The sequence below is a fragment of the Rattus norvegicus genome, chromosome 6 (genome assembly GCF_036323735.1).
Source record: "Rattus norvegicus strain BN/NHsdMcwi chromosome 6, GRCr8, whole genome shotgun sequence".
NCBI classification, from domain to species: Eukaryota; Metazoa; Chordata; class Mammalia; order Rodentia; family Muridae; genus Rattus; species Rattus norvegicus.
In genome coordinates, this window is record NC_086024.1 from 48,925,097 (window position 1) to 48,997,185 (window position 72,089).

The 72,089-nt window shown below is 42.5% G+C and overlaps 1 long non-coding RNA gene across 4 annotated transcripts; it reads left to right on the forward strand.

The window, feature by feature from the left end:
- The first annotated feature begins 23,947 nt into the window (after positions 1 to 23,947).
- Positions 23,948 to 57,209, forward strand: LOC108351213 (uncharacterized). Of its 4 annotated transcripts, none has more exons than XR_010052552.1 (6): positions 23,948 to 23,987; positions 28,998 to 29,296; positions 49,005 to 49,080; positions 49,501 to 49,650; positions 51,816 to 51,885; positions 56,934 to 57,209. It is a non-coding gene; the product is annotated as an uncharacterized LOC108351213 (long non-coding RNA). The 4 variants fall into 4 exon arrangements; XR_010052553.1 differs by lacking the exon at positions 56,934 to 57,209 and adding an exon at positions 54,235 to 54,546; XR_010052551.1 differs by having other exon boundaries at positions 23,962 to 29,296.
- The last annotated feature ends 14,880 nt before the right edge of the window (positions 57,210 to 72,089 follow it).

A 72,089-nucleotide genomic window follows, 5' to 3' on the forward strand; every position in this document is an offset into this window, starting at 1 on the left:
GTGAGTTCTGGGGATCTGAATTCTGGTCTTTATGCTTGCATGGGAAGCATTTTATTCACTGAGCCATCTTTCTTTTCTTTTTTATTCTTTCTCTTCCTTCCTCTCTTTCTTTCCTCCTTTCTTTCTTTCCTCCTTTCTTTCTTTCTTTCTTTCTTTCTTTCTTTCTTTCTTTTTTTTTTTTTGGTTCTTTTTTTCGGAGCTGGGGACCGAACCCAGGGCCTTGCGCTTCCTAGGCAAGCGCTCTTACCGCTGAGCTAAATCCCCAACTCTTTCTTTCTTTTTTATTCTTTCTAGGCAAGGTTATCTGAGGCTTACCAATTTAGCAAAGCTGTCAGCCAGTGGCTCTCCAAGATCCATCAGTCTCTGCCTTCCCCAGTGTTAAGATTTCAAACGTATGCCACTATATCCACCTTAATGACTGGCATATCATCCAACCTCTTGATTCAGCAGAGAAGAGTGTGTCCCATGGATCAAAGATATGTAGGTCATAATACATCTTACCATATCATTATATTTGGGTACTGATCTGGTTACTCATTTTTACTCTGAATGGAAAGAGACTGAAGAAAACTGTTAACTGTTCTTCACCCTCAAAAGGCAAGTGTTCTGTAAATTCATAGCTTACCGCATATCAGCGTATGCAACTTAATATATTTGTGAATGGTGAACCAGCAGCCAATAGTCTTAGAGCCAATAGTGAACAATATGCCCCATCCATTTAACGATTAGTTACTGAGTCTTTCCTACATGGAGGCCAGTGTACTCTCGGGGACATAGTGATGAACAAAATCCAGTTGACAACCACCTGATGGGCACTTCAGTGGAAATGACAACAGACATTTAAGAGATACTTTATACAAAAATAGACTCTTCTGGAAACAGTGACTCTCTCAGAATGTACCTTGACATTCTACAGGAAGCATTAAGCTTATCATATCCTCTTGCTTAAGACTATTAGCTGCTGGTTCTCCACTCAAAAATATATTAAATTCTATAAGTGGGTGTCTTAGTCAGGGCTTTATTGCTGTGAAGACCTGACCAAGGCAACTTGTATAAAGGCAAACATTTAATTGGAGCTGGCTTACAGTTTCAGAGGTTCAGTCCGTTATCGTTATGTTGGGAGGCATGGCAACAACCAGACAGACATGGTGCTGGAGGAGTTGAGAGTTTTACATCTTGATCAGAAAGCAGCCAGGATCTTGTGCATTAAATAGAGCTTGAGCACCAGTAGAACTTAAACTTCCTCCTCCAACAAGGCCACACCTATTCCCACAAGGCTACATCTCCTAATAGTGACACTGCCCATGGGCCAGATTATTCTAACCCCATATTCCACTCCTTGGCCCCCATAGGCTGGTTCAAACACCTGAGTCTAGGGGGGCCATAACGAGCCACAGAATAATGCAAAGTACATTTAGTCAAAGTCCTCGTGTCTATCACAGTTTCAACAATGTTTAAAAGTCCAAAGTACAAAGCTTCTTCTGAGATTCATGCAGTCTCTTAACTTGTAATTCCCTATAAAGACAAAATCCCAAACCAGATTTCATACTTCCAACATCATAGGATATACATTGCCATTCTAAAAGTCATAAGGAAACACTGGACCAAAGCAAGAGAGAAACCAGCTAGGAAAACTTCAAACTCTACATCTCTATGTCTGATGTCAAAGCACTCTTTATAGCTCCAACTCCTTTCATCTTTGCTGACTGCTACAAACTTCTTTTTCTTGGGCTGGTTCCACTCCCTGTTAACAGCCTTTGTATTACAGGCATTCCACAGCTCTGGTTCTTGAACATGTTGGGGTATATAAGGCAACTTCAACTTTATACTTCTTGTTTCAATGTCTGGGATTCACACATGATCTTCTGGATTGTCCAAAGAGCTTAGATCACGTCTCCAGCTCTACCCTCTGTAGAATTCTAGGATCTGGCTGACTCCCCTCCACTTCTACTGCTGTTCTTGGTTGTCATCCTATGGTACTGGCATCTCAAATACTGGGGTCTTCCACTGCAACTAGGCTTCTCCAGTAGCCTCTCATAGGCTCACTTCATGGTGCCAAGCCTCGACTTCTTTGTATGATCCCTTCAGTCCTGGGCCTTTAACTGCCACTGAGGCTAGATCTTGACCAATAGCCCTTTCTGATCTTATATAATGCTAAAATTCAGGTGCTCTCCATGACTGTTTATGCTTTCAAAACCAGTACCATCTGGGTGACTCTTATACTTTACCAAATCCAGCTACCAGCACAAGGTACAACCTTGGCTGCCTCTAAAACTCAGCTTCTTTTTGGTCTCAGAAAATGCTTCCCAGATTTCACCTCAGTAACGCTGGTCTCTTTTTAATCACCACTACTTTCTTAGCAGGAGCTGAGCAGCATTAATAGTTCCGGTAACTCCTTCTATTCTTGAGTCTAAAGCCAAAGCCACATGTCTAAAGCTGCCAAATTCTTTTAGGTTTGGAACAAGGTCTCCATGTTCTATTGCATCATCACCAGCTTTCAGAAAACTGGCCATTCTGAGGTGAGGAACAGGTATTAGTTTCCTTTATTCCTTTTCCCTTTGTAATGATAATAGCAAGCAAATCAATACCCTCAATACAACTGTTTGCTAAGATATATTGTTACCACCAGCACTCTCCAGCACAATGACACACCTACCTCCAATTCTATGACACAGCTTCCAGCTCCATGACATAACCAGCCCCCAGCCCCATGATACAACACACCCTCCAGCCCCACAACATACTCTTCAGCCCCATGACATACCCACCCAGATCTGGCTGAGTCTAGGATTCTGGTTAATGCAAATGTTTAAATTTAGCTTTGTTACCAAGAGGTCACTTTGGGCACTGTCACTCATATATTTGGAAATACTTTTAGCTCTGCAGCCTCATTTGTAATGGAATCAAGAACCATGTTTTTCAATTATATTTGAAATTATTTGATCCTTAAAGTTGAATTTACTTTACTGGTCAATAACTATTTTGAGAGGGGTAAAAAATCATGAGTTTATCATCCATCTATCTATCTATCTATCTATCTATCTATCTATCTATCTATCTATCTATCTATCTATCTATCTATCACGTATCTATGTATCTATGTATCTATCTATATCTATCTATCTGTATGCATGTATTTATTTATCTGTCTTCTATCTTTATCATTTATCCCATTACCTATCTGTCTATAACCATCTTTCCTCTTGCCTACTTAATCTAATCTGACTTTTCCCTCCTTACACAGATTTTCCTGACTGCTTGTCCTTGTATCTTGTGTTATCTCAGTACCTACATGGGTACTCAGTCTTGTGACTGCCCCAGGACTATCTAAATCACATAGCTTAAGCTTATTTTATGTTTTGTTTTCTGATAAGATCAAACTTTGTGTCTCATATGATGCTAACTATAACATATGTTTTTAAATATTTATTTTAAGCTATAATTACGTGTGAGGGTATGTATGTGGCTATAAACATGCCAATGTCGGCACTCACAGAGGTCAAGAACATTGAATAAACCTCTGAAGATAAAGTTACAGGTGGCGGTAAACCACCTGCAATGGCTTCTGGGAACTGAACTTCGGCCCTGTTCACGAGCTGTATACCAGCACTGAACCATCTCACCAGCCTATCTAGCATCAACTTTTAGGGTACAGGGGCACAGTCTCAAACCAAGTCTTCAGACTCTTTTTATTCTCCTTTCTGCCTCTCTTCTATTTCACTCATGGCTGGTGAATGCTGTCAGTGTGGATATTCTTAAGAGAGTTTATGTCAGTTAGGGAATCTGATTTTAATATAGTTTGAGTTTAGATGTTACTGGATCATTCTCTCTCTCTCTCTCTCTCTCTCTCTCTCTCTCTGTGTGTGTGTGTGTGTGTGTGTGTGTGTGTGTGTGTGTGCGCCCATGCATAGGGGAGTGCAGAATATAAATTATTGAGATGGACTTATTAACTGTATTGAGAAAAGAACCCATTTGTCCATTTCCTTTTGAAAGTAATAAATGCTATCCCCCAAGGTACTCATCAAGGTGAGGGTTAGTTTTGACACTATTCTTGTGCATAACAACAGTTGAGAGTGGGAAAGGGGATATGCAGCAAGGAGTAGGATTTCCTTCCTTGTGTCTGGTGTATAATTAGGGACTCCAGGGCCCCAGGCCTTCATAGGATTCCCTTTTTCTGGGTACTCATGTACCTTCCACAATTATGAACAGATTCTATCAGACAAATGTTGTCTCAGCCTCCCTACTTCTAACCCAGGCCTGTCCAAGACTGATCTGCTGTTTGTTGCTACTTGTGAACCAAAGTCTTCCTAGACTTTCCTCTAAGTAGAACAAGCATTTTGGTCTTGTGTCCCTCCTCCTCCTCCTCCTTCTCCTCCTCCTCCCTGTCCTTCTCCTCCTTCCTCTTCCTCTTCTTTTTTTTTCACCCATGTGGTAGTAAGCATTAAGGATATACTAATTTTATGATTTTTGATTTGTGAGTAGGATTCCAATAGGTGAATTCTCAAGGGTATGTTTATTCAGCTGTTGGTGCATGGTTGTGTTGATCTCATTTTCTTTTCCTTTTTTTGTTTTTAACTGATTTAGCTTATGTGTGTATCTACACATGAATTTACATGCATAGTTCCTATGCAGACTTCTTTTTATCTTTCATGGGTAAATACCAAGGGGTGAGATTCCTGGGGCATACAAAGTGTATATATAAAACTTTGTTAAAAAATATTAAGCTGTTTCTCAGTTGGTTATGCACTTGGAAGTTCCCCAGTGGTGGTAAAGCACTCCATTGGCTGCATTTGCCAAGACGGGCCATTGCTGATGTCTTCACTTTCTTCTTTGGACATATTTAGTTATTCAGGTGCATATAGATTGAAATAATTTAATTTTCATTTCTGTAGCAAATTTCAACCTATTGCTCAATGCAATGGGAACCATGGTTGATAATGACTTCCGTTCACAGAAAGGGCAATAGTCATATACATAAGTATAGGATAATGGGTTGGTGACATGCCAGGAGGACCAAAATAACTTTTCTTTTAAAATAAATATGAAGACAAGGATGGTGGCCTAGTGTGTAAATGCACTTGTTGTCAAGTCTGATGATCTGAGCTGAAGTCTCAGCATCCACATTGGTGAAAAGAAAGAATGGAATCACCACATTGCACTATGACCTCTATATGTGTTCCATACCATCAGAGACAATAAAGAAATAGTGGAAAACAGTAAATAAACTAAACACCCAAACCAATAAGATGTGCAGTAGAGACATAGTCTTTCATTTCCTTTTCATCTTCCTTCCTTCTGGTTCCACACAGAGGTAGGACACAACAAATCCTTTTTTTGTCAAGCAGACCTGTCCTGGATAATTTTCCCCCGCCCCTCTCTCTCTCTCTCTCTCTCCCTCCTTCCTTCCCTCCTTCCTTCCCTCCTTCCTTCCCTCCTTCCTTCCCTCCTTCCTTTCCTCCTTCCTTCCCTCCTTCCTTCCCTCCTTCCTTCCCTCCTTCCTTCCTTCCTTCCTTCCCTCCCTCCCTCCCTCCCTCCCTCCCTCCCTCCCTCCCTCCTTTCTTTCTTTCTTTCTTTCTTTCTTTCTTTCTTTCTTTCTTTCCCTTTGTCAACTTGACATAAGATAATCATTTGAGAGATCCTCAGTTGAGAAAATGCACTAAGTAGATTAGCCTGTAGGCAAGCCTGAGGGGCGTTTTATTGACTAATGATTGATGTGGGGCAATCTAGTCACATTTTGGGCAGAGGCAAAACTGGGATGGTGGTCCTGGGCTATGTGAGAAATTGAGCTTAAGAAACCAGAAGACAGTGTTTCTCCATGGCTTTAGCTTTTGTTCCTGTCTCCAGATTTCTGTTCCAATTTCCCTTGATGGCAGACAGCTGGGCATATTACGACAGCAATAGAAACTTTAGGACAAGACCACAATGATGCACCTTGCTCAGCTGACTCTACTCTTCTGTCAGGGCTGACAAGTGTCCTTTTGCTGATTTCTTACTCTAGGGGCATTCTCTGAGTGTTCTTTTGGCCATGGTTTCTAGGGCACCGGATTCAGAGTATGTTAGGGATACACCTCTCATTAAGCAATAATTTAAAGGCTCAGGGAGCACAGATCATCTCGCTCCTTTCCTTAAAAGAGTCCACACTCTTGCCAGTACTTGGGGGAGTTGCAGGCAGCCTCTTGGAGAATCATTAAACACAGCTCCCACTGCTTACACGCTTATTGTTATTGTGTAGAATGTTAGTTTAAATGAAAACCAGATTTTGTTTTTTCACTGTGGCTTTATTTGGAGTGACTCTACATGCACTGAAGACTCATCAAATCAGCAAAAATATCAGCATTTTATTTATTTATTTATTTATTTATTTTTGTTTAAGGCTGACATGAACTAAATCCTTGGAAAACAGTATTTGGAATAGCCATGCAGGGCTGACTTGGATTAGTGAATTGTAAGAATACATTGCTGAAAGCATTCTGCTCAGACAGGATTGCTCAGTGGAGTTTTACAAACCAGCTTAGATAGAACTCAGATTGTGCACTACTGTGTTCTGCTAATCTATATTCATGGGATTTGAAGCTTGCCCCTCGATAGGTTTTTAGAGTCACCAGCTATGGGGGGTATTGAGAAAGAGACTCTGGGAAGACTCACTGGCAGTCATCCTGTCCCTATCCTAATGAGATCTCACAGTTGAGAAATGAGCTAGCTATCCCTGCAATAGGGCCTGTCTTCCAGAGCACACACTCCTGTTTCCACAGGCCTCTGTCATAGCTGGCCACCAGGGAGAGGAGGGCAACAATAGGTAGAGATTAGAGAAAGAAGGAGGGGCAGAGAGTGGAGAGATTCAATGAATGCAATGGAGGAATGAACACACTCCTGGAATTTCCACTGAGTTGTGAATAAGCTTGTTGGTTTCAAAGATGAGGGTACAGAGAGAAAGGGTGGTTCAGATCAGAAGTGGAGATGCGGTAAAAGAAGGTAGGCAGACTGACAAAGAAGAGCAGACAAAGATGCAGCAGGGGGATGGCTGCGTCTGCTTTGTATCCACCTGTCTCATGAGTCCCATCTCCTGTAAAGCTTGTCATCCCAAAGTCCCTCTCTGAAGAAGACTGTGGTGGGACTCACTCCTAGAAACATTACCTCATCCCTCTTTAGGTCTTTTGATTTGTTCTGTTTTTAAAGAAAGTCTTAGGGGTATGAGCATTTTGCCTCCATGTATGTCTGTGCTCCATGTGCATTTCTAGTGCTGGCAGAGGCCAGAAGAAGGTATTGGATCTCATAGACTGACAGGCTGGAGTTAGAGACTGGTGTGAGCTGCCACTTGGGCGCTAGAGTCCTCTGGAGGAAGAACCAGAGCTTTTAACAGCTAACCCACCTCTCAGGCTCGTCCTTAGTGCTTTGCTCTTAGTGAGCTGAACATGAATCTCCTCCTAGGTAAAGCACAAATTATACTCACCAGGTGTCCCAAGGACCGAATAAGGAGTGTCAGTGTGGGCCTCAGGTCATGCAGCAATGTATGAGTCACTGCAGACGGAAGGAGGAAGAGGAGAGGGAGACAGACAGACAGACACAGACAGACAGACAAAGATTATGAACACCTCACCCACCTGTTAATCTTACAGAGGAGCAGATGAAAATCATATGCATAGCATCACCCCTCCACTAAGATTTGCCTTCCCCTACATGCTTCTCATCTACCTTGACTAATTATGGCTTCTCTCTGCAGATCAGCTGAGTTTAAGTGCTACAGCTCCTATAGTCAAGCCAAACTCTACCCCCACACTGACCCCTTTACCTGTACCCTCATTGGCCAGCACTACCTTAGTGGGGTAAACAGAAATGGGCAGTGAAGAAGGAACAGATAAAAGAGAGGTTATCTCCAACAAAAATGCATGCTGTTCAGCTTGCCAAGTTCTTGAAGGCCCTCCTGGTGCCCATGTAGGTGACTATTCTAACTCCAGAGATCCTGATGCCCTGAAATTTCTGCTTACGCACTTTGAATACTCACCATGACCAAATGATGATAAAAAGTATAGACTCCCTGGGACCTGCAGGTATGAGCTCAAGCAATAATAGCATCTTTCCTGGCAGTATTTGATGATAGCCTCAACAAGAATTTGCTCATTGTGGGAATAAAAGGTTTGCTTTGCGGGGATAGCTATTAATGGAATGATACAACCCTATAATAAGGCTGGTTTCATATGACTGTGGACTCCAGGGGTCTAGAGAAATTTCTTTCCTTGAAAGGGGATTTTTATATTATTTGAATTTCAGAGACACTGTGACACATCTGGGACAGTTTACTTCAGAACACAAAGTAACAAAACTATCTTGGTTTGCTGTTTATTTATTTGTCTGCTTATATGCTTTATCTTATGCTGTGGGCCAAGTCTGTTTTCCCCAGAGAATCAATCATAGACTGTAACCCTCCCACTCTCCCACATGAAACTACAGAACACGACTGCCTTTGACATGGAGTAATTCCTTTCCAGACTGTAAAGGGTCCGGCAAATGTTTGCTAAGGCTGTAGCGAATCAGTTAGTGTTGTCATGGGTTTTGCACTAATCTAAAAATCTTACTGCCTTGAAGTGCAGATGAGTCTGAGTCATCAAGTAGGTAGTGTAAGCCATGCAATATTGTGCTGTGTTCTTTCAATCTAATTAAACCAGACTCCAAGTGTACATGATACTAAGGTGACAGGAATATGGAATTCAGCATGATGGAGCTCTTTTCCCAATAAGGAAAAGGCTTCAAAGTCCTTATAATGTGAGCCATTCTGGAAGACTCTCTGGACATCATACCATCGGCATCAAGAATCCACAGGCATACAAGCAAGGAAGTACTGGGAGATCTGTGGCACTGTCAGTGCCTATTAGACTCTTCACTGTGACCATGAACCTATCAGTTGGAATGGACATGCCTGTTTGACCATAGCACTGTGTTCCTTAGAGGTCCAGTAGAGTATTTAGGAAGGGGCAGAGAGCTGGCTAAGAATCCTTCCCACTGTGGAACTCTAAGAGAGACAATGCTTGAGGCTACTCTGTACTTGTCATCTATCGCCTTTGAACTTTTTCCATTGAAAGACTCCCCTACCTTCCCTTCTGAGATACTAAGTATATTTTTTAATAAATTGAGGCATGGGTAGGCTGTCTTTGAAATTCAGAGGATCCACTTATGCACACATCACTCAAACCCATTCTTGCTTTGACTCCCTATGCTTCAGATTGAGTCTCATGAGTCACTGGGCTTCTTCTTTCTCTGGGCTGTACAAGAGCCAAGAAAACTGTGGGGCAACTGGGCAGCTCTGGAAGGGATTCTAGTGATTCCTCATGGTGACTGTCAACAAGGTGACTGTCCAAGGCCTCCCCATTTGTAAGACTACTCAACTGTCTGACTCTTCTGTGTTTGAAACACGGATCAAAACCTTGGCATCCATATCCAGCTAACTTCTGAGTTCTGGTGTTCTCTTTATTACTAGACAGATGTCCCTGAGCCAGTGTGGTTTGATAGGGAAGTAAACCACAGGACCATGGTTCACTTGATGGTGTACTCACAACCCTTGCAGCATTTGGGATTTGTCACCATTGGCTTTTGTTCCTGCTATAGCCTTTCACTTCTTATGCCTTTACCTAGCATCATTTGAGGCAGAGGACCAGAGTGCTGACTTTATTGATGACATGGAATGATAAAAATCACAAAACCAAGAAGTAATGTCATTGAAGGGATTCTCCAGTTAGATCATTCTAAGTAGAGTGTTAGCCATGAACTTTGTTGTTCTGCTCGGGATGTGAAGGTAAAGTTTAATAGCAGATTATCACACATTCAAAAGAACATTCCAATATAATCTGGCATTAATTCAACTTAATAAGACTGTTGGTGGCTAGCATGTGACAGAAAAGGGTGAGAAGGGAAGCCACTCCCTGACAGGGTATACAAGTAGATCGTGATGTTATAGTTTGTCATGTGATCAGCTAGACCTACAGGAAATATGGGGATAGGCTGACCTGTGTTAAAACTGAACTCAAATGCTTGTCATGAGTGCAACCTTTGAGCACCTGCCTGATTTCAGTGGTGGCTGCTGGAACCATCAGCGAGTGGAACCAGGTTCCAAAGTAAGTACTCACCTCTCCTTTTCTTCTGAATAGAGTCAGGCTTTATTACAAATTATGTGACATGCTTTGTCCTTCTTAGAAATGCATCAAGGAATTGCATTAAGGTTCTGCCTCCTTTATTTCATTATACTTTATGGGGACTAAGGACTATGTTTTAAAGTGCTTTCTTTAAAGCTGCTTGCAAATGCTGTTGAAATTTACAGGGCTTCTTTATTGACAAGAGAGATTCTCTGCACACTGTTTCTCCTGTTATCATCACTTGTGGAGTTAGCCATGAGTAGGGCAGGCAGCAGATATGACGCCCCCAATCTCTCAGAATAGTCCGCTGGTCTGTCTTCTCAGGTTTCTGTTGGTTATTCTCTTGTATTGTAAGTCTGACCACTCTCTTGTATCCCAAGGTCATCCACAAATAACACACATCCCTCTTTGATTTCTCAGTCCAGCATCTCCTTTCTGCTTTTTGCATGCCCAGCCTCTTTCCATCTCTAAGACTGTGCTATGAAATTGTGCATCTGGCCTCCCCAAGTTAGAAAAGGGGTTCTTTTTGAAGAAGGGAGCCCAGTTGTTCTTTCAGTATCTTCTTTCTCCCAATTTCCATTTCTTATACATAAAAGATGGTTATTTAATTAGTTGTTTCTTGGATCCTTGTGGGGTTCACAGGAGAAAAACCTTACACAACAAATGTCACAAGGAATCTATTTATATCCTGATGTCTTTGAACTCACAGCTCCTTAAAACATGTGGGGAACTGTGAGACCTTTTAGTTACTAAGTGACCAGGTCTAAGCCTTTCTTGCAGGGATTTGCTTTGCTCTCTGCTTCTCTTCTCTGGTCACTGGAACAATGTCTTTGACTTTTATTGCCTGCTAAGTCATCTTTCTTCTCATCAGAATTAATGTCACCCGTTTTCATGCAGTCTTTGTATGTGGGAATTCAACAAATATATATTTGTAGAAGGATTGATCTAATAGGTGAATAGCAACTTGAATACACATTTGAGTTCTGCCAATGTTGAACTGCCATTAAAAGTCTAGGGGTAAATCTTCAAGCTCTTTTTAGGGAGTTGAGGGTTTTTTATTGTTGGTGTTATTTTGTTTTTGTTTTTGTTTTTGTTTTTTTAAATATTATTTCTTTGAGACAGAGTCTCCCTGGGTAGTCCTGGCTGACTTGGAACTCATTCTATGGACCAGGCTGGCCTCGAATTCACAGAGCTCTACCTTCTCTACTTCCTGATTCCTGGGGTAGGGGGGGGAATTAAAGGTGTGCATCATGACCATTGGCTAAAAGCTATTTTTTGGAATATGACTTTACTCTTGGCAAAATGGAACATACGGAATTCTTTTAGACAGCATATTTCCAAACATGCTACTATAGAAGAACTAACTGAATTGTTTACCTTTCAGGAAGGAAGAATAGGGAGGAAGAAGAGGATGAGAAGAAACAGGAGGAGGAGCAGGAAGAAGAGGAAGAAGGAGAAGGAGAAGGAGGAAGAGGAGAAGGGGAAGGAGGAGGAGGAAGAAGAGGAGGAGGACCACGACGACAACAACAACAACAACAATAAGAAAAGAGGAGAAAGAAGACGAAGAAGATGAAAAGGAAGAAGAGAAGGAAGCCAAAGAGGAAGAGGAGCTACGAAGTCAAATGATTGTTTGATCAAGAAACTTATTTATTTATTGGATAATACCTGTCAATATTAGAGTTGATTTTTAAAAATAATTTTTATAAAGTAATCATTTTCTACCATATAAAATTACTCATGCTTTTTCCTTAAAGAGTTTTCTAAAATGTATCAAATTTAAATGTTAGCATCCTGGTTATGGGAGAAATCCTTGACACTCTTTGATAACTGGGCTTCTCTTGTAAAAGGACAAGCTTCGGTGGTGCATTGGCTGAGAACTTCATTGAAGTTCTGCTCTGACAACTCTTCCCTGCTCTCCCTAGGACTGCCCATGAGACATCATCCTAGACACCTTTAAAATCTGTAATTGACAAATCACTTTTGTAAAGGTCTTCTTTAGGGTAGATTCAAATTCAGTAAGAAATAATGAATGAGGAGAATGATGCATATTTATTTCTCAGTGTGTAACCATAACACTGCCTCTCCACTCTCACAATTTATGCTCAGGAAGCATAAATTGTGTGTGTGTGTGTGTGTGTGTGTGTGTGTGTGTGTGTATGCGCGCGCGCGCGCACGCCTGAGGAATGTATTATGTATTACGTTAGGAAAAAATTAATGGCCATCTGTAAACATGGGGATGGTTAGAAATTCTGTTATGCATGTTGTAATAAAAATGGTTTATTGGGCTATGAAATGCAGGCATGGGAGTCAAAGCTGCAGCCTCTACTGGATCTTCTCATACAAGAATCTACCTGTATATACGTCTGATTTTCTGGACCATTCTGAAGGACTCGTTTTTAGTGAAATTGGTACCTTTTGAGATGCTGATCTTGGACATGTAGATTCTGCTTTTGGGCCCCGGATTCCTGGTCTGAAAGAGCAAAGTTGGTTCACGCACACTGAGTTTTGGGAAACTTTTTTTTCCCTCTTCAAATAAGAGAAGGTTCATTATTCTTTTTGGATATAAAGTTTAAAACCCAGTTAGGCAGGATTCACCTTCATTTCTTGCCGTGTAGGAACAAAGGACACATGTGTTCCCCATCTTCAGAATCGGAAAAGAAGGGAGAATCCAGGGAATGAACACCCGTCCCAATGTTCAGGGTCAGCTCCAAGGAGAAGCCACTGGCCAAAGCTGAGGCTGGTGGAGGATCTGGATTTCAACTGACAATGGTGGGACTAAGTAAATCAAGAGAAAATCTGTCAGGCCATGATGACTCCAGTCAGTTAGAAGCATATGGTGTTACCTATGACATCTTGGTTTGGATGGTGTCTGCTGAGCCTCTCAGCACATAGCAAAATATTATTTTTCATGGCATATTGCAATGAGGGACAGTGAGAGGATGTGGATCTTCTGTTTTCCATAAAATCTGCACAAATAGCCCAAACCAATGGTTCTTTCCTGAGCTGGTTGCTATAGTGGCTTCTACACAGTGTCATTCTATCCTCTGTCCTGGAATTGTGAGTTGACTTTCTGCTTTAAGTCACAAACCCAGGTGAAAGCCAAAAAGAAGATCTCTTCTTCATGTTTCTATTTTACTGTAGTGTGGAATTATGGTTTTCTCCCTTCAGGAACATATGCATATGTGTACATGTGTGTAGCTCTATACAGGTATTTACTACACGCATGTAACATACACTCACATGCACATATATTTACAGTTACACATGTGTCTACATGTATACCTATTCGTGTATGTGGAGGCCTAAGTACAACCTCAGATGTTTCTCTTTTCTCTTCAGGTGTCATCCCCTCTTTTACATCTTTAAACAGACATCAGAAAAAGTTTAATTACATGTATATGTTTGTCTTTCTGTGGAAATGTGCTACACATGAGTACTAGCCCCTGGAAAAGGGGTGTTGGATCCCTTGCAGCTGGATTTTCAGGCAGTTGTGAGCCGTCCGATGTGGGAGCTAGTAAAGAAACTTGAGTCCTCTAGAAAAGGAGGGGGGGGGCTCTTAATCACCGAGGTGTCTTTCCAGTCACACTTTTTAATTATTTTTAAAATTAAGACCAGGCATCTCAATGTCCTGGGGCTTGTCAAGCAGGCTAGGTCGGCTACTCAGAGAAGCCTCAGGATCCTTACGTTTCAGCCTCACCAGCACCGGAATTACAAACATCTAATACCATTACTTAAAAGTGAATTCTGGGAATCAAACAAAGTTACCCATACTTTCAAAGCAAGTATTTCACTAGCTAACATATTTCCCTAGCCCCTGCTTCAAATTATCTAAAAATAAAATGTTTGAAGTGGCCATATACCTATTTATTGGCAAACTACTAACTATCTGGCATCAGCTGGTTTCCTGACCCAAACTGCCCTAGGTTCCTTTGCTGTTTCTATTACACACGGGCACGAGGTTTCCCAGTGACTCACAACCTGAGAGCAGAGTCTGATCACTACAAGAGAATGGCAGCATTTCTCAGTTATGTCTAGCTACTGCACAGCTATAAAAACAATTACAACAAAAACATAACAAAACAAAACAAAAAACATTACCAACATAGTTCCTTTTGGTGCTTGGGTGAAGGTCAAACAGTCCCCAGAGGGGTATGTTAAAAGTCCTAACCTTGCCTGTCTTCCTGGTTGCTGCCGCCGCAAAGAGCCCGTGGGCAGCACCCCACGAGCGAACTTGAGCCTCGGGACCACAGGTAAGACCAACTTTTCTGCTGCAAGAAAGCTGCCTGGTGAACTCAAGACACAGGCCCACAGGAACAGCTGAAGACCTGTAGAGAGGAAAAACTACACGCCCGAAAGCAGAACACTCTGTCCCCATAACTGACTGAAAGAGAGGAAAACAGGTCTACAGCACTCCTGACACACAGGCTTATAGGACAGTCTAGCCACTGTCAGAAATAGCAGAACAAAGTAACACTAGAGATAATCTGATGGCGAGAGGCAAGCGCAGGAACACAAGCAACAGAAACCAAGACTACATGGCATCATCGGAGCCCAATTCTCCCACCAAAGCAAACACGGAATATCAAAACACACCAGAAAAGCAAGATCTAGTTTCAAAATCATATTTGATCATGATGCTGGAGGACTTCAAGAAAGACGTGAAGAACTCCCTTAGGGAAACACAGGAAAACATTAATAAACAAGTAGAAGCCTACAGAGAGGAATCGGAAAATCCCTGAAAGAATCGCAAAAATCACTGAAAGAATTCCAGGAAAACACAATCAAACAGTTGAAGGAATTAAAAATGGAAATAGAAGCAATCAAGGAAGAACACATGGAAACAACCCTGGATATAGAAAACCAAAAGAAGAGACAAGGAGCTGTAGATACAAGCTTCACCAACAGAATACAAGAGATGGAAGAGAGAATCTCAGGAGCAGAAGATTCCATAGAAATCATTGACTCAACTGTCAAAGATAATGTAAATCGGAAAAAGCTACTGGTCCAAAACATACAGGAAATCCAGGAATCAATGAGAAGATCAAACCTAAGGATAATAGGTATAGAAGAGAGTGAAGACTCCCAGCTCAAAGGACCAGTAAATATCTTCAACAAAATCATAGAAGAAAACTTCCCTAACCTAAAAAAAGAGATACCCATAGACATACAAGAAGCCTACAAAACTCCAAATAGATTGGACCAGAAAAGAAACACCTCCCGTCACATAATTGTCAAAACACCAAATGCACAAAATAAAGAAAGAATATTAAAAGCAGTAAGGGAAAAAGGTCAAGTAACATATAAAGGCAGACCTATCAGAATCACACCAGACTTCTCGCCAGAAACTATGAAGGCCAGAAGATCCTGGATTGATGTCATACAGACCCTAAGAGAACGCAAATGCCAGCCCAGGTTACTGTATCCTGCAAAACTCTCAATTAACATAGATGGAGAAACCAAGATATTCCATGAGAAAACCAAATTTACACAATATCTTTCTACAAATCCAGCACTACAAAGGATAATAAATGGTAAAGCCCAACATAAGGAGGCAAGCTATACCCTAGAAGAAGCAAGAAACTAATCGTCTTGGCAACAAAACAAAGAGAGTGAAAGCACACAAACATAACCTCACATCCAAATATGAATATAACGGGAAGCAATAATCACTATTCCTTAATATCTCTCAACATCAATGGCCTCAACTCCCCAATAAAAAGACATAGATTAACAAACTGGATACGCAACGAGGACCCTACATTCTGCTGCCTACAGGAAACACACCTCAGAGACAAAGACAGACACTACCTCAGAGTGAAAGGCTAGAAAACAACTTTCCAAGCAAATGGTCAGAAGAAGCAAGCTGGAGTAGCCATTCTAATATCAAATAAAATCAATTTTCAACTAAAAGTCATCAAAAAAGATGAGGAAGGACACTTCATATTCATCAAAGGAAAAATCCACCAAGATGAACTCTCAATCCTAAATATCTATGCCCCAAATACAAGGGCACCTACATACGTAAAAGAAACCTTACTAAAGCTCAAAACACACATTGCACCTCACACAATAATAGTGGGAGATTTCAACACCCCACTCTCATCAATGGACAGATCATGGAAACAGAAATTAAACAGTGATGTCGACAGACTAAGAGAAGTCATGAGCCAAATGGACTTAACGGATATTTATAGAACATTCTATCCTAAAGCAAAAGGATATACCTTCTTCTCAGCTCCTCATGGTACTTTCTCCAAAATTGACCATATAATTGGCCAAAAAACGGGCCTCAACAGGTACAGAAAGATAGAAATAATCCCATGCGTGCTATCGGACCACCACGGCCTAAAACTGGTCTTCAATAACAATAAGGGAAGAATGCCCACATATACGTGGAAATTGAACAATGCTCTACTCAATGATAACCTGGTCAAGGAAGAAATAAAGAAAGAAATTAAAAACTTTTTAGAATTTAATGAAAATGAAGGTACAACATACCCAAACTTATGGGACACAATGAAAGCTGTGCTAAGAGGAAAACTCATAGCGCTGAGTGCCTGCAGAAAGAAACAGGAAAGAGCATATGTCAGCAGCTTGACAGCACACCTAAAAGCTCTAGAACAAAAAGAAGCAAATACACCCAGGAGGAGTAGAAGGCAGGAAATAATCAAACTCAGAGCTGAAATCAACCAAGTAGAAACAAAAAGGACCATAGAAAGAATCAACAGAACCAAAAGTTGGTTCTTTGAGAAAATCAACAAGATAGATAAACCCTTAGCCAGACTAACGAGAGGACACAGAGAGTGCGTCCAAATTAACAAAATCAGAAAATCAGACATAACTACAGATTCAGAGGAAATTAAAAAAATCATCAGATCTTAATATAAAAACCTATATTCAACAAAACTTGAAAATCTTCAGGAAATGGACAATTTCCTAGACAGATACCAGGTATCGAAGTTAAATCAGGAACAGATAAACCAGTTAAACAACCCCATAACTCCTAAGGAAATAGAAGCAGTCATTAAAGGTCTCCCAACCAAAAAGAGCCCAGGTCCAGACGGGTTTAGTGCAGAATTCTATCAAACCTTCATAGAAGAACTCATACCAATATTATCCAAACTATTCAAGAAAATTGAAACAGATGGATCACTACCGAATACCTTCTACGAAGCCACAATTACTCTTATACCTAAACCACACAAAGACACAACAAAGAAAGAGAACTTCAGACCAATTTCCCTTATGAATATTGACGCAAAAATACTCAATAAAATTCTGGCAAACCGAATTCAAGAGCACATCAAAACAATCATCCACCATGATCAAGTAGGCTTCATCCCAGGCATGCAGGGATGGTTTAGTATACGGAAAACCATCAACATGATCCATTATATAAACAAACTGAAAGAACAGAACCACATGATCATTTCATTAGATGCTGAGAAAGCATTTGACAAAATTCAACACCCCTTCATGATAAAAGTCCTGGAAAGAATAGGAATTCAAGACCCATACCTAAACATAATAAAAGCCATATACAGCAAACCAGTTGCTAACATTAAACTAAATGGAGAGAAACTTGAAGCAATCCCACTAAAATCAGGGACTAGACAAGGCTGCCCACTCTCTCCCTACTTATTCAATATAGTTCTTGAAGTTCTAGCCAGAGCAATCAGACAACAAAAGGAGATCAAGGGGATACAGATCGGAAAAGAAGAGGTCAAAATATCACTATTTGCAGATGATATGATAGTATATTTAAGTGATCCCAAAAGTTCCACCAGAGAACTACTAAAGCTGATAAACAACTTCAGCAAAGTGGCTGGGTATAAAATTAACTCAAATAAATCAGTTGCCTTCCTCTATACAAAAGAGAAACAAGCCGAGAAAGAAATTAGGGAAACGACACCCTTCATAATAGACCCAAATAATATAAAGTACCTCGGTGTGACTTTAACCAAGCAAGTAAAAGATCTGTACAATAAGAACTTCAAGACACTGAAGAAGGAAATTGAAGAAGACCTCAGAAGATGGAAAGATCTCCCATGCTCATGGATTGGCAGGATTAATATAGTAAAAATGGCCATTTTACCAAAAGCGATCTACAGATTCAATGCAATCCCCATCAAAATACCAATCCAATTCTTCAAAGAGTTAGACAGAACAATTTGCAAATTCATCTGGAATAACAAAAAACCCAGGATAGCTAAAGCTATCCTCCACAATAAAAGGACTTCAGGGGGAATCACTATCCCTGAACTCAAGCAGTATTACAGAGCAATAGTGATAAAAACTGCATGGTATTGGTACAGAGACAGACAGATAGACCAATGGAATAGAATTGAAGACCCAGAAATGAACCCACACACCTATGGTCACTTGATTTTTGACAAAGGAGCCAAAACCATCCAATGGAAAAAAGATAGCATTTTCAGCAAATGGTGCTGGTTCAACTGGAGGGCAACATGTAGAAGAATGCAGATCGATCCATGCTTATCACCCTGTACAAAGCTTAAGTCCAAGTGGATCAAGGACCTCCACATCAAACCAGACACACTCAAACTAATAGAAGAAAAACTAGGGAAGCATCTGGAACACATGGGCACTGGAAAAAATTTCCTGAACAAAACACCAATGGCTTATGCTCTAAGATCAAGAATCGACAAATGGGATCTCATAAAACTGCAAAGCTTCTGTAAGGCAAAGGACACTGTGGTTAGGACAAAACGGCAACCAACAGATTGGGAAAAGATCTTTACCAATCCTACAACAGATAGAGGCCTTATATCCAAAATATACAAAGAACTCAAGAAGTTAGACCGCAGGGAAACAAATAACCCTATTAAAAATTGGGGTTCAGAGCTAAACAAAGAATTCACAGCTGAGGAATGCCGAATGGCTGAGAAACACCTAAAGAAATGTTCAACATCTTTAGTTATAAGGGAAATGCAAATCAAAACAACCCTGAGATTTTACCTCACACCAGTGAGAATGGCTAAGATCAAAAACTCAGGTGACAGCAGATGCTGGCGAGGATGTGGAGAAAGAGGAACACTCCTCCATTGTTGGTGGGATTGCAGACTGGTACAACCATTCTGGAAATCAGTCTGGAGGTTCCTCAGAAAATTGGACATTGAACTGCCTGAGGATCCAGCTATACCTCTCTTGGGCATATACCCAAAATGCCTCAACATATAAAAGAGACACGTGCTCCACTATGTTCATCGCAGCCTTATTTATAATAGCCAGAAGCTGGAAAGAACCCAGATGCCCTTCAACAGAGGAATGGATACAGAAAATGTGGTACATCTACACAATGGAATATTACTCAGCTATCAAAAACAACAAGTTTATGAAATTCGTAGGCAAATGGTTGGAACTGGAAAATATCATCCTGAGTGAGCTAACCCAATCACAGAAAGACATACATGGTATGCACTCATTGATAAGTGGCTATTAGCCCAAATGCTTGAATTACCCTAGATCCCTAGAACAAACGAAACTCAAGACGGATGATCAAAATGTGAATGCTTCACTCCTTCTTTAAATGAGGAAAAAGAATACCCTTGGCAGGGAAGGGAGAGGCAAAGATTAAAACAGAGACTGAAGGAACACCCATTCAGAGCCTGCCCCACATGTGGCCCATACATATACAGCCACCCAATTAGACAAGATGGATGAAGCAAAGAAGTGCAGACCGACAGGAGCCGGATGTAGATCGCTCCTGAGAGACACAGCCAGAATACAGCAAATACAGAGGCGAATGCCAGCAGCAAACCACTGAACTGAGAATAGGTCCCCCGTTGAAGGAATCAGAGAAAGAACTGGAAGAGCTTGAAGGGGCTCGAGACCCCATATGTACAACAATGTCAAGCAACCAGAGCTTCCAGGGACTAAGCCACTACCTAAAGACTATACATGGACTGACCCTGGACTCTGACCCCATAGGTAGCAATGAATATCCTAGTAAGAGCACCAGTGGAAGGGGAAGCCCTGGGTCCTGCTAAGACTGAACCCCCAGTGAACTAGACTATGGGGGTGAGGGCGGCAATGGGGGGAGGGTTGGGAGGGGAACACCCATAAGGAAGGGGAGGGGGGAGGGGGATGTTTGCCTGGAAACCGGGATAGGGAATAACACTCGAAATGTATATACGAAATACTCAAGTTAATAAAAAAAAAATTAAAAAAAAAAGTCCTAACCTTTCTTACCACACAGCACAAGAGCTTATAATCCAGTGTTCTCTAGGTTATGATTTCTAGGCCTTGTTGTTTCTGCTTATAGTCAGTCATTATCTTTGCTTCAACAAGTGCCTTCTATATGCTTAGTATGGACACATCCTTGATGATCCCTGTGTCTTTCATTAAATGAGCACAAGATAGGTTATTTCACACCCTAAGATCTAGGTGTTAATGTCCTCTCGAATTCTTGAGATGATACTGGAAAGTGATCCATCAGGAAGCAATTAGATCCTGAAGGGAGAACCCTCCTGGATGAGGTTAGTGTTCAGGAGATCAGAGAGCTTCTTAGTTCCTTCCACACCTTCCAGAATGCTGTGGAAAGGTGAAATCTATTGGTCAGGAATCAGGCATCAAATCTGAAGACCCTGTGAACTTGGTCTTCCAGCTGTGAGAGATCCTGTTGTTCACAGACACCAATTTGTGGCACTTTGTGGTCATAGCCCAAATGAAGTAAACCATAAATTCTCAACAGCTTTTGAAGATCTTCGGAGTCTAACTGTTCCTTTGTGCCCTGTCCTAGGGCACCAGTGGGACAAGGCAGGGAATGACCATCAAAACTCTGAGGATAATCTGAAAGGTCCAGAACTCTCAGCCCCCAAATAAATGGAGCCTCTGGATCATGTGTGTTCACTAAGAATCTCATTCTCTGTAACTGCTGATTTTAAGTTCCAAAGAAAGATGATATGGATTTACCTGAGAGTAGAATTCATAAGCTTACTTTTTTTAAAATAAGAAAGTAACAGCTTATGCCTGTCGTCCTATTAATATCTATCTCTTATGCTCCCAGGAATGTCTGTTTAGGTGACATATTCATGCTTTAGTGAAACAACTCACAGGGGACACTTGGCTCCGACAGTCTACTTTGACTCATCTAATTTTCATACTCACTCCATGGCAATGGCAGATGCCTGGGGTGGGGGTGGGGATGGTAAGACTTAGAAACACACTGTGGGCTGGGATGTTTTTGAGCAGGGGTCAGGTACCATGTCCTCTCACACTCTCCTTGTTCTTCCAGAGGACAAGTTAATGGACTAAAGTGGAAATGGGAAAGAGAAAGCCAAACGAAAGATTTCACAGCAAGAGCTTTTCATGGCCGTCACAGCCTTGGGATCTCAGAAGAACATCATGGGGATTTGTGGAGATGGGTGTATAGGTGTGTGTTCAACATAATTGTCTACAGCTTCTCTGTGATTCTGGCTCTATAGGCCACAGAAGCTTGCTGTGTGGTTGTCTGAGAAAAAGGAGAGGAGATCCTAGAGTGTCTATCTAGAAAATTCCAGAATAGCACACAAGGAGGTTCTAGGAACAAACAGATCTTCTGAGAGTATAGAGGAAGCACTAGCTAAATGATCCAGAGAGCCTATGGCTTATGAGCGTTCATCTAGGAGCCAATTATCTTGCTTCTTAGAAGGGATTTGGTGTGGAAGGCAGCTTGGTTTGATTGACTACAACCACTGAACTAAAAACTCTGGCCAAGGCAGTGGGGGATGTGTGTGTTAGTACAATACTTACTGTGCAAGCATGAAAGCCCGGGTTTGACTCCCAGCACCCATATAAAAAGCTAAGTGGGGTGGGGTGTGCTTGTAAACCCACGGCTGGAGAAGCCAAGACAGGGGGATTCTTGAGGTTTCATGGCCAATAAGGCTAGCCTAATTGTGAGCTCTAGACCAGTTAAATGCTGAAAAAAATCCAAGGTGAATGGTATCTAAGAAGGAACGACATGCAGGGTGGTCTTCTGCTCTTCCACATGTATGTGACTACACATGCATTTATAAATGCATGATAGGTGAGTATAATGTAGATTTTAGTCTTGCAATGCTGAAGTATGAGTTGCTATAAGGCAGGCATCTATTCTAATCAGATTCGTTCCTGCTTTGAGGAAACCATTGTTTCTTAGGACTAGGATTTGAGATTATACAGGTTTGCTGTGCCCTGTACTGGTATGAACCTGGGGTAGATTAACACTGCAGAGGTGGCAGGCTTGCCCTGCAGGACGATATCCTGCGATGCTAGACGACATCCTGCGATGCTGGAGCTGGAGCAAGAAAAGTTACCTCCAGTACTCTGTTTCGTTTCAGCCTAGTGGGAAGCAGAGGTCAGATTTATCCAGGCTTGGGGATTTGTAAACTCTCCTATCTGTGAGGTGCAGACTAGATCCTGAGATGACGTCTCCCTACTTCTGAACTGTCCATCATGGAAGCCTGGGCAGAAGATTTGCACTGTGGCTTCAACTCGGGGACCATGAGGTGCCATGTACAAAGTGAAGTTCACACTTTGCAATGCTTATTATATGCCAGTTGTGACATCAAATCCATAATTTATTTTGCATGCATTTATTAACTGTCACTATGTACCTGGAGGTAAGCTGTGTCCTGGCTGCAAGGAGTTCACCAAGATGTATACAAAACTTATAGTCTCACCGAATCCCCAGGAGTGGAGGTGTGTGTGTGTGTGTGTGTGTGTGTGTGTGTGTGTGTGTGTGTGTGTGTTCACGTGTGTGCTTATAGGTAATCATTGCTTATTTTCCGATCCCGGGACAAGAGACTGAGGTCCGTTTTTTCCATAACACACAAAACCTGGTTTCCAGGTTCTCCCAGTATTCCTCAGTCCCTACCTGTCAAACCCTGCCCCCAGACCTGAACTTTCCAGTTCAAGAGCTAGGCTGTGCTTCCCTCATAGGCTCTTCCCTATATAATCCAGACATTTAGGTCCTCTCTTTATGCGAGTTTCTCTTCTCTCTGTGTGCATACATCTTCTTTCATGAGTCTACCTTGTGTCCTCTGAGTCTCCTTTCGTCACATGTATCCTTTTGTCAAAGCTCATTCTTCAGTGCCTCTCTTGGTCCCTTTCTAAACCATATGATTTCTTTCCTGTGTGGATCCTAGCTTGTAATTTAAATATGTCAGTATGCAAAGGGTACAGATGTACGTACAGCCTAGATGGAGCCCTTTACATGACATAGGAAGCCAGACATTGGTCAGTTATGTTTTAGGCTATTTAATCACTATAACAAAACACCACAGGCTGGACTGTTTAAACAGTTTGCTTTTCCCCACACCCTCACAATTATGGGGATAAAGGCACATTTAGAATCTAGGGAGGTTCTGCTTCCTCACAGAAGTCACCTTTCTCTGTGTCCTTACAAAAGAGTAGGACCTGTGATGGTTTGAATGAGACATGACCCCTCATAGGCTCACACATTGAACATTGGTCCCAGTGCTGCTGTTTGAGAGGTTGTGGAACCTTTAGGAGGTGGAGCTGAGCTGGAGGATGGATGTCACAGGGTGAGCCTGAGGGCTCAGAGCCTAATTCTATTCTCTCTCTTGGCTTCCTGTGGGTGGGTGGAACAAGATTTCTCTGCTTCATATTTCCGTTACCATACCATACATTCTTGGCCATGATGAATTCTATCCCTCTGGAACCATGAGCCGAACTAGACTCTTTCTAACTTGCTTTGGTCATCACAGCAACAGAAAAGTAACTGATAGAGAACCTAAGCTTCCTTGATTCTATTTAAGTCAGAATCTTAAATAGATTCCATTCACCAGGGTTCTTTTGTGACCTAATTACCTCCCAAAGATATGTTTCCTAAGACTATCACTGGACGGTCAGGCTTCCAAGGTAGGAATTCGGTGGAGAGTGGGTGGGGGAGCATAATATCAGTTCCAGCAGTCTGATACATCTAAATGTTCACTTTGGCATTGATCAAGCATTTAACATGTGTTAGTCATTGTGCTTCAAAGTGCCACAACTCTTCCCTTACTCTGGTAACGAGAACCGAATAGTGCACCATGAGAACCTCTGATAGCCCCACACTCGCAGTTTTCTGCATATAAGGGAGGAAATGCCTGGCCTGTAAGAACTGTGCATCTCTGTTCATATCCTGGTCCAGTCTGGACAGCATGTGCATAATTAGTCCATTTTCTTCCCAGGCTCTTTGTTTAAGAGGATTTGGTAGATCTGCTAATTCAGTTGCTTGTGTGCAGCTCTTGTCACACAGTCAATTATGGAAGTCTTTGAATAGCATAACTGAAATCGTGTTCGGCTTAATCACTTCTGACAGCAGCGGGGTTGCGGCTGAGCGCCAGCACACGTTACACAGGAATGCCATTAGCAGACTGGTCTCAGGGCACACACTGGTCCTTCTGTGTGTTATCAGACTGGCAAGCATCACCTCTGTATGAACTGTTGGACCACCTCAGCCAGCAAGTTAAAAACAATTGGCCTGACAGAAATTAGAGGAGCCTAGGGAGTTTCCTCCATCCAGAACTATAGCAGCAGCCACAGTCACTGCCAAGAAGCTCCATGTAGTCACTCTACTCACTGGTACCCAGCAAGACTCTGAATCCAGGGTACCTGGATGTGCTTCAAACAACCATGATGCCACCTTTTGCCTGTGGAGCCTGAGCTAGGAAGCTGAACCCCTCTGGACCTCCACTATCGGTACACATGAAGCACTTGGTTCAACACATAGTCAGCACTTAAAAATTTGACCTGTCATGGTCTAGACACAGAGATCATTGCTCCATTCATGTTTACAATAATACAATCACTATGAGTACTAAGAACCCTCTTCTCAGTGGATGTTCTCCAACTATTGAATATGTATTAAATCAATGCAATCTTCACACATACTGAAGGAAAGGAAAGCATATTTTTCTTGGATAACAGAGAAACCTAAATTGAGTATGAACTTGAGCCTCCTGTTTAGCTGAGACTAAGCCTGAGGCTATGAGGTTGACAACAGCAGCTCAGATCTCTCACTGCTGGCTTGCCAGCATGCCCTAGACCAGCGGCCTTGTAATAGAAGTTTGGCTGCTCTTTTATAGGCAAGGTGCTGGAGTTAGGAATGAAAGAGACATTGCCAGTGTCTTCTGCAACTGGGACTAAGACAGAGTTTTGGGATGCTGAATGGCAAACTCCAAAAGCATTAGCTACTACTTTGATGTATTTGGGCCTCAAAAGTTGAAGCATACAGATCATTTCTTCCTTTTTCTCCAGATTCTTCTTCTTCCTCCTCCTCTTCCATTTCCACTTCTTAATCACCACCACCACCACCACCACCACTACTACCACCGCCACCACCACCACTACTACCACCACCACCACTACCACCACCACCACCACCACCACCATCACCACTACTACCACCACCCCACTACCACCACCACCATATAGCCATTTCCCTTCTGTTGATAGAATAATGTTAGAGTTTGTTTAGATCAACTATTCCTTACAGCAACATGTTCCATGAAAGCACAGATGTCCTAGAACCTCGCTACTAACAATGCTCAACAAGCTGGCAGTGTTGTGTCCTAAGAACGCTTATTAGGACTACTAACTCTCAGACTTCACCCCAGTCCTCTGAATCATGATCTGCATTTCAACCAGATACTTAAACAATTTGTGTGCATACTGACGATAGAGGACTGCTGGGAAAGGGGGACATGGGCTTTGGCATCTGAAGTAAATAGATTTGACACCCATATCTTCCATTTATTATCTGCACTGCCTCAGAAAAAAATTGCATAACCTTTGTGAAATTGTTTTCTAATCTATAAATTGAACTTAATACTATCTTGCAGGATTGTTGTAAGAATTGGCGATAATAAAGTTAACTACATTTATTTCTCTGCTCCTGGCACAGTCTAAGATACTTAACATCCATACTGTTTCTCATTTCAGTTTCCCAACAGAGCTATTAAGTAGGTGCTGGGTTATCTACAGACACAAACACAGGAGAGTGGGAAGCCCTGGGCAGAGGATGGTGAGCCAGTCAGTAGTAACACTGGTACATCTCAGAGCTTTGATTCTCCATAGAGGAGAGGGGATTGCAGTTAGCCATTCCATATATTCTACACACAGTCTAGGTATACTTGTGTGTGTCTTTGTGTGTGTGTGTGTGTGTGTGTGTGTGTGTGTACATGTGTTAACAGCCGTTGCAGTCTGAGCTGAATTTTTTCAGGTTCTTGCTTCTTATCCAAAGAATTGAAAATAAGAATTCACAAATTTGAAAATAATCAAGGTAATTTTATTTGGAGCAGAGCAATAATACAGACCTCACTGGGAAAATGGACAACTGGTTACATGAGTACTCACTCATGCTTCAGGCTCCAGGGTGTAGCCTCAGTTCTCTTTTACGGAAGTATAAGAGAGTGAGGGCTTAGGTATTAAGGTGAATGGTTTGGGAGGCTCTTTATTTTATAACTAGATGAGGTCAATGAATCACTTCTCTACTGTGCTTGCCCCTTCCCATAATGCATCTGATTTAATCCCATGCCTATCAAATTATGCATAGACATAAGAAAGTAAAGAAAGGACTCTCCCTAAAGCAATGGTTCTTAGCCTTCCTAATGCCACCGTTCTTTAATAAAGTTCCTCATCTTATGGTGACCCCCAAACATAAAAGTGTTTTGTTGCTACTTTATAATTATAATTTTGCTACTGTTAATGAATTGTAATATAAATAAAGGATATGAGGAATAGCTGATATGTGACCCCAAAGGGGGTCATGATCCACAGGATAAAAACTGCTGCCCTAAAACATTATTAGAGAAGACAACTTTGTCCTAAGGATTGTACACCTAAAACATGGATCAACATTTTATCGACTATACCCAGACATACTGGAGATACAACTGGATAGAAAGTCTGTTTTACTGTTATCAGCAGCTGGGAAACTCATACCTACTGTTCAGAGGTGGGAGTACATGAAGGTCATTGCAGGTTGTTAGTTGAGGGATTTTGAGGTTGCTAGGTATATCATTAGTATGTGTGTGTCTGTGTATGTTCGTGTGTGTGTGTGTGTGTGTGTGTGTGTGTGTGTGTGTGTGTGTGTGTGTTAAATACAGGTTTAAGAACTAGGCTGCCAAGTGCATTGCATGCGGAAGGTATATATAGGCTAAAACCAAATGGGGTACCAGAGCAGTTAACTGCTCCTGCGACTGCCTGCCTGCCTGCCTGCCTGCCTGATGCCTGCCTGCCTGATGCCTGCCTGCCTGATGCCTGCCTGATGCTTGCCTGATGCCTGCCTGCCTGCCTGCCTGATGCCTGCCTGCCTGCCTGATGCCTGCCTGCCTGCCTGATGCCTGCCTGATGCTTGCCTGATGCCTGCCTGCCTGCCTGCCTGATGCCTGCCTGCCTGCCTGATGCTTGCCTGATGCCTGCCTGCCTGCCTGCCTGATGCCTGCCTGCCTGCCTGATGCTTGCCTGATGCCTGCCTGCCTGCCTGCCTGCCTGCCTGATGCCTGCCTGATGCCTGCCTGCCTGCCTGATGCCTGCCTGATGCCTTCCTGCCTGCCTTCCATGTTTGCATATCTTTGGAGTCCAGAAGGCAACCTTGAGTAGTGCTGCTCAGGTGTTGTTCACTGTCTTTTGAGACAGAGTCTGTCATTCATCTGAACTTGCTAGCAGACTAGACTGCCTGACAGTGAGCCACTGGGATCCACCTGTCTCCACCTCCCCACCACTTAGGTGACTCTAGGTCCTGTCAAGCTGACAGTAAGCCATTTCACCACAGCAGCTTTGCTAGCAGGTGCTTCGGAAGTTCTGTCAGTATCACATGGGCCAGGGCCCTTCAGGAATTGTTACAGTTAAACAGGTGGAAACCCTGGCAAGGAGCAACTTGTTTTTCCTTGCAAGAGAAGCAAATGTGGTACACATAGGGTGTGCTAAACCTGTGGTCATGGGTAGTATCTGTGGTGCATTTAGAGCAGCTGCTGGGTAGGAGGCCATGGGAAACCTCTCCTATGACCAGACACCCCATGCCTACAGAGTACAATCAGGATTCTCACACATAAGGATGTAGAAGATTATCCACACATCTGTTTTCCATTCCCAGTGGAGCTCACCTTCCACAAGCCCACCTCTCTGTCTTTTTAAAGTCTTCTGTCTTAAGGCCAAGAGCGAAGGACCAGGATGATAATGCCTATGATCTGGGTTTTATGTAAGGAATATTGTCAACGTAGAGATGCAGTGAAGAGTCTGAGAGTGGGTAGACTGCTGGCAGCATTAGAATGTGAGCTAACTCTGCACCTAGGTGACAGAAGAGTTCTGAGGGACACCTGCTGTAAAGTGTATGCTCCCTCAAAGGCCTTCTGTTTATTTACAGGGTTTAATTTCAAATTTTAAGAGCAGGAACAAAATTAAGATCAGAATATGCTGGAAAGAAGGGAAAATATAGTAGGTACTTAGTTGTGCATTGGGACTTTTCAACAAAAACTTCCTTCATTCAACAAGTCAGGTGTTTCCTCTCAGGCAGGGCTGTGTGGATCCAGGGCAGTAGTTGAAGCCTCAGTTGCACTCTAGTTCCTACTGGGCTTGCACAGTGCTGCTGTGTCCAGTCCCTCAAGTCAGAGTTTCTCTTCCTGCCACAAAGCAGCCTAAGGCAAAGCTCACACTCCTGAAACTACGGAGGGCAGAGCTGATCAACTGGGTAGGACTGCTTCCCTCTCTTGGTCCAGCACGTCCTGCTGTAGCTTTAGACACAGGGTGAACATTTTTCTCTTGCTATGTTATTTCACATGTTTAGAAATATGTTTTTAATCGTTGTCCCCCAAATTAGCAGACAAAAGTCCTTTCAGATATTTTAGTATTTTCTTTTTGGTGTGACACAACACCAAATCATTCTAGGCAATGGTAGAACAGAGATGGCTCATGTTGGATAAGGAGACCACCCAACTTTATGACACCATTGTAGCTAATTGCATCTGCATGGAGACCCTTTCCAAATAAGGTCACCTTCAGAGGTCATGTGACCTTTCAACGTATGTTGAAGATGACAGTGTATCAGTCTGCGGGGTGCAGAACAAGCCCACACAGTAGACTTTGTCATCTACACTTTGAAGATGACCATGAAGAAGCCTTGTGAAGACTGATACTGTCAAGGACGCCCAGCTCCTGAGCCTTACCCCAAGCCTGAGTTTCATCCGGTAAGTCTTGGTCTTTATGAAAGTACGTGCTCCAGGGTCCTACTTTCTGAGCCAGCTTCGAGGGTATTCAGTGGAATATAGCCTGCTGGAGCCCAACGTAGGTAAGCTCTGGAGACCCCCTGTCCACCCTCTTCACAGCTGCCTCTCAGCTGTGTGGGCATGAGCAAGACATGAGCTGGTTGCTTTCCTCCAATGAAGACAGAGCTAACATTTATATCAGAAAAAAAAAAAAAAGCTAATTCTCAGGGCTTTTTCTTTTTCTGCCAAGTTAAATTCTGGTAAAAATCTCTCCTGCGTTTTCTTAGCGGGGAGGTAAAGGGGCCCACTGAGATGCTTTTGTGGGTTTCACCGTTAAATGAATGCAGCTGGGTATTTTGATTAAACACATATTGAAATCCACTTATAACAAGTGAACCAAGACAATGAGAGGGGGCCCGCTGCACCAGTAAAGTTGTTTTCTGAAATTGTTCAAGTTACACAGTTTGGTGGGATATTGCTGTACTCGGGTGTCTGCAAGAAAGAATCACTGTGCTCTGTAACCAGTGACATATGCCAGCCTGCAGGGTATAGCCCCTGCTCAAGGGCTGGGCCAACAGCTCCACTTCTTCCTGGAAGTAAATGCCTCCGGAGTTGATATCAGCCTATATTTCCCCAGGGCAGATACTCAATGAAGTATAATGGAGTGGTCAGAATGGTCATGTACACACATACACATGTACACACTTACCCATCCACACCCACCCACGCACATACACACCCACAGTGGGAGATGGGAAAGAGACAGAGACACTGACTGGTAGACATACACAAACACTCGCACCCACATTAACACACAGACAACAGACAACATGGGGAGGAGAGAGACAGACATACACTGGTTCAGACATACACACACACTCAGGGATGCGCATGCATACACACTGCTTGAGGATTCTCAGCTAGCTCACTAGCACATGTACAGTGGCGTTATTTACCAAACATGAATATTCCCTTGAATGCACAAAGCTGTCCTTTGCCTTGAAGAATCGTGTCACTCTCTCTGGCTTCTGCAGGTGACATTACTGGGGACATAGACATACTCCCACACTCTTGACGGACACAGGGATATCACGGAGGGGCAATACTCTCAGTTCCTTCAAGTGACCTACAGTTAGTGCTAGAGGCACAGAGATCAAATGGCCTATGTCTCAGGGTGGATAGGGAAACATGGAGCCATGGAACCAGTGAACTTATGCTGTAGTTATCTTTAGAACAATGGACATGGAACAGTGAGAAGCAGGAGTAAGAATGTGCAACCTGGCTAGGGTATGGCCAGCAAGGGTCTGGAAGAGAAATAGTGAGCTGAGGTTTATTTAGAGGACAGCTATGGTTAAGCAAGAGTCAGCGGCCAGAGGTCCTTTGAGCAGAATACAGAGCAAAACCAACCAACCAAACAGTAACATCCCAGTTTGTTGAGTAGGCCAAGACACATGCTCAGAGAACCATCATGAGATTCAAGCAGATGGAACCTTGACTACTTTTGACTGGCAACTCCAAGGTCTACACACCCAGTGTAGTCCTGACAGGAGGTAAAGTGGGTCCTTGTTTATCTAGAATCAGAATCTCTTCCTTTCTTAGGGTCCACTTAAAGCTGGGACAGGTAGACAGTATGCCTTCCTGACAGATGGCCATTTTTGTTGGGTTGATCTTTAGGTCTCTTGCCTTTTCTCTTTCTGAAATCACCATATGTCGGATGATTAGAGCAATGAACTTACAGTTTCAAAGATTATTAAGGTAATATGTAATTTTAAATATTGGTGTGGTCTTGATGCCATATTTGTTCAATAAAATTCTTTAAGTGCTTGAATAATGGAGACTCACTTTATCTTTGAATCCAGTTGAACCAACACAATACATTTGCTATTCATTACATGTAAAGCAGATGTGGAAACAGCCATCTGATACTTAAAATCTTTAGCTAAACCATTTCTGTATTATTATCTGTCCAAATTAATAATGATACCTAGTACCCAAGTTATACATGAGAATCCGTTTAGCTGTGTACTGCCATGCATTGTCTTTGCTCTCTTGGCATAGAGGAAGGAGCAGGGACATTCAGATAAAAAGGCTAGCTTGCGTTCAGTGGTCAAACCTAGGTTGCTCTTCCAAAGAACCCATTCCGAGCACCCACATGGAGGTTTACAACTCTCTGTTGCTCTCTTCTGGCCTCCATATGCATGTGGTGCATAGATATACGCACAGGCCAAAACACTCAAGCACATAAAATAAAAATGAATGCATTTTCTAGAAGTAAGATGGTTAGACTAAAATAATTATAATTTTACATTTTATCCCTGAAACAGAAATCTATAACTTCTCAAATGTCTGATCTAAGTTTTATTATCTGATAATCACGTCTTTACTAACCCAACCCTTTTAAGTTGATCCTGTGTGTGTGTGTGTGTGTGTGTATGAGTGTATGTGGTGTCTGTCATGTGATGTATGCATGTGTGTGCTCACACATGTGTGCATGTGTGAGTGAGTGTGTGTGTGTGCATGCACACGTGTGTGTATGCTGGCAAAGCTCATCCTGCGAGCCTGTGTTGAGGCTGGGAGTTGATGCCAGGGCTTTGGGGTTGTTCTTCAATGGCCAGAGAGCAATCTTAGATGCCTGCAGGCTACCTATTCCTGCATCCTCAGTTCTGTGATAAAGGTGAGTGCCACCACGCCTGGCTTTTAAACTTCTTTTTTTTTTTTTTTTTGGTTCTTTTTTTCGGAGCTGGGGACCGAACCCAGGGCCTTGTGCTTCCTAGGTAAGCGCTCTACCACTGAGCTAAATCCCCAGCCCCACTGAGCTAAATCCCCAGCCTCTTAAACTTCTTTTCTGAGGCTCAAATTCATGCTTGCATCGCAAGCACTCTACCTATAAAACCATCTCCCTAGCCACCCTCCCTCAGCCCCTGCTATAAACATCTTTGTATCTGTTATCTGAGTCTCCCGTGCTGTCTGGTTACATATCTCTTACCATCTGGCAATCAGAACTCAATTTGGATTCTAGGGTCACTTTGGCTTGGACAAAGGAAAATGGCCCTGTCTCTTTATGAATAAACTGAACAGGGTAGGGGGGGTGTTTTTTCTTCATCTTTTTCAGTCTTAATTATATAACTGAATTATGAAAAACCTAACTGTTTTCCAAGCATAGCCATAAAATCTGGACCCTTTTTTCTTGGGATAAAAAAACCCACTGATCTCCTTTCACGAGAGCTTGACAGTCTGGGGTATTTTAGGCACAAGGACATGGAGGGGGTGGAAGGCAGGCGCATGAATTTTGTGCATTTACGCCAAAGCCAGGCTTTTTCTCGTTTTGCTAATGGATGGTGATTATAGAACATTTTAATGTCAGAAAGGTTTGAAAGCCATTATGCTGCTCAACAGATCTTAAAGCTCTCTGACTTAATGACTAGCACCTAGGAAAAGTGTTCTCTGCTATCCCTCTCCCTCTCCCCTCCCTTTCTCTTTCTTACACACACACACACACACACACACACACACACACACACACACACACACACACACGACACACAGAGGCGTGCACATATGCAGCACACATACCCCATGAATACAACAGTAAAAGTTGATCCTGCCGTTTTTCTGTCAGGCCTCCGACAGTTCTTGCATTGCTGTCAGGAGGCTGCAAGCACTCAGTGCCACCCTTTAGCTGAACTGAGATGTGATGACACAAAATACGAGGAGGATCGAGTCACATTCCCAGCGACGGCATCTCATTTTGCTAATGCTCACAAATTAAGGGTATCTGTCATTGCCTCTGTGAGACCGCAAGAGAGCATCTCCCCAGCTCATGAATTTCAGAGCGTGCAGCCCTGAGAAGCAGGGACCAATCCAATTGTAAGTTAACACACAGCTCACATTGTCTATGCAGAGAATGTGAAGTCCAGTCTCCTCCAGAGCCACAGGGCATCAAAACCAGAGCTAATTACAAGATAACCAGGTCCTCACAAACACAAAGTGCCTTTCTGCGCATGCTCTCAGATACTGTCAATCACCACTGGTGAGGATTTGTCCCTTTGGTTTTGAAGCTTTCAAAGCCCTAAGACCAGCTCCACAGCTTCCAGGAGACCTGTCTGAGCAGATTCCTACCAGCAATCAAGGACTATGACACGGATGATGGAAACCGGAAGGAGTGTTCTCCGGTAACACTCACTTTCCAGGGAAATCAGGACATAGTTGCTGAATTTAAGCATACCAAGTTCCCAGCCTGCCTCTGTGGCTCCCTAGTTTGTCCTCAGTTGGCCAGACGTGGGAAACCCGCCTTCCCTGTGTTCTTTTCCCTTTGGATGAAATATTTCTTTCTCTTCTAGTGCAGCTCAGCTCTCGGGGCTTTCTTTTACAAGTTTTTGACTGTCAAAAGCTCAATTCTAAGACTGGAGATGTTGGTCAGTTGCCAGAGTGCTAGCTCAGCATCCAGAAAGCCCTAGGTTTAATCCACAGTGCCGGTAAACACGGCATAGTGGTATATGCCTGCCATCCCAGCACTTAGAAGGTGCTGGCGAAAGACTCAGACGCTCAAGGTAGCTCTCTTGTTACATAAGAGACTTTAAGGCTATACTGAGATATGTGGAAGGAAGGGAGGGAGGGAGGGAGGGAGAAGGGAAGGAAAAAATATTAAAAAAAATCTCTGTTCTTATCAAGGGAAGATCAGATGTGGCTTTCCCCTTCAGAATACCTAAACTCTCACTGTGGCCCACATGGCATTTAGCTTCCCATCCACAGTGATGCCCTAAGTGGATGACAGGACTCACTTCAGTCATTCACCTGATCCTGTTTTTGTTTTTGTTTTTGTTTTTTTTACTTGCAAATGTTTTTCACCTACTTATTTCTAAAGGCAGGTCTACTAGAGCCTGTCCCTATAGCCCATCTTCTGTGCTTCTGTGGCTAGGTTCAGTCTTAAGTGACCCCAGTGAGGCAATTTCCCCCCTCAGCATGCCTTCTACTTACCCAGATCCTCCTGAATGTGCTGACTCTGTCCACGGGTTTATGTTTCTTCCCATATGTGCAGAGGGCCCATATCTGATAGCATTCCCTGTGGTATAAAAGGTCATCTGCTGACGTCTAGGAAACACATAAGCTTCTATTGGCATCGTTAGCTAATTCATCATTTTATTAGCCAGATGTATGTGTGTGTATGTGTTCATGTGGATATGTGTTTGATTCGAGAAGACAACCATGAGAACATTTCCTCAAGTGCTGTCCGTGTGTGTGTGTGTGTGAGTGTGTGTGTGTGTGTGTGTGTGTGTGTGTGTGTGTGTGTGTGTGTGTGTGTAGGGTCACTCACTGCCCTGGAGTTTGCCCAGTGGACTTTTGACTTGTTAGGCTGAACTAAAAGTAAAGAAAGCCCCAAATTTCCTCCCATCTAAGGCCATTCCTGAAGCCATTCCTCTGTAGACATGGATCAGCTTGTTTGTAGCATCCCACATCTGGATACACAGATGGATCCTAGTAAGATGGTTGGTCCAGCCCTTGTACCTTCCTCTCTTTATGGTTACTGGCATGTCAGTTATTTTGATGTGGTGTGTGTGTGTGTGTGTGTGTGTGTGTGTGTGTGTGTGTGTGTGTGATTATACCTGTCAGACTTGTTTGTAAAGTTGATTTGGGAATGAAAAACACATTCTACATGTCATCTCTTAAGACATATGACACCAGTCCTCAGCTCTCTCTTTCCTGGTTTGCAGGTTCAGGTGCTAGGTAGCTTGGCAAACTCATGAGAGGAAATTGCTGGTTTTTTTCATTTGCTTAGGGATATTGCTGGCTTCTCTACTCTAGAGCTTCTGGATCAGGGACCTTCATGTAACGTCTCAGCTTAGCAGATAAGTGTTTTGTTTGGTTCTGTGCCTTTGCTGCATGGTTTCTCTTGTAGGCAATGGGCTAATTTACAGCATAGTCCTAAATTCTTCAAGTTCCTGGTGATTTGGAGACTTACAATTGGTGGCACTGAGGGACCATTAACTAAGAGAAGTACAAAGAGCAAAATTCAATTAGTTTTACATATACTGTGGAGTCTGTGTTTGGAGCAAATCATGGTGTTGTTCTTTGTTGTAAGAGGCCAAGCATTACTTAAATATAAAATATAATCTAACAGAAAATGGCAACATGAAAGCTGAGGAGATAGTTTAGTGGATAAATGTTTGCTACTCAGGCATGAGGACCTGGGTTCAGTCCCCAGAACCCACATAAAGCAGTCAGGCATGGCACTGTGCACTTGGAACCTCAGTGCAACAGAAATCACAACAGTCACTCCTTCTTCCCTTGCCACAGGACCCACCCTTGCAATCTTCTGGATGGATCCAAACACAAAGCCTATGCTACAATGGAAAATGCTCTGTGATTAAAGGTCTTCCGTGGAAGCTCTGTGCTCAAATTCTTATGTGGAAAATGTTCTGTGACTCTCAGACCCCAGACCTGCACTGAGGAGGAGCCCAGCTGCCTCCATATGCATTTGATCTTGCTCTTTGGAAATATCTGTGGAGGAAACTGAGCCAGAACTAAGAAAGGCTGAGGTTTTAAAAAAAAAAGAAATTTTTTTTTTCTCGGGAGTATTGGTGGTGGGTGCTAACGATATGCTCAGGTTTGTCACTCCCGAGGCCATTCACTCAATTGCTGAGCTCTTCCCTATGTTTACTCTTAGGCTCTCTAGCTCCCCATGGATGTAAAAACAATGATAATGGTGGTAAATTAAATATACTGTGAGGTTTTGTGATATAAATGTGGATGGGTAGGTACGTATTGATTATTGATTTGGTCTTAATCCAAAGTGAAGATAAGATGGACAGGCGCGCGCACACACACACACACACACACACACACACACACACACACACACACACGAAGGGAACATGATAGAAAGCCCAGCCCCAGCCCTGAGATGTGCCAGTGTTTCCTCTTTTAGATTCCTGGCTTCTCACATAAAAGTCACATCTCCCATCTTTTGCTAAACTCATCAAACCCACACAGCATCAAACATTAAACTATAGTTACTTAGGACCACCAAAGTTAGGATATGTCAGGCATGTCACAAGGCACATCTCGGTTTGTTTTTCCTCTCACCAGTATTTGAGTCATTGAACTGAGCCTCATGTCTGCGTGAGTGTGGACAGATGGGTGGGTCTCTCAAGGTCCTATACTTCTTGTTTACAAAAGAACATAGATGAATGAAGAATGTTAATACCAGACTCATGGTTATTTCCTCTGCCCTCCTATTTTTACATCTTTCATTGCCCTCTGGGCATAGTAGTCTGTTCCAGTGAGTTCAGGTTGAGCTTCAGAATCCTAGTAAACACAAAACTTAGGAGAGAAGCAAGTATCAAAACTGTTTGATAGGCTCTGGGTCATCCTTGACCTCGTGGCTTCAATACTTCTAATTCCAATATTTTCTATTCCGATTTGTCTTTTGACAACCCGCAAGTGCCAGGAGAAATGGATTGTCCCTGTAGCTCTCTAACTCCAGAATTATTAAGTTTCAGCTATCTTTGACACCCCCCCCCCCAGGCTGCTTTGTGTCTTTCCCGAGTTTTGGCGAGTAGAGGATGCAAATTTGAAAATCCTAGCCTTTCAAACATTCCTCTCCAAACACTATCCTGTTAGTGTTCCAACAACCAGTCTTAGTGGATGTCTGAACTCTGAAGGCTTCTACTCACAATGAGGCAGGAGGAGAAGGAGGGAGAGAAGATAGAGGCCCTGAACCCATGGCAGCCTCTGCCTTCTGGGACAGTATTGTACTGTTGTGATCTGTGTTAGTATAAAACTTAGACCTTGGTTTCTTTACTGCTACTCTTTTCATTGCATCTCAGCTAAAGCTGGACAGTGCCGGAATCAGCACTTCCTAAGAATAAGTCTTTGCAAACCGGCCACTGAGATTTGATAAAAGTTGTGGGTTTTAATTGAATTTCTGCTAATGGCCTCCCTGGGATGGGGATGTGATGGATGCAGGCAGACGTTTCCTTAGCCTTTGGCAAAGCCATATTGCTTCACACCGAATAGACTATTCTTTATGCTTTAACTGGCTCTGTCTCGTTCCACTGGAGGGGCTGCATGAAGTGCAAACTCCACAAGGATTTCTTTCTTCAACATAGACACTTTTGTGCCAAGTCCTGCTGTCCATGAGTCTCAGAGTCCAGCATCACTCTTGAGTAGAAAATACACCCTCCCTTCTGCACAAGTTGAGTAACTATTAATTTTGTGGAAATATCCACTGAAAGTTGAGTCAATGTTCTTGCCGGAGCAGTGGCGTGGCAGGGGTCAGAAGATAGATGGTTGGACTCCCCCATGATGACCTTCCTTCCTTTCTTTATCCATCAGTAGGAGCCTTGGCAATGATTGCTGTCCTCATTTCCTTTCTGCTGCTTCCCCTTCTGTGATAAAATATCCTGTTAAAATTATATGGGAAAGAAAAAAAAGATTTATTTGATTCACAGTTTCAGGTTATAGCCCATCATGATGGGAAGTCAATAGAAACTTGAGATGGTCAGTCATTATATCCACAGTAAAGAGCAGAGAGAAAATAAATACCTGCCTGCTTGTGCTCAGCTTGCTTTCTCTACTCTTACACAGTCGAGTATTCACTGCCTAGGGAATGGTGTCACCCACATGGGTCTGGACTTTCCACCTCAGATAAGAGCATCATGAAAATCCCCCACAGATCAACCTGGTCTAGACAATCCCTCCCTGAAATACCCTTTTCTGGTGGTCCTAAATTGTGTCAAGTTGACAATTAAAGTCAACCTCAGCAATCCTTATACATAGTTTCATGTTGTTTTCCTTCAAATAGAGGTTCTTTCCATTTACATCCCCTGGCCTGGTCTTTCTGTCAGCCTGTGCCATCTTGTCCATGCCCTGTTGTTCAGCAATCTGTTTTCCTCCTTCTATGTGAGCTGATGTGGGAGTTTGGTTTTGTAGCAGCTTTGAGTACAAATTCCAACAACTTCCACTCCTCCTCTTATTCTCTTTGGCTCATATTTGGAGTACTGAGCAATTGGCAAGATCTGTTGAGAAGACCATTACCAATCTTCATGAAATATCACCGATGCTCTCAGATCTAGACTGGAGAAAACATGAGGCTAAAGAGGTGGCAGATACAAGAGTCCCAGAAGCAGCCTGAAAACCCCAGGTCTTCCCTCACAATACAGCTCCTTAAGCACAACTGCTCCTCTGTATCCAATCTCCTCAAGTTTATTTCTTCTTTGTGAGCATCCACAGCTCCCACCTTTTATGAGATGCTCTTTTCTGGCAATGTGGAAGGGATTTACAGGGCTGGCAGGAAAGAATGTTGCTTGTTTTCCCAGCATCATCATGATGAGGTGCCTGGGGCCAGGCAGCAGTGGGATTTTATGATCAATTACTGCTAGGGTGGATGGCTAATATACATGCTATTAGAAACCAGAGAGGAATACTTTAAATTAACCATTTCTCTTTGTTGTTTTCCCCCTTTATTCAACTTGACATTGGTCACCTTAAAGCTGACTTACACAGAATGCCAATGGGGTTAAGGAGAAGCATCTGTGGGGCTCCTGAGAAGAATCAGGAGTCAGTGATTACCCATCAGAGACACCAGCCACTGTATGGCTGTTTAAAGTATATGGCATCTCTCATTTGCAGGCAGGGTATCACACGAGGGACAAATTCATTTGGTTCAAACACTGCTCTGTCCCTACAGGCACTGTCATCTTAGACAGGTTCATTTTCTTCCCCCAATTCTGTTTCTGCATCTCTTCAACGGAAGTACGCTATCCATGCCCGCAATTGTCATGAGATGACATATTGGCCACTGTACAGGATGAAGGCGAGTGATATTTCAAATGAAACTTTGAGGAAAGATTTTACATGGTGCAAGTATAGTTCCCAGAGCAGAGTCTGCTCAGTCAACTGTTAGCAGGTGAGTTGAAGGAAGAAAGAAACCAATTAGCCAAGCCAGCTGTGTTCAAGAAGCCCAGCTTCAGAAGATAGTAACTTCTGCAAGAGGATGGCAGCCCAGTAAGAGCCTGTGGTAAAGCAGCATTGAGGAACAATGGTTCTTTAAAGAACAAGTGTCAAGATGAGGGGTGGAGCTGTCCCAAAAGGCTATCTAGTGAGCATTCTCAACACTGCAACAATACTCAAGGGACTGACCGTTCCTGTCGTGCTTGCAGGTGGATGATAGCAGTGTGAATGCCACCTGCTGAGCACTCTGTCAATCAGAGGGTTGCTACGCATTCTGACTGTGCTTTTTCCTCCAACTCTGCTCTCTGCTGAATGCCCTGCATCATTGCCTCCTTTTATTGATAAGGGGGATACAACTCAAGCAGATTGTGTATCACATTCAGGGGCTCTGATGGTGATACGCTCATATCTTCATAACACATTCAGACTCCATGGTGGTCAGACCCTCATACTACCTACAGAGTCCATGATGTTTAAACTCCGGCACCTCTCTAACACACTCAGGATCAAGACAACCAGTCCTTTCCACCATACTGGTGATCTTTCATGGCACTAATACTCATTATAGACTCAGCAATTGGTTGGATAAATGTCCCCATATTAGAAGAGATAGGATGGTGCAGCAACACACATCTTTAAAACCTAAGCCGAGGGTCCCTGTGTCTTTTGGCACTCCCCTACAGCTAAAACCCTCTGGGCACATTGCCATTGGGGCCTGGCCATACCCTATAGGAGCCTTCCTAAACCTCGATCACCTTCCTAAACCTCTCTACTCTTTGTATCCTGCTAGATAAAACAAGAATTTCATCATTGTTTTAATGAACTCCAGGTTTTAGAAAAATGTTAGGTTTTCCACATAATTAAGTAGAAGACACAAGAAAATCCCCCTTTCTCTGTTCTAGCATACCTATAGTCTCCCTCAGTCATATGACTAGATCAGCAAAGAACTATCCGTGAAAACCCTATAGTTTTATTTGCTTATTTTGTTTTGTTTCTTATAAGATATGTCTGCATTTTGCAAATCATTTCTCCAAATCTTTTGTTTGTCTTCTTATCCTATTAATAATTCTTTCAGAGAATAGATACTTTAAAATCTGATGAGGTACAGCCCATCTATTTTTATTTTTATTTTATGAACTGTGCCTTGAGGGGTGTGGTACTTAAAATGACACTACCATCCCCAAGAAATTTACGGCTGTGTGTGTGTGTGTGTGTGTGTGTTTATGCACATATGTGCACATGTGTGTGGAGATCAAAAGGCAATCTAAGACATGAGGAATGTCTCTCACTTCCTTTGAGACAATGTCTCTTACTGGTATGGTACTCACTAATTATAGCAAACTGGGTGACCATCAAGCCTCATAGATTCTCCAGTCTCTGTCTAGAATTACAAATATATATTAGTGTGCCTGGTTCTGGGGCTCAAACTATACTTGTGACTGAGTAATGCACTTAGCCCCAGTTTTGTGTTTTCTTTTGAGGCCTGTACTTCACTTTGTATTAGTCTATCTGGAAAATACAAAGTGAATGTATGCTTGGATATACAATTCATGCTGTCTACGGTGGCTCAATCAACATCTCTTTTTAAAATTTCCTTTGCCCCACTCAATCATGTTTGTTTCCTTGCCAAAGACTATCCATTTCTTGAAGTTGTTTTCTGGACTCCATTGTGTTCCACTAATCTATGTGCTTTCACCAGGGATTCCCCATTCTAACTGCTGTAGCTTTAAAATAAGTTTTGACATCCAGGTATTGTCGACTTGTGATCTCCTGAAATGAGTTGGCCTTTCTGAATCTATCCCTCTTTCTGTAACCTTTGCAGCCATTCTGTTTCCATTCTGCTGGAACACTAATGAGGATTGTTCTATATCCGTTGTTCTTGTGACAAACTGATCTGCAATAATACTGAGCCATCTTATCTAAAACTATGGTATATATTTTCATTTATTTAATTCTTCTTTGATTTTCCCTCATCAGAGTTTTATAGTTTCATCTCATAGGCATCTCTGCACTGGATGGTTTTGTCTCTCTAAAACTGATATGTAAATATCCTATGTTTATGTCTCACGAGGTAATAATACCTTTGCTGAGTGATTAGATCATCAACCTTAAAGGACCATATAAAAGAAACACTAAAGAGTTTGCTTCTGTCATATGATATCAGTACGTTGTATGTTTTTCTGAGAAGCTGAACATGCCTGGACCTGGATGTTGGATCTAAAAAATTCCTGAGCTGAGAACAGAATTATCCAGTTTATGTTTTGTGGTGGTGGTGGTGGTGGTTGTGGTGATTGTAATGTAGTTTGTTTGTTTTCAAAAATAGCAACCAAGGGTAAGATACATATCACATACATTTTCAGGCATATTTACACATGGGTTTGTTTTTCACTTGTTTGATGTTGATACAGGAGACATGACTTTGTCTATTAACCTTGTATCCTGAAACTGTCTTATCAGTCTCAGGAGAGTTTGTTGACTGAAATTGTCTCCACAGGCCATCTTGCTGTCTGGAAGCAAAGACAGTTTTACTTCTTCCTTTCTTGCCAGCACACCTCTGATCTTATTTTCTTGTCTTATTGCATTAGTCATGTTTCTAACACTGGGTTAAAAGGCAGCAAGAGGGAACAATTTTGTCTTCTTCTAATCTTAGATGTGTTCTCTTGATTGTGGTGCCAGCTGTAGGGATCTGTAGATATTATAATTCAGTTTTTACTTTCCCCATGGATTTCCTCCTCTTACCAACCTTGTCACTTTAAAGGAACACATGGCCCTACTTTCTGAGTCTATCCTACAGTGCTCTTGTGCTTGCTTTCCTACATTGGTGCAAAGAACCTCAAGCATTCATCACATGACTCTGTTCTTTAAGTAATCCTTGCTGTGTTGATGAGCCTGAGGTCAGTTCTGAGCTACATTGTGATGGCTGAGCTTGTGTTCTGTTAGGCCATTCACGGTGTGTTTACGTGTTACAAGGTATATATTGTTCATAAGTGGTGCTTCACTGCTTAGGAGAATATCCAATCATCCCATTCCAAATTTCTGGGAGATGAACGGACAGTTTCCTCATACGTTAACAAAATACTTATTCATATGGTCATCTGTTCTAAGAACAGAGTGCCCTGTGAAACCTGCACAGTTTTGGCAAAAATCACTTATTCCATTCATCCCTGGTATTCTTTTCAAAGTACCATGAGCAGAATCCTGAGCTTACAGAATAGAAGGAGAGTGAATGGTGAAATGTGTGGCTGGTTGGTGTGGTCTTTGCTAGTTTTTGTTGTTGTTGTTGTTTGCTTGTTTGTTTATCACAGAAGAAAAATGATGCTAAGATTTTTAGCAACCTGCAAAATTAAAACATAGAAGTAACTTGAAATTAATCCTAGTGATTTTGAAAGTAGAAGATGCTAAAATGTAAACTGACTGCATTGACCGACATGAATTCACCCACCAAGATCAGTTTACCATGAAGCTTGCTGGAGATCTTCAGGGTTCTAGAAGAATCGTTAGATGGTGTCTATGTGCTGAAACTCTGTTCCTGAGCTTGGTTTTCATGAATGGCTTCTCTATAGTTTTCTTCCTTGTTGCTTTAATTTGTAATGTGGAGTAGGCCATAGCTAGGAAGTTCTGACTACACCCAGAGCCCCAAGGGCTGATTTGGTGTAGTTCAGACTTTGCAGAATCAAGTTCACTGCTTCCTTCCTCTGTCTCTCTCTGTCTCTCTGTCTCTCTCTTAAATTATCCATTTTGCCTCTTATAAAAGGAGATTTTTTTTTAATCAAGTGGATATATTTTCTTGATAGGACCAAAGAAGTTACCCATGCTGTATGTTTATTCCCTCCCCCATACCAAACCTACACAGCTCAGGGAGTTTTGTGGCCTCCAAAATTGGTTGGTTAATAGCTTAGCAATTTTCATGAATAGCTTCCATGGAAAAACTCTGGAAAAGGTCAAAAAAATTTTCCCCATTAACACTTCAAAAAGGCCAATTAATTGACTCACAGTGCCTCAGGGAAGAGCATCCCTATCCCAATTATAACAAGCTCTGTTTTGAATAGAAATTTAAATTCTTTCTAGGGAAACTTAAAGGTGAGATAGCTTTCTTACAGATTCTAGGTTTCTTTCATGTGGCTAGAAATAGAAGGGGCCCAGGGAAAGTCACATCACATGTGCAATCCAGAGCCTGCTGGTTCAGGGCCACTGAAAACTAACCAGGGACTAGAGAGAGAAGGGGATATTGCAAAAGGCAGGATAGTGTATGTGTGTGTGTGGGGGGGGGGGGCAGCAAACCACCATCTGCTATCCAAGCCACCACCAGTACCTAACATACTCTGCCCTGCTCCCTGGTAAACCGATAACCATGACATATGGATTTTAGGCCTCCTGACAAACACTTGGGACCAGGAGAGGAGGAGCCTCCTGCATGAACTGTACACTCTCCTATAGGCAAGAGTGACAGAGCAACTCATTTGTGGCTTTGTCTGCTTTTGTGCACCCAATAAATAGTATCTCACTTGAGATCCCTGTCTAAGAAGGACCCTTACTAGGATTGGGTGGGGGAGCTCAGGATTTTGTTTTCTTTCATTTTTATGCTGGAAATCAGAGAAAAACCAGGAGGCAGGCAGCCCCCCCTTTCATGCTGTGCTTTTGTGTACAGGATTGGTTGAGACTGACTTGCCAGTGAGATGATCACACTGTGTGGGGGTGGAGCTGGATGCTGGCTCTTAACCCTGTGCATGCTGGAGGATTTTGGTACAGGGCAAACATGGTTCTTCCAGTCTCCCAAGATAATGGGGATGCAGATAAAGGGGACAGAGCGAGGAGGAAAAACCATATTTGCTATCCCCAATCGTTTCCAAGAATAGGAAATAATAAAATTACTGTTACCCAAAGCCATATTGGGTTGTTCCATAAAACTCTAATGGAAACAGCAAAACAAAATAATTGGAGATAAAATATAGATTCCTGACCCCATTCAGAACTGTTAATTGTGGCGGTTAATAGAGTTATCAGTTAGTTTTAAGTGGTGTATGCTGACCTCTCTTTGCTGAAAGAGGACATGGCTGCCTTGGGCTCCCCACAAACTGCCGTAGAATGTGGCTTTGATTTTCTCCAATTAACCCACAGGCAAACATTCTGGACACCTATTTCCAGCCCGCTCTTTCTGTGAATGCTTGCATGTGCTATGTCACATCTGCGCAATCTGTGCTCTTGCTTCTCTACAGAATGATGCTGGAAGCTCGGAGGTAGAGGGCGACACTCCAGTGCCCTATTGTCCTAGCCCAGCTAGGTTTGGGTATTTATGCATCTGTAAAGGGTTTCTCTTGTAAGTAAAAGGGCCTTTTGGCTAACTGCTGTGTCTACAGGTAATAGCTCCCCTAGGTCTGGTTGTCAGAAGCTTCCTAGGTACTGAAAATCCTAGAGGTTCATGATACATATGCCAAATAACTATAGGAAATCACAACAGGCTTCGAATGTGGATAATGTAGGAAGTCCTTGCCTGGACCAAACCTAACCTCATGTGATAGCTGCATATTCAAGAATATGGCATTTGTTGTCTCTTCAGCAGATCCAGGGTGCATAAAACACCCTTTGTTAATCCCCAAAGCATTGCTATTTAGCTGGCTATCATTTTCAGGCAAGTGTTCTGCCAGCAGTCTGGTATGCTGACTGATAATATTCTATGTTCAAATAGTACAAGTACTTTAAAAAGTTCTGGGCCCTTTACGATGAGGAGTAAACTTGTTTTCTATTCTCCGAAAGGATACAGTGGCTTAGTTGTTCCTCTTGTCTACAAGATTCTAAGACTTGAGTGAATGCCTGGGAATGTGGATCCCATTGCGGTACATACGTTTTTGCATGATGTTTTCCCAAGGGCAGCAATGGATCGATGACAACTGATAATAAGGACAGTTACAGGAACATGCTATAATGAAAGGTTTATTAACATTTTCTTAAAACATCTTATGGAGTGTGATATCCATCGGTATTGGGGTTTGGAGAACAGCTCTGGAGAGGTTCCAGGTTCCTGTGTCCCAGATCAAACAATTGGATGGAGACATATGTTAGCAAGAAAGCAAGTTTATTAAAGATCCATTTTCAAGGAAGGAAGCAGGCTGAAGCAGGTTCAGTAGCTTCAAAGGAACGCAGGGTGAGCTTTTATGTCACACGGTGAGTGGTTTGTGGCTTATGGGCATAGTGTTCTGGCTGGATTGTATAGCATGAATTTCCTCACACAGGCTCTATCTGCTAAACATAGTTCTACATACAACTGTAGACACTGCATACATTATTAGTGTCTTGAATCTGCACCTAGGGGTGTTTTAGTAGTATAATGATCACACACTATCTTCACACATTCTGAAATATCCAATGCCTCTACAAGTGTCATAAGCAGTTTTTAGTTGGCCTCCTCCGGAGATTTTCTCTTGACTAACTTGGTTTGGACGTAGCTAGTTCTATAAAGTCTTGTGAAAGCTCTTCTGGACTTCACCTTCTGCCCCATCCTCTTGCTTCCCCTGTAGTCCTTTCACAAGTTGATAAGATAGTGCTTAACTATGGAAGTATAGCGGCTGCCATGAGCATAGTGGTGCAGCCCTAGACTTCTTTGACTTTCTGATCAGGAGGATGACAGTTGACAGCTGGACTCTGGAAAGATGGATCTCGGGGCCTGGGATGTTTGACTTCTCCGAAGTGTGTACACTCATCTTTAAGAGTTTGAAGTTTAAAGCATAAATCTCACAAGTCCATGTTCCTCTGAGTGGTTAATGTTTCATCTAGAAGAACAGTACCGGAAGGTTGTTGGAACAGACCATGGAGGATGCTGCTGGCTCACTCTCACCATTATGTCCAGCTAGCTTCATATACAGTCCAGGCCCAACTTCCCGCAGTGGGCTGGACTCCAGCATCAATGAACAATCATGGCATCAGTGAACAATCGCAGACATCCCACATGTCTCTCTGTTCTGGGCATTCCATCAACTGAGACTCCCTTCTTAGTTGACTCTAGGCTATGTCAATTTGACAAAGCTAACTAGGACAGATACTAGAAAACGAAGAAAGGAAAGGGATCTTAGGCTTTCTCCATTTTGTTCAGATCATCGTAGGGAAACTCATGGCCAGTGTTGTGCTCTTTGCTTTGGTTCTTGGCTGTGAGCTGGGCAGGGCCTGTTTTTAGACTTGTGTGAGTAATTATGATTACCTTGGCAGTTCTGAATCATCCAATGTCTATGAAGCCATTTTCTTGATCCTTTTACGTGTTCCCCATTGTACTATGACCTCCATTTGAATCCCAGCTTCTGCACTTACTTTTGCTTTGGGAGTCTCAGTTTCTTAGTCTTGGTCATACATATGTGTTGTCTGTTCACATTTTTGTTATGGGCTCTCCCTTTCTAGGATGACCTGTCTCATCATTCTTGGGAAGTCATTTTAGAACAGAGCAATATAGGGACCAAGTAGCCCATTCTCAGTGTGTGGGCTGGGCTTCAAATAGGGACTGTTAGAAAGCACTCAGAGGCCCAGCTGGTCTGCAGGGCATGGGAGAATGAGAATCTCAGGGCTTGGGGACATTTAAGGCCCTTTCAGACTCAAACCAGCCCAGTTGAAACTTCATTTTGTCTCCCAATGTATTTACTAGATATCTTCCTTGCCTTCTCTTTTCTCTGATATGTAAAAACAAAATTTCTTCATGTGCAGAGCAGACTTCCAGTTGGGGTTGGGGGCATTTCCAATGTCTCTGCTAGAACTTTCCTAGAGTGGGTGGTGGGACTCAAGGGGTTAAATGCAAAACACATTATCCTAGGACAGCTGCCGAGGCACCACATTCTGAAATCTGATAAGTGAAAAATGGGCATGGTATCAAATTTAATCACATTTGTATTCAGATGTTGCTGAGAGCAGACACTGATTTATGAACTAGCAACAGACACCAGATTTCCTGCCTGGGCTATATACATATGAATGAGTGGACGGATGGATAGATAAACAGACAGTGGAATTACGCTGCAAATTACACAGCACTGGACCTGTTTATAACCCAGATCTCATCAAAGTGATATTAAAAAAATGCTACAGATATAATTTTTTTTCCTGGCCAGCCGCTGATTTTTTTTTTTTTTTTAAGATATAGACTTTTCCAAAGATTCTTCTTGTTTCATCGATGCACTGTTGACGCTGCTCTTGCTATATCTTTATAGTGTTTGTTTGGAGCGATTATTTGTTGTTAAGAGCCATGGTAAGGAGAAGCAATGGTCAGACCGTGGCTGAATACCCTCCCTTCCCCCACATCTTACCTAAATCCTTAGCAGAGTGAAGGGCTGCCTTGTGCACTGGGGACTTGCCATAAGCCAGACTTCCCTATGAGCTGTGGGGTGCTGAGGCAGAGAAAGGATTCAGCGGGGATTAGCAATCAGACAGGCAGCTTGACTCATAATCTGTCAGAGCAGGGAGGACTAGAGTAACTGTTTCTTACATATTGATTAATTGACTTATTCAGACAGAGCCTCACTGTGTGGCTCCATCTGGTCTCAAACTAGTAGGCTCAAGTGACCCTCTACCTCAGACTCTGGATTGCTGGGGCTATGGGTGTGAGCTGACGGTAAATCACTTGGCAGATGGAGCTGTTTTCATATAGGTCATGGTTATATCCCCAAGGATACCTAGATATCTTGGAAAGAGGCTTTCTTTGTCATTTGTCGTGTTTCTGTCTACTTTTTTTCCCCAAAGGTTTTTGTTGTTGCTTTTGGTTGTTTGGTTGTGTGTGTGTGTGTGTGTGTGTGTGTGTATGTGTGTGTGTGTGTGTGTGTTCGTGTGAGTGTGAGTGTGTGTTTCAAAATTGGTCAATCTGGTCAAATTTTATTCATCTTTCGGTATTCACATTTTTCCTCCCCTCCCCCATCTTTTGAAGCAGGGTCTCAAACAGGTGAAGCAGGCTTTGAACTCTTTAGTTAAAGATGACCTTGACATCCTGATTCTCCTGTCTCTACCTCCTGAAAGCTGGAATCACAGCTATGTGTCACCATGCCTGGTTTATGAGGTGCTGGGGATTAAACCCAGGATCTGTGGCTGCTAGGTAAAAACTTTATCAATTGAGCTACCTCTTCAACACACTAGGTTATTTTACCAAACGTTTAGATCTCACATCAGTGAGATCCTGTGGAACTGAACACAGAAGGAAGGAAATGGATGGCTTATAACTTGACCCCCACACAGACACTTTTAAAAGCAAGTGATAAAAACATGGATAATGCCAACACAATTAGGAGGAAGAACTGAATTTAACTCTTGGGGTTAAAACCCCTCTAGGAAGGAACTCCTGAATCAGACCAAGTGATCATCAGTTACTCATCCCTATGCATTAATGACCAGAATCAAACAGAAGGATAAGAAGAGGGTTGTGCTTGTCACAACTTATGTCACCTAGGAAGAGAGTTGGGAACTTATCTAGATCAGGGAGGTCTGTGTGCTTATCACTGTGGGATTGTCTTGATTATTAATTGATGCAGGTAGATCAAGGCTGAGGGGCACTATTTCATGAACTAGACCACAACTGTAGAGTAAAGACAGCTTACAGCTGAGCTTAAGGAGCAGCTAACTGGTAACACAAGTGTGGTCCTTTCCCTCTGCTCTTGACTCTATGTGGTGGTTTGAATGTGCTTAAACATAGGGAACAGTACTGCTTGAAGGCATGGCCTAGTTGAGGAAATATGCTTCAAGAGGGTGGGCTCTGGAGATTTCCTCTTTTACTCAGGGTCCACCTGAAAGACCTCCGGAGCGGGGAGACCCTCACTCAAGTCTCGGGATGATGCGACCCCCCAAGAACTCACGTGAGACCGTCCTTGCTGTAATAAACATGAGGTTTATTGATAGGAACCACTGCACTGGGGTCGAGACTCGTATCCCACGCAGGGGCAGTGGAGTTCGACCCCCAGTAACTAAGACAAGGGGAATTTAAAGGAAGAAACCTCAACCCAAGGGGGTAGGGAGGGCGTCATTGGAAAATGTTGAGAATACCAGTGAAAAATCACAAGGAGGAGCTTCCTGTTTCTCAAGATTGTTTACTTAATGGTCCATCAGTTCCTGGGAGAAGCTTCCTGCTTCTCAAGATTATTCTCTAAGATTTTAATCTAACTTTATGGTCAGCTAGTACAGGTAGAGGGCAGGGTCTGGAATTTGAGGTATTTAGGGCTTTTTTAAACTTCTGACTTCTTAGCTGCATTTTTTATTCTTTCACACCCATGGGACAGAGATCTTCCTCCTAGCTGCCTGAGGATGCTGGTCACTCCTATTTGCCTTCGGATCAAGATGCAGAACTTTCAGCTCCTTTTCCAGCACCAACTTAGCCTGTCTACTGCCACACTTCCTGCTATGATGATAAGGACTAATCCTCTAAATCTGTAAGCCAGCCCAAATTGAATGTTTGGTTTTATAAGACTTGCATTGATCATGATGTTTTTACACAGCAATGGGAAACCTAAGACAGTGTGGCTGTGTGTGACTAGCTCTTAAAGTACCTGCCTTGACTTAAACAAGAGTTGTGGTTTAAAACAAACCCTCCCTCCCCTGGCTGCGGATGAGGAATTTGAACACAGAACTCCTCTGTTAGGTGATTGTATTTGCTGTTTCTCTGTTGTTGTAATACAATATCATGGTCAAGGCAATATTTGGAAGAGTTTATCTGTGTTTATGGTGTAAGGATTCATGATTTGCAGAATAGTAACACCCAGAGTCAAATAGTATGAAATGCAAAGCATGTTTTATTCTGCAGAAGTCCAGCATGCTGGGGTCTTCTATTACCAAGGTAGAGAGACAACCAAGTGAGCTCGCAGGCCTGTTTGAAAGCACATTAGAGGATTCCAGGGTAGGTGACCTTTATCTTGCTCCATCTCTAGAGACATCTCATTACCAGGGCTTGAAAGTTGGAAACTGTTGTTGACCAATTGCCTTTGCTTCAGGCCGGGTAGCTGGGTAGTTTCTGATTCTGGGTAGTTTCTGATGGTAGGATAGTTTCTGATTAGCTGCCTGACGTGCCGGGGCTTGCCTGGACTTGCTCAGACCTTAGGCCTTGTATCTTTGGTTGTCAACTTGAAACCTGTCATGGAATCAGCCTGTCTCAATAGCTCCAGAGGGATAGAGTACATCATGGCAGAGTCAAGGCATAATGGCAGAAACAGGAAGATGAGAGAAGGTTCACATCACCAACTGCAAGCAGGAAGCAGAGAGAGTGAAGTAAAGATGACTTTCAACTGTCAAAGCCTGCCCTGAATAACTTTCTTCAACAAAGCCACCTCTCCTAAGCCTCTCCAGACACCACCATCCCCTGGGGATCCAGTCTTAAAATACATGAGCCAATGGGGGCCATTTTAATTTCAAATACCACAGTTCTAAAACAGTTGCCTGAGACAATATCTAGAGGAGATTATTTTGGTCACACTTGAACTGTATTTGGTGGGAGAGGAGATATGGAGGACTGGAGTTGTGATCAGGTGTAGTCCTTCCCCCAGGAAGTTCTCCACAGCCACCTGAGCTGGCAGACATTCTCACAGCCCACCAGGATGCTTCAGTATTTACCCTACTCATTGAAAATCCATTACTAGTCTGACTGTCTGATTCTCTTCACATGTGTTGCATTATCTTCTTAATTAAATTATGTCCTTAAAGGGAAGGAAGCCCCTACCCTATTCCTGTCTAATTATTCTGAGAGCCTGAAGCATTCTGCTGTGTGTGGAAAGTATTGGTGGATATTTGTTAATTGATTTGTTGAAAACAATTTTTTTTTCTGTGAATGCATTCTCAAGCAACACTCAAAGGGAGAGATTAGAAGCCATGTGGCAAAAGCTACTCGAGTAATGGCTGCTTGGCTTATACATCTAAAAGGCCTTAAAAAACAGTTCATGTTTATTCAACATTTCATTCCATGTCAGGTTTTTCACCAGGCCTATTGTATCTGTTATCTCAGATGAGCTTCCAAACAATCTTGTCTTCTAAGAACGATGACTTGAATATTTTCATTTCAAACCCAGGAGGGTGAGTTTCAGAGAGATACACTTGTTCTGGGATTGGGTTGCTGCCAGAGAAGACTCAGACAGAGATGTTACATCTGTGGACCTTAAAGCTGGCAGAATTTGTCCACATATGGGAAGTGTTTAACACATCCCTCTTTACCACCTTTTATAAATTGGATTCAGAATCAAGATGGCAAGGGACTTAACCATGGTGACCTGTCCAGTTGGGCACCATTGTTGAAGCCTACTTTCAACTGTGTACTTCCTACTAGAATATGCTTATTTAATGACTGTATTAGTTGGGATTGTCTAGAGGAACAGGACTTATAGAATGAATCGCTGTATGTGTAGAGTAGAATGGTTTCCAGGTTGTGGTTCAGCTAGTACAACGATAGCTGTTTACCAGTCCATTAGCTGTTCTGTTTAGGAGGCTGGATGTCTCATCTGGTCTTCAATATATGCTGGAATCCCAAAGAGGTAGGCTCTAATGTCAGTGAAGAAACAAGAGCAAGCAACGAAGAATGAGCTAGCTTCTTTCTTCCATGTCCTTTATACAGGCTGCCAGCAGAAGGAGGCACGACCCAGGGTAAAGGCAGATCTTTCTACCTCGAAAGTTCTGGATTAAAGGTAGGTCCTTCCACCTCAAAGATTTGAAGTGAGTTTTCCCCTTCCAATTATTTAATTAGGGGAAAAAGATCCTTCACAGCTGTGCCCAGACATTTGGGCTTTAGTTAAATTCTAGATGTAGTTAAGTTGTCAACCAAGAAGGCCATCACATTAAGTCACACTGATCCTTCAAATGGACAGTATGATCTCCCTTTCTCTCCCTCCCCCTCTCTTCTTTTTTCCTCTTTCTTTCTCCCTTTTTTTCTTTTTGTATCAATCTGGGGCTTGCTGTTGTCTCTCCAAGACCTAGCACTAGTTAAGGACAGGTGACAGAGAATGTATACATTTAATCAGTTAAGAACAACCTGTGCAAATCCTTACAGCATCACACACTACTCTGGAGATATATATATATATATATATATATATATATATATATATATATATATATATATATATAAAATGCTTTAAAGACTGAGTTATCTCTATCACCTATAGTGGGATTTTAAAAGCTCTGTGGTCCAAAGGGTAGGTGGATTCCCTATTGGGGTCACTTTGGTGTGACTTGCAATTATGCCAGGTTAGAGCTGTGTAGTTATCCCGAGGCCGAATGGAACTCTAGAACTCTAGGCTGAAGCATCAGAGGGCCAGCTTTCTATTTAGGTGTTCAGTTGTCTTGGGCAGAGGTGGGAGTAAAATGAGACCTACTGAATAGTTGCTGAATTTACTCTGTTGGTTAAATGAGACAATGTGTTTGAAGCTCTTTAGAAAGAGCCTTACATACAGTAAGCTTGCAGGAAAAAAAATGCTTGTTTTCCTAGATATTCCCATGATTATTACTGGGAGGGGAAGTCTTTGGTGTTTGAACAGTTCCAAGAATGGAGTCATGGGAGATATCTGTGTGCTTGTGAGAAAACAAGAGTCTTGTGACCTTTTCAAAACACAGAATTATTTTTGGAATGTGCTTTTCTGCTCCTCCCAGATATAGCAGAGAGGAGTGAGTTTACTTCAGATTATTCATTACAACTGGCTATTGTTGTTTGTATTGCTCTATGAGAAAAGCAGGTTTTGTCATGTGCAGTTCGTTGTTGTGATTGGACACTTCACTCATATTCATCCTCTAACCACCCCCCTCAGTCTAAATTCTCTGATCATGTAAAAAATGTTGACTATTGCAAGAAACTTTAGTTCACCTCATTTAGCCCAGGATTCATTCTCCTTGGCCCATCACCTCTAGAGTGGTTAACACTTAGACAGAACGTAAAAGATGACAACAGAATAAGAGAAATCAAGGAACGAGTGAGAGTATTTAGGAGAGGTGAGATTGTCCTACACTGATATCCAGCTAGGTTTTGAGATATCAAGATGAGACCATGGACCCTTAGTTCTGGTCATATTTTATATTCAGTGTATGAAAGAATATGGAGAGTGTGGAGGGAGGCCACAACTTCTTGAAAGATTCATAGCTCTATTTGAAACTAAGATCTTTGAGGCTTGTACAACTCTTCATTTCCACATGAAGCTCTCAGTCATGCTTCTTGTGCTGGCTAGTTTTATGTCAGTTTGACACATGCCAGACTCATTAAAGAGGAGGAAGCCTTAGTTGAGAAAATGCCTTCATAAGATTCAACTGTAGGGCATTTTCTTAATTAGTGATTGGTGTGTATGTGTGTGGGGGGCATCTCATGGTGGGTGGTACTATTGATCCCTGGGGTTTTATTAAAAGGTAGACTGAGGAAATGGGTAAGCAGTACTTCTCCATGGCCTCTATATCAGCTCCTGCACCCAGGCCCCTGCCCTATTTGAATTCCTCCTCCCTCGGCTTCTTTCAGTGGTCTGTAACTGAGGATATTTAAGCCAAATGAACCCATTCTTCCCCCGAGCTGCTTTTGTCATGGTGTTTTATCCTAGCAATAAAAATCCAAATAAGACACGTAATAATCCAAATAAGAGACTGTAGCCTAGACTCTGCATTGAAAGAGATTTCTCATCTGGCCCCATGCGATCTGGTTTCTGGTTTTAAGTACCACAGCTCATGTGACTTCCTCTCACCTGTTCCCACCCAGTGTTGTTCTCTGGGGTTGGTCTAAGAATGACCTTCTGAAATGCTGGGGAACATTTTCAGGACCAAGGCTAAAGAGTATATTTTGGGTTCCATCTCAAAGTAAGTACTCTGCAAAGCACTCCTTTATTCTAGAATCTTCTGTTGAAGAGTATTGATGTTAGCACATAATTGCTGTAATCAATGATTTTTAAAAAATCATGGTTAGCATTTTTCTCAATAAGCTGCTGAAATCTCAAACATCCATGAAGACCTCAGCAGGACTTGACAGGACCATGCAAACAGGTAACAATCCTCCTTCTTCATAGAACCTCACGTACACATGTACAAGGGCTGTGTGCCCCACTATCTTCAGGGAGGAGCATTTTTCTCAGATCCACTTGATTCAATCTCTGATGGCTCAGCCTCTGGAAGTCAATAGAATCAAAGAGGCTCAGTAAGCTGCAGCAAGACACAAAGAACAAGACAGTCACATTGGAGGAAGCAGGAAGACTGCAGTCATGTTAATGATTTAATACTTCTTGAATGTATATGCTACATGACTTTCCTCTCAGTGACCATGTTCAAAGGTTCATCTATAATGAATAACTAAGCCCTTAATAAAGCATGCTTCCTCTGTTTGCAATTCTAACTCATTATTCACGCTGAATAAGGCACTATTGACCTGTAGAAACAAAATGGTGACATCAGGCGGGTGACTTTAGTTCACAGTCATTTGTGAAAATGAATATTTGTTCAATGATTGCTACTATGATCTCAAGATAGAAAGCAAACTCAAGCTAAGAGAGTTAACAACATATTTCATGATCCACCCTGAGAATGAACAGTTCACCAACTTCTTGAAGAACCCCATCTGTCATCATTTATCCAAATAAGGTACCCATAGCAGAACAAAGTGAGGATTCCTCCCAACCTAGCTTGGTGAACCAATTAGTTTACTGGGATTACTTATAAGAGCATGAAGAGGGGGTATGTACAGGAGCATGGGTGACCTTGAATCAGCTACACTACCAAAATGTCTCACCGATGCTGACCTACCACCAGTTGCATATATGGAGTCTCTTCTTCAGCTAACACTCCACAGCACTGTATCCTTCACCACCTGTCACGATTATGAGACAAGGTGTGGCTCAGGCAGAATCACATATACCAGGGAAGGAGTAGCTGGAGTCTCTCTCAGATGGAGGTCTGAGTACCCTCCACAACCATTCCTTTTATGGAAGAAGCTCAGTCACCCAGATCTTACAAGTAGCCATAGTTGCTTTAATGAGGATAGTAATGGCTGTTAAACTAGAAGAAAAATATTGCTATGATAGTGGTCCTGCCTACCATAGGGAGGAGACCTTCACTAGATGAGGTTTAAGCTTCATTTAGTTCTGTCAGGAATTTCTGTTTGTTTTAGACATAGGGTCCTTCTATATAGCCAAGCTTGGCTAGAAACAGTAATCTGTACCACTCACCACCTGCCCCACCTGTCGGGGACCGGACTTCGGGACTAGTCAGATTCCTGAGAAGGGCTTGACCTTTTCAAAGAAAGAACCTGTCCCCGGAAGACTGTTGCCTCTTTGTCTAAGGAGGATGTCTTGCAGTTTAATGATTCACCTTATGTCCTTGGGCACTTCCCAGTACTCCCCCTGCCCTAAGTTTCAGTTCCTGCTTCAATTCCTGCGTCAGAGCTTTAAATGCTGTACATTCCTCTCAATAAACAGACCTTGACAAGGACACTGCTTGGTCTTGCTCCTCTTTCTCGCCCGTTCTCCCGCAGGTATGGGTCCCCCTCGACCCCCACAAATAACTGGGTCCCCGCTGGCGGGGGCACCCACCACCTTACTCCTTCAAGTACTCCTGGGATTGTAGGCATGAGTCATTTCTTGACTCTACTGTTTTGAGTCCATTTCTATTGGTTAATGAAGGATTTTGTAACCTTCTGGGCAGTGAATTTGATCGTTATTACTAGACAACTGCTTCTGATCAGGAAAAAGTTGATAATTGCTAACAGTTCAGTCTCCTATGTTTTCTGAAAGGAAATTATAAACAAAATAACAATCTCCTTTGACAATATTTTCATGTGCAAAGCTTATATAGTAATACTAAGGCAGGAAAAAAAAGTCCAACTTTAATAAGGTTTTGTGTTGAGGAAACAGTTATTTCCTCTTCGTTTGAAATTACAGTGTGATACAACATAAACCCAAACAGCATTTTGTGGAATAACAGCATTTTGGGTGGAAAGTTTTGTGGGTAGGTTGGTGTCCTTATCCCCTCCACTGGGGGTCCTGCCTGGCTATAAGAGGTGGCCTCTTCGGATTCCATGTCCCCACTGTTAGGCATCTCAGCTAAGGTCACCCCCATTGAATACTGGAAGCCTCCCTTAGTCCCCTCTAAGACTTCTAGAGATTATCCCACACTCTTCCCATGGCAGCTGGAATTTACATCGTGCTCCTGGCCTTCAGGGCCTCTCTCCAGTCTCTTCCCACACCTGAATTCTCCCACCTATTTCCCTCTCCCTCCCCACTCCTAACCAGGTCCCTCTCTCCTTCCCTCCCTCCCTTCCTCTTTGCCTCCCTTCCTCCCCTCCCATGACTATTTTGTTTCCCCTTCTAAATGGGATTCAAGCACCCTCACTTGGGCCTTCCTTCTTTTTACTTTCTTTGGGTCTGTGGGGTATATCATGGGTATTCTATACTTTATGGCTAATATCCACTTACCAATGAATACATACCATGCATTTCCTTTTGGGTTTGGGTTATATCACACAGGATATTTTCTAGTTCCATTCATTTGTTTACAAAATTCATGATGCTTTTGTTTTTGATAGCTGAATATTGATAGTTTGATATTGAACATTGTGCAAATGAACACCTTTTCTGTATTTATTCTTCATTTGAGGGACATCTGGGTTGTTTCTAGTTTCTGGTTATTACAAATAAGGCTGCTCCTTGAGGCTCATACCATGGGCAAGCACCAATCCCTGACACTATTAATGTGACTCTGTTATGCTTACAAACAGGAACCTGGCATAACTGTCCTCTGAGAGGCTTTCCCAGCAGCTGACTGGAACAGATGCAGACACCCACAACCAAACAATGGACAGAGGTTGGGGACCTTATGGAAGAGCTGGGGGAAGGATTGAAGGGGCTGAAGAGGATAGAAACCCCACAGGAAGACCAACAGTATCAACTAACCTGGACTCCTAGGGGTTCTCAGCGACTGAGCCACTACCAAAGAGCATACACAGGTTGGACCGAGGTCCCCGGTAGGTTCATATATAATGGAGAGCTGCCTTGACTCAATGGGAGAGGATGCACCTAATCCTGCAGAGACTTGATGTGCTATGGTGGGAGGGATACTTGGGGGGGCACTTGCTCATAGCCAAAGGGGAGGAGTTGGGAGGAAGGACTCTGTGAGAGGGGGGACTTGAAAGGGGGCAGTGTTTGGGATGCAAATAAATAAGTAAATACATACATACATACATACATACATACATACATACATACATAAAATTTTAAAAAGAGACTCTTCAAATTAAGAAAGCTAGGCCTATGCCCTAAGATTAAGAATTGACAAATGGCCCTGGGTTCGGTCCCCAGCTCCGAAAAAAAAAAAAAAAAAAGAACCAAAAAAAAAAAAAAAAGAATTGACAAATGGGACCTCATAAAACTACAAAGCTTTTGTAAAGCAGAAACACTGTCTGTCATTAGGACAAAACAGCAACCAACAGATTGGTAAAAGATCTTTACCAATCCTACATCTGATAGAGGACTAATATGCAAAATATACAAAGAACTCAAGAAGTTAGACTCCAGAGAGCCAAATAACCCTATTAAAAATGGGGTGCAGAGCTAAACAAAACATTCTCAGCTGAGGATTATTGAATGGCCAAAAAGTACCTAAAGAAATGTTCGACATCCTTAGTCATCAGGGAAATGCAAATCAAAACAACCCTGAGATTCCACCTCACACCAATCAGAATGGTTAAGATAAAAAACTCAGGTGACAGCAGATGCTGGTGAGGAAGTGGAGAGAGAGGAACACTCCTCCATTGTTGGTGGGATTGCAAACTGGTACAACCACTCTGGAAATCAGTTTGGAGGTTCCTCAGAAAATTGGACATTCCACTACCTGAGGACCCAGCTATACCTCTTTTGGGTATATACCCAAAAGATGCTCCAACATACAACAAAGACACATGCTCCACTATGTTCATAGCAGCCTTATTTATAATAGTCAGAAGCTGGAAAGAACCCGGATGTCCTTCAACAGAGGAATGGATTAAAAAAATGTGGTACACTTACACAATGGAGTACTACTCAGCTATTAAAAAGCATGACTTCATGAAATTCATTGGCAAATGGAATGAACTAGAAAATATCATCCTGAGTGAGGTTACTCAATCACAGAAAAACACACTTGATATGCACTCGTTGATAAATGGATATTAGCTGAGAAGCTCGAATTACCCAAGATGCAATCCACAGACCACAGGAAGCTCAAGAAGAAGGATGACCAAAATGCGGATGCTCCCACTCCTTCTTAAAAGCAAAAAAAATAAATATTCATAGGAGGAGATATGGAAGCAAAGTTTAGAGCAGCGACTCAAGGAACGGCCATTCAGAGCCTGCCCCACACGTGGCCCATATATATACAGCCACCAAAACTAAATAAGATTGATGAAGCTAGAAAATAAATGCTGAAAGATGTATATATGATCTCTCCTGAGAGACACATCCAGAGCATGCCTAATACAGAGGTCAATGCTAGCAGCAAACCACCAAACTGAGAACAGGACCCCCTTGGGGGGAATTAGAGGAAAGTGTTAAAAGAGTTGAAGGAGCTTGCAACCCCATAAGATCAACAATGCCAACCAACCAGAGCTTCCAGGGACTAAACCACTACCAAAAGTCTATACATGGACTAACCTAGGGTTCCAATGCACATGTAGCAGAGAATAGCCTTGTTGGGGCACCAGTGGAAGGGGAAGCTCTTGGTCCTGCCAAGGTTGGACCCCCCCAGTGCAGGGGAATATGGGGGAGCAGTAAGGGGGATGTATGGGGGAGGGGTGGGGATAGGGGCTTATGGACAGGAAACCGGGAAAGGGAATAACATTTGAAATGTAAGTAAAGAAATATATCTAATAAAAAATTTTTAAAAAAAGCTCAGGTGACAACAGATGTTGGGCAGGATGTGGAGAAAGAGGAACACTCCTCCATTGTTGGTGGGCTTGCAAACTGGTGCAACCACTCTGGAGATCAGTCTGGAGATTTCCTCGGAAAATTGGACATAGTACTACGTGAGGACTCAGCTATACCACTCCTGGGGCTACACTCAAAAGATTCTCCAACATATAACAAGGACACATGCTCAACTATGTTCATAGCAGCCTTATTTATAATAGCCAGAAGCTGAAAAGAACCCAGATGCCCTTCAACAGAGGAATGTATACAAAACTGTGGTACATTTACATAATGGAGTACTACTCAGCTATTAAAAACCATGACATCATGAAATTCATAGGCAAATGGATGGAACTAGAAAATATCATCCTGAGTGAGGTGACCCAGTCACAAAAGAACACACATGCTATGCACGCAGTGATAAATGGATATTAGCCCAGAAGTTCTGAATACCCAAGAAACAATTCACAGACTATAAGAAGCTCAAGAAGAAGGAAGACCAAAGTATGGATGCTTTAGTCCTTCTTAGAAAGGGGGAACAAAATACTCACAGGAAGAAATACAAGGAGAAAGAGTAGAAGTCTGAAGGAAAGGCCATCCAGAGTTTGCCCTACCTGGGGATCCATCCTATATGCATTCACCAAACCCAGTCACTACTGCTGATACCAAGAAGGGCTTGCTGACAGGAGCCTGATATGGATGTCTCTTGAGAAGCTTTGCCAGAGCCTTACTGATATAGATGAGAATGCTTGCAGTGAATCATCGGACTGAACATGGGGATCCCAATGGAGGAGTTAAAGGACTGAAGGAGCTAAAGGGGTTTGCAACCTATATAAAGAACAATATCAACCATCCATACCTCAGAGCTCCTGGGGACTAAACCACCAACCACAGAGTACACGTGGAGTACCCATGGCTCCAGCCACATATGTAGCAGAGGATGGCATTGTCTGGCATCAATAGGAAGAGAAGCTCTTGGTCCTGTGAAGGCTCATTTCCCTAGTGTATGGGAATGCCAGAGTGAGGTGGGAGTGGGTGGGTGGGAGTGGGAGCATCTTCATAGAAGCAGGGGGAGGGGGAAGGAGGAGGGATGGGAGAGGGAAGGAAAGGGGATAACATTTGAAATGTAAATACATAAAATATCAAAAAAATAAATTAAAAAAACAAAAAAGAAAGCTAGGCCTAGAGTTCTCCATATTGACAACCCATAACTATCTAGGGGTTGGTGTTCCTGGGTCTCTTGAATCTGACACTGAGTAGAGGCAAGAGCCGGGCTCCTTCTTCTAGCTCTGACACTGGCTGGGAAGATTATCGTGCATGAATGCCTCTGTTCTTTGATATGTCCGTTTTATTATTGTTGTTTTGTTTTAAGCTATCATTCAGGGCTTAAGGATATGGTTTAGTGGGTAAAGCACTTGCTGTGATCTTAGCACTTTTACAGCCTATGCAAAGCAAGGAGGAAGGGAAGGAAAAAAGGAAGAAAGAAAGGGAAGAAGGGAGGGAAGTTGTGTACCGTCTTCCTTTCAAGCTGAGGCCTTCCAGTCCTCCTCTCTTTAAGCTAAATATACTCTGATCAGAGAACTTCCCTAAGTGATAATAAGCAGTGATAGCTGAAGATATCCACACTGCCGACATCTCTGTACCCTGCTTGTCCGACTCACTCCAAATTTTGCCCAGATACACTACAGCTGTGTAGATGCTCAGTAATCTGAATACCTGAGCCAGTGAGGCTTTAAGAAAGGTGGTGTAAGGTCTGGCTAGATAGAAACTCAGAGATGAACTGGGAAAAGCTGGAGTGACACAAAAAACACTACATGCTTGACAGGCTGTGCATTTCTGAGAACTGGATGTAATAGATTTCGCATCATCCTAGGAGACAGGAAAAGCCTCTGAGTCTGAAATTCAGGGTGTGGAAACAGGGACTTTGGTTTTCTGCATGCTTTGAGATGATAGCTATACGTAAAAGTCTTCGGGCTGGAGCAGGGCTACACTCACGGGCTGCAATCCAGATCCCAGACTCTTATTTTTTTTTTTAAAAAAAAGGCTTTGCATGAGCTCAGGGTGTAAAGTGGCAACTTCATTCAGCTCAACTGGACATCCTCTGAGATGACACTGATAGATTCTTTCCCTGTGACCCTGAGATGACACTGATAGATTCTTTCCCTGTGACCTTGGCTGACTTGAATGGCCCCATGCAGTCACTCTGCCTCTTGAAGAAAAGGGAGCTATTGGGGACAGGAAAGAGATCAGCACGTTACAAAAACAACAAATTTTCTTGAACAGGGCAAGATCCTTGGGACAAAGTTGCTAGTTCACTTTTCTTTTTCTTTCTTTTTTTTTTTATTGGATATTTTTTATTTACATTTCAAATGTTATTCCCTTTCCCAGTTTCTCAGTCATAAACCCCTAATCCCATCCCCCTTACCTTCTTCAATGAGGGTGTTCCCCTCCCCAACCTCCTTTTCCTGTCCCCTGACATTCCCCTGCACTGGGGGGGGCAGGGGTACAGCCTTGGCAGGACCAAGGGTTTCTCCTCCTATTGGTGCCCAACAAGGCCATCCTCAGCTACATAAGCAGCTGGAGCCATGGGTCTGTCCATGTGTAGTCTTTGGGTAGTGGTTTAATCCCTGGGAGCTCTGGTTGGTTGGTATTGTTATTTTTATGGGATTGCAGACTCCTTCAGTTCCTTCCACCCTGCTTTGCTTTTATTTAATGGCGATCCCCCTTGTTCAAGTTAAAAATTTAAAAGTCAAAGCCAAAGATCTACAACAAAGCAAGGGAAGAAAGATGACAAGATTTTTATTTGTTATTTGTTGAGTGTGTTTGTGTGGTATGTGTACAAGTACGTGTGTGTGTGTGTGTGTGTGTGTGTATAGAGTTTCTACGGTACACACATATGGCATATGTGTAGTGTATGTATATGTGTCTGTGGACTGTGTGTGTGTGTGTGTGTATGTGTGTGTGTGTTTATAGTGTATGTGTGATTGTGGTACATGTGCAGTGTATATATGTAGACCAGAGGTTGGTGTTGGGAACTTTCCTCGAACACTCTTGGCCATGCTTCTTGCTGAATCTGAAGGCCCCTGATTCAGTTGTTCTGCTGGCCAACTTGCTCTACAGATCTCTCGTTACCTCCTTTGTCTCCATCTCCAGAGCACTGGAATTGCAGGCAAGTATTGTGCTCGCCTGGCTTTTTATGTGAGTGCTCTGATTAGGACACTCGTGTGACAACCACTTTATCTACTGACTAGCTCTCTTGTCCTCCAAAGTTATTTTTTAATCTATTCTGCTAAGTGTATTATCATACAGCTTGTGTATCTTGATGACTTAAAATAATGTTTGGTTATTGAAGAAAATATCAGGTGGAAATTAAGACAAATACATTCGTGAACGTAAGACAGTCAGGAAAGTCTGCAACATCTGTGTACACCTGGGTTTCCTGCTTACCCACAGTCATTTATATCAGTCAGTGGCCGACTGTGAAAGCATTGCAAAGAGGTGACACATGCCTGGAGTTGAAATACAAGCAGGTGCTACAGGCCGGATAAAGAAAATAAAGTCATTTTTATTGTGAAATTCACCTGTGTGCGGGCAAAGGCAGAATGCCATGCATGTCACACACATGGAGGGAAAGGTGCATGAGATCAGAATAGGGCGTGTTCATACTGCTAAGTGCTAAGTATTAGTGTGTGGATTTGACCTTTAAAACTAGGGCAAATGGAACAGTGGAATGGCCTATTCGTGTTCAACCAAGCAGTGTTTTCTGGGAGAGGTGCTTACAGAAGGTAACCTACAGAGAAGAAGTAGGCAACGAGTACATGTACTAGTTAAGGATATGTGAACTTGTACACACATACTGAACATATATAGTGGTGAGGAAAGGTAGGTAACCAGAAGTGATGCTCCAGGGCAGACAGGAGTACACACTACCGTATGCAAATCCCTGCTGACCCTGACAATTATGGTCAAAAGGAGTACATACAAGGCAGTATCCATCTGCTGTCAGCAAGATCTCTCATTGTGACCATATTTCTGGATAGAAGGTGAACATGCCCTCCTCCTTCACAGGTCTTCTGGAGTCTGGACTTGAGCTCTTATGTGTACTGCTGTTGGGCCTTGATTCACGATGTAGTGATGGTGTTCTGCCCGGTCCTTTACAAGGAAGCTTGGCATTGAGCAGCCAAGACTTATTGGGCTCCAGAATTCTCTTCTGTGTTTCCATGACCTCCCCATGTCATAAGCTCCATTCTCCACTTGAGGCTTCTGTCACAGTGGTTGCCTCCACTGCCCTCCACAAGTAAGTCTGAGTGCACATTACCAGTGCCAGTGTCTGCTGCAATGTTCATCCCATCACATACATCCATGACCATCCTTTCATTACTGAACTCTCTTGAACTTCTTAGGACACGGCCTGAATTAAGTTCATTGTTCTAATTCAAAGCACTTGGAAAATAGATGCCCCTAGAATTAGGGCTTGAATAAGTAGCCTGAAACCAGCAGTTCAAATGCTCTTGTTTTAAGGTGAGTACCCTCTCTAGCTTTTGTGCCAGTTTCTTTAGCTCCTTTATGTTGGTACTTACAGACTTAATGTTTGTGCTTTACCGTATTGTGTTTGTGTTGTATGGTACTTAATTTTTTATTCATAGCATTTGGCCTAATGTGCATTTTTCTCAAGCTCTTCTAGTTCTTTGACTGTCCACAAGAAATTATGTTGCTCACCCTAGGATACCAAGGTGAGGGAGGGAAACAATGCTTTAGGAGTGTTAATTAGGAGAGCTGAGAGATAGAGTAGTTGTTAAGTCTCCTGGGGCTCAATCCACACAGGGCCTGGGAAAGTCAACTGGGAAAGAGGTGTCCATGAAGAAGGCATGGTGATGATGGGGCTTAAACCTTTTTGAATCCCAAGAAAATTTGCCATAAGCAAGAGATGACAAAGTCTGGAGTGATAAAAAGGCATTTCTCATGCATCTCTGGATTCCTATAGACTCTGGATGCTAATGGGTTCTGAGAACCTGGGCATCTGGGTATAAGATAATCTGTGGATACAGGATCGGCCCATCTCCCCTCCTTTCTGCCCCTCTATGACCTTGAGGCTGATGAAGCATATAGGGTTTCTTGTCCCTATGCTCCAGATTCTATGGTGTTTTGCCTCACCTTAAGCAGTGGCCAGCCAACCTCACTATGAATCCTCTGCAACTGAGAGTTAGAGTTGGTTTTTCCTTTCTCTCTGTCATGGGGGCACTGTGATAGATAAGAATTGTCTCAAGAGATCAAGAAAGCATTTGGCAAAGTTCAGCACACACTTATGTTAAGAACTTATACTCCAGGTGGAGACAGAAAATTCCCTGTGAGTGACAATCTTTAGGCAGAATCTTTTTAAACAGAGAAAGATTGAGGCTTACATAACCCTTCATATAAGGCATGCAACAAAGATTTCTTTTCTATTTATAGTCAAGATTTTGATAGAGATTCTATTGAATTCAATAAAGCCAAACACTAAGGAAAAGAAGAAAGCTGTGTTTATTACAGACTGTGTGTTAATATGTGGGGAAATCTGAAAGGAGATATTTAAAAAGCTACTAGAACCAATAAATTTACTGACTACTGTCACAGTTTGCAATAATCACTCTATGGTGTGTATTGTATTTGCATAAAGTATTTGCATAAAATTCTAAAGATTATACCCTAAACTCTACTACAGCAAGTAGATGAATTTGCCAATTCATAGGATGCAAAATCAATATATAAAGTAAATTACAAGTCTACATACTAGCAATGAAATATAAGGAAATAAATTTTATTCACAATAAAAGCCCTAAGAATAAATACCAAGAATATGTTTAACAGGAGAAGTTACATGCAGTAAGATTTATATGCTGAAAGCCACTAAGTATTTCTAAGAAAATCTGAGAAGATATAAATTAGACTCAATGTCACAGTTTGCAAATTTCCACCAACTGATCTTCAGAGTCAAGGTGATTCTTGAGAAAACTCTAGCCAAATATTCGAGTGAGAATTTATACTCTATTTGCAATGTTTATGGAGAAATGAAAATCACTGGGAATCATATAAAATTGTAAAAAATTAAGATTTGAGAATTTTGCTATGTATATTCATAATGATAATCTGTAATGATCAAAACCCTGTCAGTGTCACCTGCTCAAGGACAGTCACACACATGAAAGAAGTGCAGTAAAAATGAGGAAATCAAGTTTCAAGGCAGCTAAGTTAAAAGAATGGTCCTTCAAACATAATATGCTAGACACAAACATAACCAAGTTAAAATAGAAATTTAGAATTGTACCTCAGATCATACATAGATTCTATCCTGAACAGACATAGACTTAAGGATCAGAATGGAAAACACAATTCATCTAAAAGCAAATATGTCTACTTTTTAGGTCAATGTTGGATAAGACAAAGAGACCTTAGATATGATATAAATAAGCATAATACAATCAATTAATGAAATAAATAAATATGAAAGTCTTGTACTCTGAAGCAAACTAGTGAAGTGGCAAATCGCCCTACAGATTGGAAACAAATATTTATCACAAATATGACGAAAGGACTTTCATTCCTTTGTTTGAGATAGTAGCTCATTTTTTGTGTCTCTGGCTGGACTAGGCCTTCATAAGTTGATCAGTCTGGCCTTGAACACATGGAGATCCATCTGACTTGGCCTCCTTAGCATTGGGATTAAAGGTGTGAGTTTTCACACCCATCTGTCATAAAATAAGCCTATTTGGAATGTAAACTTCCAATTCATAGTAGAACGGGATAGCACATGCTGAAAATGGGCAAAACATTTGCTTAGAAACTTCAGCTCCCCTCAAATGACCAATCAATACCTGTTTTGTTCCGTTAGTCCTTGAAGAAATGATGAAGAAAATCACAGTGAGATTGCTCTATGAACTGGATAGAATTCTCTACTGCATTAAAATGTCCTGACAATACCGGCATTGACTCTAGCATGGAGACATGGAATGTTCAAACCTGCCAGGGATAAGGTATAAAAGCAAGCAACTCTCAAGGAAGGATTAGCCCTTCCTTAGATGTACCACACACATAAAACATGATTTGGCAGCTATGATCCTGGGATCCACACACAAATCATATTTAATTCTGTACAATGACATGTGTGAATATTCATGGTAACACCATTCTCACCAACCAAAAATCGGTTGCCATCTAAGGCCATGAAAGACTAGACAATGCCTTTATGAGGGAGTGTGGGAGACCACTGAGGATTCAGTCTGCCAATGGGAACTGACCCCAAAAACATAGAGGCAGATTATAATGTGATTTTTGTCATAGCCAATTTCTAAAATGTCAAATTTTTACAAAAAGAGAAGTAATTTGGAGGGGAGGTGAGAGTCAGAATATGAAGAGCTATGTGAGCGTGAATGCTATCCCTGCACTGCACAGAAAATGGTGACTGTAGAAGAAAACCTGTAACTTCAGGAGGTGTGCGGCTGAGAGTGAGCTCAGTGGATAATGGCAATTGCTATCAATGTGAGGACTTGAGTTCAGTCTCTGGGACTCACATGGTAGGAAAAACCTGACTCCTGCAAATTGTGCTTTGACCTACCAACACACACACACACACACACACACACACACACACACACACACACACACACACCAGACACTAAATAAATGGCTGTATTTGGTTTTCATTGCTGTGAAAAGACACCATGACCAAGGCAACTGTCATAAAGAACAACATTTAAGTGAGGCTAGCTTTCAGTTTCAGAGATTCAGTCCATTATCATTATGGGAATCATGGGAGCTTTAAGGTGGTAGACGTGGCGCTGGACAAGGAGCTGAAAGTTCTACATCTTGATCCAAAAGTAGCCAGGAGACTGTCTTCCCAGCCAACGGGGAGTGGGGGCGGGGTACTCTGATAGTCCAGGCTGGGCAGAGCTTGAGTACTAGGGGACTGCAAGGCTCACCCCTACAGTGACACAATTTCTCCAACAAGGCCACACCATAGTGCCAAGCATTCAAACACATGAGTCTATGTGTACCATTTCTATTCAAATCACTGCAATAAGTAAAGTGTAATAATTAAAATTTTAGTTTATATATATATCTATGTTTGGGTACATTTTAGTCTGGGATGCCTCTTGGACTGCTAGTGTTCTCCATGTAAACTGATATTTACCTTCCCAGATATATCTCTAGCTCGGATGTTTGGAACCTTCTAGAACTACTTGATAATCTCCACCACCTCATCACAATGTGTTTATTATGTATATTTGACTAATTTATTAAACCACAAGTGACTGAGAAGTCTTGATAGGTATCGTCTTCTATCACTGAACTTGGTGTCTGACAGAATGGCTACTGAAAGACATATTAAAGAAACCGTATCAAGATAGCTTAGATGTCCACATCAAATTAAGAAAGAGACTGGGTGTACATGGGGCACATGTTAACATTGGTTCTTTTAGACAGGTTTATTTTATACTTTTCACAAAGCCCTTTGAGACAGGATTGTTATTGCAGTGCAGAAACGTTCCCTGGTAAATGTCTGAGATTCAGGAAGATCCGTAATGCACCCTGTGAGATAGTGTCAATACAGCTGGATGCTGAAAATAATGGCAGGATCGATACCCCTGAGGTCTCCAAGCATCACGGATCCACAGAAGTTGGTTCCCCCTCCCACTCCTCCCATCTCATTGTGGAGGCCTGAGATATCCACAGATGCTTCTGGCCTTTTTCATGTGCTCTGAGGATCAAATTCAAGTTGTCAGGTTTTCATGGCGAGTGCATTTACCAGCTTAGCCATTTCACCAGCCTACCACCTTATTAGATGAATGTGGAGCTTGTTATTTTAACTGGACTGTCTCTAGCTTCCCCCAGTCTACCCCAGCTCTGGGGTTCTGTTGCATTCAATGGGACCTGGCTTTTATGCAGATGCCAGGGATCCAACTTACCTATCACATGATAGTAGAAGGATTCATGCGTGTCTAGTCCATGCACCACAGGTCTCATGTCCTCAGATTAGAATGTAACCCAACACAACACATTAACTCTGAACACAGTGACTTGGCTTATTCCTAAGTTTTGTTTCTCTTTGTAATCCTACAAGATTCTCAAGAGTAAACTTTGCAAGTAACAGTGTCATGTCATAGTGTCAAATTCAGAGGTTGGATGTACCAGTCCTTGTTTATGAGAACATGGTGAGGGGCCTGAGTGGAGCTGGGGGGGAGGGGAAGTATTGGGATCCTCTGAACAATGGCATACAACATATATTAATGAATGTATGAACTGATACCGTGAAACACAGTTCTCTGTACAATGAAAAGGCACACTGAAGATTTATAAAATCATAATAAAAAGAAAGTATAGCCCAAGAAGAGTGGAGGGAACAGAGCCAGGCACATAAAACCTAGTTTTCCAAAGTGTTCAATATGAAAAGCTTCACCCAGATCCGTGTTGCATGGCTCTATCCAGAGTCATGCAGACTCCACAGCCTTCTAGCGAGTGCTACAGACTTCCTTGCTTATGACCGGCTGTGGAAAATGCATTCATCACATGACTCAGGAGGTTAAGTTCATCGCTATACTTCTTCCCTCTTTTTCCTTCCAGACCCTCCTGGGCTTTGTTTAATGTTACAGACAGATGGTGCTGAGGAATTCAGGTGTTCGCTGATGGCATTTGATTTTCCTTGCTTTTTTTTTTTTCCTGAGCACATTAAATCCAGTAGTAAATCACTCCTATTTCCTAGCCTCAGAGTCTTGTTGGCTCCCCAGTGCCTGCACCAAATATTTGATCCTTCAACCATAATCGCACTTCCTGCCCCGCCTCCAAGTGCTGCCCTTCATGATGGCACCATCTGTTAAACTGATGTGGGGAGGAAATGAGGAGCAGTTTCATGAATGTTGCAACTGATTGGTTATCAAGTGGTATCTAATTAGTTCGTCCCTGATTGTCATATAATTAAAGATATCTATCATACCCCAAGCTCCACACCAGCACATGGAAGGATTTTTCTCTGTCAAAAGTCAGCGAGGACAGAGATTCATGTCGGCAAGCAGCCCTGCATGGGAGAAGGCAGCTGGGCTCCCAGGGCTGTAGTTTCTGACTGTTGGAGGTTGTGCCTCTTTAGAGCTTTAAACCACTCCTTAGACTTTCTCTGAGGCAAAGTGGAAAGTGGTTGAAGACCGTGCTGCCTTTGCTTTTCCATCTTCCTGGCATGTGCCCTCTGCACAGAGGTGAACGGAGAGGTGGTGCTGAGAGAGAGGCTGTTCCCCAATCTTGTGGAAAGACAACAGAGGGTGAAGATTGGGAACAGGAGGCTCTTTTGTCCCTCTATAGTCTTCTCAAAGCTAAGAGTATGCCGAGGACAATGACGGCTGTGAATCTAACAGGTAAACTCAACCACCATTGCAGTCCCCCAAACCAGGCATCAGCTAACTCATTCAAGTAAAATATAACACATGCAGTATAGTCTATATGATAATGTAACTGTGATGGTTTGAGAGAAAATGGACCCCAGAGGCCCATAAGGAGTTGGTACTACTAGAAAGTGTGGCTTTGGAGTAGGTGTGGTTTTGTTGGAAGAGGTCTCAGAAGCTCAAGCCAGTTCACTTCACATGGGCTTTCAGATCAGCTCCTTCTCCAGCACCACGTTGGCTGGCACGCTGCCATGTTTCCAGTCAGGAAATAATGGACAAAACCTCTGAACCTGTAAGCCAACCCCAATTAAATGTTGTTCTTTATGAGAGTTGCCTTGGTCATGATTTCTCTTCCCAGCAATAACTAAGACAACAATGTAACACCATGACCATCATAATGGTTATTGAGGGTCCTAGCACTGCCCTGGTGTACAGAGAAATTGAGGATGTGGGTCATAGGATTTGACTACTGTGGTGACAATTGTGCATGAGCCTAAGAAGCTTCTGCCTCCGGTAGCTAAAAGGCTGTTTACCCACAAGCCCATTTGTTATGTATGCACAGTATTTTCCAGAGGAACAGAACAGACAGAATAAATATGTATATTATAAAGCAGATTTATTATTATGACTTCCATGATCCAAGCTAGGTGATATAACAATGGCTGTCTGAACCCTGGAGAGACTGAGGCTAAAAACTGGTGGTGGCTCATCCCATGAGGCTGGATGTCTGAGCTGAAGGCCTGGATGATTCCTGAGAGAAACCTATCTTCAGTCCATCCTGAAGGTTGATAAAGCTGGTTCAGTGGAGGATGGAGACAACAGCAATCAAAGCTATAGAGTAGATGCACTCACTAGCAGGAAATGAAGACAAGCAGGCAAAGATAGGATGTTTTCCTTTGGACCTCCTTGTGGGCCACTTCAGGAAGGTGCTGATTACTCTAGGGTAGGGCCTTCCTCCCTCAATTGATACTTTCTGAAAAAACTCTCCCAGGCTGACCCAGCTGATTCTATAACCAGTCAACTGACAACCAAGATTACCCTACCCCCCTCCTCTCTCTCTCTCACATAGGGAGAGAGAGAGAGAGAGAGAGACAGAGACAGAGACAGAGACAGAGACAGAGACAGAGACAGAGACAGACAGAGACAGAGACAGAGACAGAAACAGAGAGACAGAGAGACAGAGAGACAGAGAGACAGACAAAGAGACAGAGACAGAGACCTCAGAAAAATAAATAAGGATAGATAGGCAAGGCTGATGTTGAGAAATTTTCTCTAACTAGAAAAGTATTTTAAGATCTCTATTTTCAGGTTCCCTGGGAATTAAAACTCAGAATTATATCCCTTATCCAAAGACTTTCTACAAACAAGACATATTTATATCAAATAAACTTGACTTCTTTTCTACATATGAATATTAAGGAGAAAATTACCCAAGACTTGTTGGACGTGTGTGTGAAATGCATATGGAATAATCCATCCATCTACACACACGTTCAGTCCTGTGAGGGCTCTGAGCACGCCAAGACTATTCAATACTGTTCATCCGTCTCAAACAAAGGGTGCCCAGCAACTGTGAATCTGTTCCACTTTCTGCTTTTCCAGGCAAAGTAGGGTTCTTTGGACCACTCATGGATCAACTTTCCTTCTGGTAGAGAGGGCAGGTTTGCTTCTGGACACCAAGGCTAAGGCAGGGTCACACAGACGGGCTTTTTTGAGCCACAGGGCAGTATAGCCTTAGGGGTCAGCTGTTGGACATGACAAAACTTTTGGAAATTATTTGGAGTTCTACTGGACACTGGAGAGAATTAGGTTCTTGACACATGACAGAGCTCTGGTGAGAGAAAAATCTCTCCACCAGAAAAGGCTTCTACTTCAGAACTAAACCTATCATGGTAAATGGTAAAAGAAGAATTGTGCCTCCTTGATGCTGCTCGGGATCCTAGCTGGAAAGAGAGAGTAGCTTGCCTCCTGTCTACCACAGGAAAAGACAGCTACCACCTATGTGGTTGGAGCAGGGAGACTTACATGAGAGCAGCAATCACCCAGTGATGGGTCTATACCCAGATTGGGAGGCTGGGCTGTTGCACATTGGTGAAGAGGAGGTCCACATGGAGAGCTAGTTCCAGTCTGATTTTACTTAGCTCTGACTGGAATTATTTTTGATAATGGGAGTAGAACCTTCACATTCTGGAGGCTCTGCACTCCTGGGCACCTGTCTTCTGCTATGGCACCATTGACTTTGTAAGGACATTGGGTGGGAACAGTGGAAGGGCAACCGTATGCTGGGTCCTTGGCAGCCAGATGCCTGCTCATTAACTTTTACAGCTCTGTCTTCTGTAGGCTGTGGTGGCATTCCTTTATATTCATGTGCTGCTCTTCCAGCTTTTCTGGGAATGCCCATGCTTCAGGCTCTTGCAAGGGATGCCAGGCTTGCAACCTGGACCTTCCTTTATGTCTTAGCCTAAGGAGCCTCTGTGGCTTCTGCTTCAAAGATGTGGGGGTCGTTCTGTGACTCCTATATCTATATCTTGTTTGTAGGGGGAGTCGACAGAGATGAGGAAAGTATGGAATGCCCACACAGGTGCC